The sequence below is a fragment of the Magnolia sinica genome, chromosome 1 (genome assembly GCF_029962835.1).
Source record: "Magnolia sinica isolate HGM2019 chromosome 1, MsV1, whole genome shotgun sequence".
NCBI classification, from domain to species: domain Eukaryota; kingdom Viridiplantae; phylum Streptophyta; class Magnoliopsida; order Magnoliales; family Magnoliaceae; genus Magnolia; species Magnolia sinica.
Window position 1 is genome coordinate 136310236 of NC_080573.1, and position 72089 is coordinate 136382324.

The 72089-nt window shown below is 39.2% G+C and overlaps 3 protein-coding genes across 5 annotated transcripts in view; 1 reads left to right on the forward strand and 2 right to left on the reverse strand.

The window, feature by feature from the left end:
• LOC131219540 (uncharacterized) overlaps positions 1-3846 on the forward strand; it is a 15887-nt gene extending 12041 nt beyond the window's left edge. The window contains exon 3 of the mRNA XM_058214741.1: positions 3638-3846. Coding sequence (XP_058070724.1) covers positions 3638-3781 — 144 coding nt within the window. The 3' untranslated portion in view covers positions 3782-3846. The remainder of the gene's footprint in view (positions 1-3637) is intronic.
• Positions 3847-5933: 2087 nt separating this feature from the next.
• Positions 5934-12435, reverse strand: LOC131219550 (protein translation factor SUI1 homolog). Of its 3 annotated transcripts, XM_058214751.1 has the most exons (5): positions 12277-12433; positions 8132-8237; positions 6883-7088; positions 6737-6790; positions 5934-6199 (listed from the first exon to the last, which is right to left on the reverse strand). In XM_058214751.1, the coding sequence occupies exons 2-5, from the start codon at positions 8166-8168 to the stop codon at positions 6155-6157; spliced, it is 342 nt and encodes a 113-aa protein (XP_058070734.1). In that variant the 5' UTR covers positions 8169-8237; positions 12277-12433; the 3' UTR covers positions 5934-6154. The 3 variants fall into 3 exon arrangements, with proteins under 3 accessions (XP_058070734.1, XP_058070752.1, XP_058070743.1); XM_058214769.1 differs by lacking the exon at positions 6737-6790 and having other exon boundaries at positions 12277-12435; XM_058214760.1 differs by lacking the exon at positions 12277-12433 and having other exon boundaries at positions 8132-8257.
• Positions 12436-18810: 6375 nt separating this feature from the next.
• Positions 18811-46509, reverse strand: LOC131219564 (zinc finger CCCH domain-containing protein 14-like). The gene is made up of 3 exons (XM_058214783.1): positions 46240-46509; positions 44698-44758; positions 18811-19775 (listed from the first exon to the last, which is right to left on the reverse strand). The coding sequence occupies exons 1-3, from the start codon at positions 46322-46324 to the stop codon at positions 19031-19033; spliced, it is 891 nt and encodes a 296-aa protein (XP_058070766.1). The 5' UTR covers positions 46325-46509; the 3' UTR covers positions 18811-19030.
• Between the last annotated feature and the right edge of the window lie 25580 nt (positions 46510-72089).

The window sequence follows — 72089 nt, forward strand, 5'->3', positions numbered from 1 at the left end:
TGGCAAAACAAAATCCTATAGTATTGGGGAGTCGATTCCCTAGTCTATCCCTCTACCGAGAGTGCTCCTACTAGCTAGGCTAAGTGCTTGGTTTTATTAATTAAGAAAAATAATAATTTATTAATTTGATTAGTCAGGATTTCAAGTTAGTCACAAAAATTTTACAATTACTTTTAAATAATACTATGCCATTTAATCCCACATAATCTTGTGCACCGAACAGGGCCTAAAGTTTTTCAAAATGTAGAAAATCTATCTAATCAGATGAAGGGAATATTAAGATGGAAAATGATTCTCAAGTAGCAATCATCTAAACAATCTATAGCAATTGTTCTTAAAAATCAAAGGGTCATGCAAAGATGCTTTGTTTCACAAACTCATTGTCAATCCTTAGGAAGTAAAGAGGTTGTGGATCGAGAAGGAACCATCGAAATCGTCAAACAAGCCAACCACCAGCCACAAATAACAATGACCAAGGAAAGTCACGAAAAGATATGAGATAAAGTTGATTTTGATATTATATTGTGGAGGATTAGAAATCATGCAAAATATTGGAGATTCAATCAATAAAATTACATGACAAAGGATCGAGATGTTCCAATCCATCAACGATGAAGGGGAAGGACCTTAAGAAGGAAAGGCTACGATGTGCTAGAAAAATGGAAATCACGTAGCATTTTTAGAACCTAAAAGGGTAGATATCATATCTCCACCCTTGTAATTAGTAGAGAGGACTTCAACTTTCATTTCAAAAGTAAATATGGAATATGTCTGGCTCTTCAAGCGGGGGCACTTTTATCGTTTCAATCATTTAATGCGAGTAGCCCCCTCCCACTTTTTCCCTGTTCCGTGTAGACTGCATGGATGACATCTGTTACGGAATGGGCCTATACGACAAAGGCTCTATAGGCCCACCGTGATATCTTTGTAACCTCTACTCCATATATCAGTTACACTGGCTTATGTTAGGACGTTATCACAAAAGATGGGGCCGGTAGATTTAAAAATCAAGGGGCCATAGAATTTTTTTTTGTTATAAATATGGAGATGTGTTGTCCACCGTTGAAACCATATATACCAAGTGGCTTTTTTCTCTCTTTCTGCATGTAGCGCACGCCTGCTTGTAGCTACACCCTTTCTATCTCCCTCTCTCCATTTTTTTCTCTCCCCTACTCTCTCCACATGTTGCATGTGATGTACGCCCTAGTCCTTTTAATGCAAGGTTATTTACACATGAATGTTGGAGTGTGTAGGGTTTTGGAGGCCTAAACAATTCTATTAGTGGTTTGTTGGGAAAATAGATGCCTAATTAGGGTTGTTTAATGTCTTGTATATTTTCTTGTTAACAGTCATTGGATTGCATTATGATAGTTGATATTACATCATATATATGGCTAGGAATTGAGGTATTTTCAGGGTTTGTTTCAAGGTATTATGCGGTTTGGATAATCAATGATTGAGGTTAACTTAGATTCTAAGGCTTGTAAAAGACAAAAATTAGGATTGTTTTGAGAGATAAAACTAGAAAGAGTAGAAAGAAGAGAAATAGAGATGAGAGAGAGGGACAGAGAATGAGAGCAAAGATGAATAAGAAGAGATATTATGGAAAAGGCAGAAAAGGCTTTTTAGAGAAAGTGCAACACTTTTGTTAGTCCCTACTTCACCTGGTGAATGACCTTCCTACTTCAGATAATGAGAAATGGAGTCCATAACTGATGGTGGCGTGTATAGTTTATTGATGACTTGCTATGATTTAGCCACATGCAACACATTTTACCTCCCCACCTGTCATACACATGTAGGACACCCAAGACATGCGAAAGGTGGGCCTCACCATGAAGATCAATAGGCATGAAAATCAGATTGGTCTACTCATCAAGAGGCTCATGCTATCAATCTCAGTGGCCAGCTGATGATCTGACTAATGTACAGGTGTGGCCCACGTGATAATTTTTGCATAATTTGATATGCTGTAATTCATTACTCTTGATCAAACTAATTTTTGGCCTAGTTTAGTTCATGAATTGAGTAGAATCAATTCAATCTCTGATTCCAGTAAGATTTCAGATTTGAGTAAAAAATTCAATATTCTATCACAGCTCTTAATTAGAAACAGAAACCTTTTATTTTGGTGGAGATTTTGGTCATTTTGAATTGGCTGATTAATTCTATGGATTACAAGAATTAGATGGAATTATATAAAATTACAGCATCGCACTCATCCACCAAACTAGGCAAAATCCAAAGCATGGATAGGATGAATTGAAAAAACGAATGGATTGAGCCTAACCCAATAAATCATTGACTTTGATAAGTACTGAATCACAAATCGCAGACTCAAACTCAATATTGAACTCCAACTTAGATAACAATGGCTCAAAGTGTATTTATCACACGACGGATGGTTGTGTGCATGGTCGGGTTGTTTTACATTACTTACAGGCATTGTAGCACTTATACAATGTATTGTAGTGCATATAAATCTTATTTGTGTTTCTTCAAGTATTGAAAAGTTATTGTTGATGTTATGACTTGATAGCTTAGTTGGGTTGGTGATTTGATTAGCTTACCAGCAAGGCAAGCAACTTGCTTGGTTGATAGAAAAGTAGCAAATGATAAATATAAATAGTAAGTGCAGTTTCACTGGACTTCAGTTGAGCCCTGGTAAGTTTTGGTAATTAGTTTGCGTTACTGTTTGGATGAGGAAATCTATTCCAACTAGCCCTCAACAACAGAGGAGTTCATATAAACCTATAGCATGCTACACAATTTTCCTGGTGGACATGTCCAATGAGTAGGACATCGGAATCATGCAAGAGGTGGGCCTCTCCATGACGATCACTTGGTGTAGAAATCAAGTCTGTCCAGTCATTAGGAGGGGGACACATGTTCAAAATCAATTAAAGGACAATGATCTGACCCAATGTATAGGTGTGACCCTCCTGAAGATGCTTGATGAGCAGACTGGCCTGATTGTAAATTTTTACTACTCAATAAAATTTTCATTGTATGCGCTAGAACAATGGGTATGTCTACTCTGAGTAGTGCGAACCTCTACTTCCATAACAATCAAGTTGCCTTTTGATCTTTCAAGAGTGCCTATTGTGTACAACTGTTGTATGGATGTCAATCAAGTGAGTCCCACCATGATGACGGGATTCCTAAAAATTAGGTCTATACAGTCATTAGGTGGACCACACCATAGAAAACAATGGAGGTTAACAAAAAAAAAAAAAAATCCAAAATTAACGGTGTGCCATGTGATGGTTGCATCAGCTTTATTTTTGAGGTGTCCCACTTTCACGGTGGGGTGACCCTTTTGGGCAAAAGATTCTATAGACAACAAGAATGGACCTACAAGCAGAGCTGATCAGTAAGCTTTTTTTTAATTATTATTTTTCACACTCACACACTAACGCCGTAGTGGGATTTCACCATCTATGGGTACTCAGAACCCCTCAACCTGGTGTTGAAACTCTTGTGAGTCCACCACGGATGCAAGAGTAAGGACCTTAAATAATTTTTAAGCTGATCAGTAAGCTTATTCTACTAATGACGTAGAGGATCCAATCTCTCTATTATTCCTAATAAGAGATTCTAATCAGGTTTACTTTCTCTTTCGGTGCGTGGCTTTCAGTCTCTATGCAATGCTTGTGGGATTCGATACAAGAAGGAAGAGAGGAGAGCTCTAGGAATTCCAGACAACTATAGCAGACCAAAGGGAGGTGCAGTGAAGGAGCCCGATTCTACTGTTGAATCTTCCAAGAAACCCAAGTACTAGAAACTAGCTGTCAGTAAGTGTTGTTGCTGTTGCTACTGCTGCAGCTTTCTTTTGTTTGCATGTGTTGTTGTGTTGAGATAATAACATGTTTTAAATAAGGTTGCATGTAGTGTGTATGGAAGACAAATGTACTATAAGAGTCCTAAAATCACAGTAGTGTGTATGGAAGACAAATGTACTATAAGAGTCTTAAAATCACACTCCTATTAGATTTATTTTTATTTTTTTTTATTATTATTATTTTTTTAACGCACACTCACACACTCGGCTTATCTATGCCAGTTAGCTAAGTCTGGGTAGGACTTTCATTTCATTCAATTCAAAAATTGGGGTCCTTACATGATAGCCACCATGCGGGGTCTTGTTCCTCATCGGATCAAAGATATGGGGCATCCATTAGGCAGTGTTCCGTGTGAACAAGCTGTAGACTGAAAATAATGTTGATATGCTGATTAGGTAGGTCAAACCTGTTTCAGAAAAACGGCCTGCTAGGAGCAGTCTAACCGTCCAGATTCAAAGTACATGTGTGGCTTGATGAGGGTACTAGCACTGATTTTCGGTACATGACATGGTTCATTATGTGCATTACCTGATAAATGGCCCAGATCTCTGTTCAAACCGTGGACACCCGTTTGTTGAAATAAAAACTATTGGATATTTTTCATTTTTGACTGCTCAATTAATGTCCACAATTGCAATTGTCCCATATTCAAACAAGTGTAATTTTGGTTCCGTAATTTGGGCGCTCTAATGTTACTAATCTGTCACACTACAAAATTTTATGGCTAAGCTCCTATGTTAGTTTAGCATCATTTTGAAAATGGTGGCGGCTGATCCTCATGTGGAACTGATGTACAGCGATCTGGACATGGTCCCATCTGGTGGGCCAGGCCGCGGCGGCCTCCAAATGGATGGCTCAAACATAAAAAGGGTTCACATTCGAAAGCCATAGACCAGATTTATGGATGGTTGGAATCTTCTATAACAATGGCATAGATCAGACTGATATATGGTTGGATCTATTAGTTGCAACTTTGGAATGGCCCATCCCCTTGGTGCTCACCAGGTCACTGGCCGTATCAAACAAAGTACTCATTGTGGCCCCTATCTCGCAAATCACCACATCATGGCTACAAAGACCTCAAACAAGATCATCCAAGACACTGCTCAGAGGGGCTGAAGGCTTAAAAATCCCCACCACCTTTCCTATCCACCCACACAACCAATTACTACAGTTTGGTCATGCATGCCATCGCTGGCAAGGTCCCGATCATTAACATAGATGGTTCAAAAAATTCCCCAGATCGGTGCATCCCAACCTTTCAATTATTTGCCTTCTTTCCAGATATCCAATCCACCGGGACTAGGACATTTCCGTCTGGGGCTTTTCTAAGCCAACCCACTTCCACCATAGGATCCATCAGGCATATAATTTAAGCCACCTTTAATGGACCCCACATGAAGATAACAGTGCACCTCAAGACGGATTTGAACAGCAGGCGCAACCACCCAAATACTCTGCCCACCAGCATTTAAGTTGAGCCAGGTCCTGTAGGGCCTGTGGGCAAGTCGCACATCGAGGTCCATCCAATCAAACTAATCATCAACATATGCCTGTCTCTGACCCAGGGGCATCAAGGCTTATCCGCATCCACCAGGCTGCTGGGCTAAAGCCCGTTTATCAAGGCTAATTCCAGAATTCATTCCTCGCGCAGAAGCACCACACATGCAAACTCATGTGATTGCTCCAATTGAGTTCTTTGATACTCTGACATGGCACGACAGACAAGTCTCGGGCACATACATGTGGAAGCAAGGATATATGCAACTCAAATTAAACCATGACTAGGTGGGTGAATGATTTCTATGTCAAAACTGATGGTGTTTTTTTCTTCTCTCTTTTTTTTTCTTTTTCTTTTTTTTTTTTTTTTTTGTGCATTCAAACAGTTAATTACTTTTTCATATCAACAACCGTTCAGCCAATCAACCACTTTCTATTTGACCATAGAAAAATGACGCAAACTATTTCGATGGCTTAAATTTGAGTTTCATATATGCTCCAGTATGCAATTTCTGAACATGTGCTTGGGTGGGGTCGATTGCACTGCCAGAGTATCAAAGTTCTCGCTGCAAATGCAGTGAACGAAAAGCATACCAAATGCAAACACAGCTGCTGGAACAAGGGTTCCTACAAGTAACAACGATTGTGAATATAGAAATTAAGGGTCTCAAATTACCCATCTTCACCAATGTAACGATCCTCCTCACAGAGGATACACACACCAAATGCAGCACTCTCGTGTCCTGATTGTGTATATGTGGATACTATCCCTATTACCTTCACACATTCAACGGCATTGCACAGAAATCCGCCTAGAAACCATGAATTTTAATGTTTTCCTTCTTCACAATGCCAGCCTGTGAACAACAGAATCAGGGGAAGAAATTAGCGAGAACCAAGCAATATAATAAAAAATTGCTGATGAGGCTGGCAGTGGGCATGTGGCCCACCCACGATCGGTGAATCAAGCATGCACTAGGACCCACCCCCATCGCTGCCAACCAACTTGATGCATAAATATTACAGACCTAATGTTCTGATTTACAAAGCTTATCAATGACCTGGTAAGGGTCCAGTATTTATAGCTATGGGTCTGTGTTTTTAAATAGCGAATAGTATGAAGCTTCGTGAATCACTGAAAACATTTAAATGATTTTTTGTGAAAATAGCAAAACATGACCCATGATTGAAAACATTAATTGATTTTCCTGCTTTACTGAAGAATAGTGACTTGCACTATTTTCATTCGCTGCACAGCACAAAGGCTAGCTACACTGCGCTTAGCGTATGCTACATGCTAATTTAAAATACTGCTCCAGCTATAGACCAGATCATCCAACGTCAGCGAGAAGGTTAAAGGTAAATAGGTGCGAAGATGTGTAGGGCCCATATACCTGAACAAGGAAAGTGGAGACATTTTTACGTTGATCGCCTTGCAGTTGGATGACCTAAGGTGTTGGCAAGATTAAATGTGAGGCCCGTATCAACAGAAGAGGCATACATGGATATGCGACAGTGTTGCATAGATCAGAATGTGTACCTGGCCCAGCTCAGGGTCCTGGACGACTGTACCATTGCAGCAGAATTCTTTCTTGAGATCTTTCAAGATCTTGTTATAGCTGAATTCTTTCTTCAATCCCTGCACTGTAGTCAGGCTCTTCCTACCATTTCGCTGCTGTATGCGCACATGCACATACTCCTTTGATGCAACACCAGAGTCGTCAGCATTTGCCTCAGTGAATGGATCTGTAACACCCAAAAATAAAAATAAAATTAAAATTAAAAATTAAAAATTAAAATTAAAATTAAAATTAAAAAACAAAAAATAAAACTTCTTTGATGGACACAAATCTCAAAGATATATTTTCTCTGTTTACTTTGGAAGTTGATTCTGAGTCCTCATTTCAAACTTGTCTCAGTAGTTTTCAAAGTCAATACTTTCTAATCATCTGTGCCATATTGAACATATATAAATAACATATATACAATCACACACGCCATGTAGCCTCGTTCTCCAAGCAATTTGGGTTTGCCTTCTACCTGGGAGTAGATTGGCAGAAATTTCATGAATGGTTGCCCACCAGGCACCAACCTTCGTCATATACCCAAGCCCTTTGTACCAACCAAAGCAAAAGTTCAAGTTGACACCACTCGAATGACAACATGGTGCCACACCCATATTGACCCCAGCCCATCAATTACTATATGCAGAGCCTCAAAGGGGGAGGCATGCAAAGCCCCAAAGGGTGAGCAGACAAAGTTGGTTGTTAAGGGGCAGTTGTCAGGCATGCACATTTTCTCTTTCTGGAGTCAACTTAGATACAGGCTCCGCTTTTGGTGGTGCCCTTCCATCAATTCCTTGCCAACTTCCAGCAATGCAACAATACCACTACTGGAACCAATATACTTTGATTTCTCATAAGTTGGATGTGGTTCCCCTTATCAGCATAATGATGCTAACCAAAGATCATGGATCAACAGATGTTACTTTCAAAACTCCACCAGCACCTCATGAGAAATCATAGTTCTTCAGTTCTGCATGGAGTATTTGATGCACCTCGATGGTTATGGGATCCCAATTGAAGAGTTACATAACCACTTCAAACAGATCAGAAACTCAGACACATTTTACGTAAGTCATGAATCTATGGAAATTTAACCAATGAAAATCGCATTGATGCCTTTTCTTCCCTTTTCTGATAATTGTGTTCTTAAGGAGAAAGCAACAACTTTCAAATTCTTTAACATTTTCTTGCATGAGTAGTTGTCTAAAGGAAAATTTGACGTACCAAAGGAGGTGGGAATCTGCACGTCGAGATCAGACATGAAACTTGGCTGCTGAATATTGAGATGAAATGAACGGAGGTATTTGCTTTAAGCAGAATGCACTCAAAGCTGCAAGAAATGTTAGTTTCCATCAGTTTCTCTGTGGATCGGGTGAAACATTCAGAAGTCAAGTTATACCAAAATCATAAAAAAACAAAGACAAATCAAGCTGCACCAAAGCTTAAAATTCACATTTCAAATTCAATGAATTAGAGACTCTAAAGATGATGAATGGATTGTTGAGTAAACCCACTTGCCCATCCATCACTAGACAGAAGGGGGAAAAACATGATGTGACTTCTCGTTTAGTTCATCGCCATAAATCCAAACTCCTGGCAAATTCCAATTTCTTGGACTTCAGAATATTCAAAAGATAATTTTCGAAGTCCAGAAAAGGGGTGTTTTACCATTTAAAAACGGCTGGCAGGAATATAGCAAGCATCTCAAAACACAAGTCTTCAGAAGGCCATCTTGAAGTCAGCACACATCGTTCAGATACAGCGGTAACCACAAGGGATGACCATCGTCATCGTCATCAATATGTGAGAAGAATCAATCCACCTTCTCCCAATTTCTATGTTGTAAATGTGACAGATGCTTACATGAGTATGATGAATTCATGATAACGAAAATGCACCAAGGACAACCACGAACAGTCCATTTACCAAGATCACATTGAATGGAAAAACCTAACCATCAAAAAAATGGTGTAGAAATCAGAGGTAACCGGTCAGTGGTTTTCTAAAAAATTCTTTGACATCATTAGGATATTAAGATAATTGTGATTAGTCTATGATCCATTTATGGAACCTTAAATGATATTTTTAAACAAGGTTAGAATTTTAAGATGATTGTGATTGGACTACAATCCATCTACAGAACCTTATGACACAGAGACGGTTAGGATCATCATACACACTTTCATATTATGGTATATAACATGGGACGTCCTTCCAGGAGGATAACCTCCTTCCAATCAAAATGACAGAAACAAGAGATAAGCGATACAATCAATTACAAAAACATAGGTAAACTTGCTAGGTCAGTGTCAGAAAACACAAATGTATCCAGAGAGATTGATGCAGGAACACCATGGTCAATGAGTTCTAAAACACAGACATGAAATCAAGAGAAATTCACATAAAGACAACAAAAGATTGCTTATGGTGAACACAAGATGCTCATATAGAAATTGAGATGAAATAGTTAAAATCTTCTGTACTAGGTACATCAATAGAAGAAGAAGAAGAAGAAGAAGAAGAGGTCAATGCATCATAACAAAGAAATAAACAAATCACGGTTCTAGATACAGGACTCGGAATGTATACGAGAGAAACCCTATCATCGGTGCACATTCGATCATCATCATCAAATCCTTATAACAGCTATTTGGGGTTAGCTATACAAATCCTGTTTTGCTTATCAATTCTATTTAGGGCCATATCTTCATTCTTCGGTAAGTGAACAAGCCTTCATATCTACTCGACTATTCTCAACAACTCATACCCAGTGCTTTTAGGTCTTCCTCTTCAACCCTAAACAATGCTCCCCTCCATATTGGAGTCATATCTAATAATCATTCCATAATCTGTTCTAAATAATTTATCTACCAGGGTTACTCCTAGACTGCTTTAGATGATCTCATCTCAATATCCTCATCTCTGCAACACTCAAGCTCTACTCAACCTGCTTTCTAACACCCCAACATTATCCTGGTAGAGCATGGCTGGTGTTGAATAGATACCTAATAGAACTTACCGTCAACTCTCATAGGCATGAGGTGATCACACAACGCTTACGAGGCACATCTCCATATTAAACAACCATCTCCAATTTTACTGAAAAAATCATTGTCCATCTCTCCATCTCTTTTCATAATAGAGCATCCTTTGGGAAATCTTTGTTTAGAAGTCCTTGGATATTTGGTTCTATAATATTTTAAGACTCTAGACTACAAATCCTTCCTATAAACCTCAAATTTAGCATTTGCTCCCTCTCTAATCTCATTGAACAACATGTCATCTAAGAAACACACACCAAGTGGTTAAAATATCTATAGCAATTGCAAAATGGTATGGACTTAATGCCAATCCCTGATGAAAACCCATCACCACAGGGGACTCATCAGTTTCAACAGAGGCAGTTTCGGCTCTTGCGACAACATCAGATAAGTCATACGTACCTTTAATGATGTCAGCACATCATGGTGGCTGTAAAAGCTGTTATGTAAAGGTAATGGTGGCAACCGTTACACGTTACAGGATCGTAAAGGTCATAACGGCCGTTAACCACTTTATTACGCCCCTCATAACAGTAACGGCCTGTAACAGTCCATGACAGGGCCTAAATGGGGCTTTCAGGTTTTTTTTTTTTCAATTAAATTTTAAAGAGAGAGAGAGAGAGAGAGAGAGAGAGAGAGAGAGAGAGAGAGAGAGAGGGCAACGGCCATCATAGCCCGTATCATAAAGGTAACAGTGGTGGCCATTACAGCCACCGTTACCGTTATAGAATACCCTGCAGCACATCATCCATACTTCCCTCCTCATGAGCACCCTTAAAACCTTGCTAGGTGCTCCATTGCATGCTTTCTCCAAATCCATAAAACCATATGTAGATTATTTATCTTATCACCATAATTTATACAAATTACATCACTTCAGCAAGCAATGTTAAAGTATGAATTCTTCATGTACTAATTAAATGCAATTTTCTGAATGGACCTAGGCATCCATCTAATTTCATCACTGGATTCCCTTCAATCTCCTTACTCAAACCCTATCTCCATTCAAACCACCTTCTCCATCCCACCAAAATTCGGACCTCATTGTGTGATAACCATACCATGACTATCAAACTCCATTCTGTAAGCCGACCGCCAAGATTCAGATCTTGATATTCAGAACTTCACTATAAATGGAACCAAATCTCAATTCATTTACTAGTCCAACCTCCGAATCTAAGACATCCCTTCGATCAAGGAACTCAATAACAATAACAGTGGCAAGGCTGGAAGAAACTCTATTATCCCCCGTATTGGTACATAACGGCCCCGTGTCCACCTGTTAGGAGCCTGTAACAGCCATTACGGCCGTAATAAGCCCATACAGCGCCATATGGGGTATAGCTGGTGATTTAGTGGCTGTTTCCCTCTCGACGATGGAGCTTATCACCCATCATTAATCTGGCAGACCTTGACCCCTGTTATTTTGGGGTCATATCTAGCATTCAAAGTTTGTCTCAATTTGGTACCACTCTCACAGCCCGCACCAAAACAGTGCTTTACCCCTAGATGCCCAGTCAACTGCTGGGCCTCAACGCATTTCTGGGAGAACCAGCTAGCTCTGGGTTTGAGTGGCATTTCACCCCTAACCACAACTCATCCATCCAACGGACAAGATTTAGATCACAATAATTGGAATTTAACAATAAACAGAACCAAGTCTCAACTCATAATTGGTCCTTTCTACAATAAAAGACATCCCTTCAACATCTTTACTCAAAACCCTACCTCAATTCAAACACCCTTCTCAATCCCATCCATAATTAGACCTCACCGCTTGGTAACACTAAAAACCAAAACCCCAACCGATAATTCAAAGGCCTAGATACAAATTGCAATAATCGGAATTTCATGAAGGAAAAAAAAAAAAAAAAAACGAAGCTCAACTCTAATTAGTCCATCCTCCGAGTCAAACACATCCCTTCAATCTCTGTACTAAAAACCCTAGCTCGATTCAAGCCCCCTTCTCAATCCCATCAATAATCGCACCCCACAACAGGGTAAACCAAAACCCCAATCGATAATCCAACGGCTGAGATTCAGATCCCAATATTCAGATTTTCTCCACTAACAGAACCCACTTTCAGCTAATAACTAATCCATCTACATGCCGCAGAACTTATATATATATATATAGAGAGAGAGAGAGAGAGAGAGAGAGAGAGAGAGAGAGAGAGAGAGAGAGAAGAAAATCCACAAAACGAAAGAGGTAAAATAAATAAAAAATCAGAATAAGAAGCAACAGAAATCAAGAAAGCAAAGAATTCGCAGTTAAAAACGAAAAAAAAAAAACTCATAGAGCGTTGAATAGATGGATAGATCTCATACCTAGCTAGCGAGCGAGCGATCGTGCGCCTGGGTGAGGGAGGACTGCGGGGAAGAAATCGAAGGAAAGAAGATGTATTTATATAAGAGGGTCTCAGGTCCGACTGGTTGGACCACAAGTTACAATCCGCTCAGTGGGTTACTTCCAACCTTTCATTTGCGTGAGATATCCAATCCGTCCGATGTATTTGGCCCACGATGGGGATTTACTAATTCAAAAATCAGTCACTATCTACTCATTTAGTGGACCACACCTTTTTATTCACTTTATCAAATGGCTAGACATTGTTTACTAACATGGACGCGGATTTCCTGCGGAAGGCTTCCGCAGGATGTTCCCGCGCAAGGATTCTGGGTGGGGCTTACTGCGATTTTTGTGAGAAACCAATCCCGTCCATCCGTTTTTTCAACCTCATTTTAAGACATGCTACCAAAAATGAGGGGGATTGAAAACTCAAGTGGGCCATAAGAGATGAAACAGTGTGGAAAGGACTGCCTACCGTTGAAACCTTCCCACGCTCTACCTTGCTTTTTATATGCCATCTAAACCGTTTAAAAGGTCATTTTCACTCGGATAAAGTGAAAACACCGAAAAATTAGACCATTACAAAACTTATATAGCCATATAAATGTTTCAACGGTGGTCACTAAATCTCCACTGTTTCCTCTCGGATGGCCCACTTGAGTATTGGATCTTTCTCATTTTTGGTCTGACGTCGTAAAATGAGCTTCAAAAACAGATATAGGGTTTGGATTTCTCACAAATATCTAAGTGGACCCACGCACAGGAACTTCCCGGCAGGAAGTTCCTGCGCTGGGATGTAGGGTGGTGTCCACCGGATTGGATGATATATGGGATGTAGGGTGGTGTCCACCGGATTGGATGATATATGGTGGCCCGGGAACGGATTGGCTACTCCCCCTGACACCAGCCCTGGGGCTGGTGGTCGGCGTGCTGTGGGCCCGACTATGATGCATGTGTTTCATCCATTCTGTTTATTCATTTTTAAAGATAATTTTAGGGCTTTATCCCAAAAATGAGAGGTGTATACTTCTCAGTTGGACCACACCACATGAAAACAATAGAGATTGGATATCCACCATTAAAATCCTCCTAAGGCCCACTGTACTGTTTATTTGACATCCAATCTGTTGATTAGGTCATACAGGCCCAGATGAAGGGAAAAAACAAAAATCAGCTTGATCCAAAACTTTTATGGCCCCCAAAATGTTTTTAATGGTCAGCACTCATTCAAAACTGTTTCCTGTAATGTGGTACAATTGAGATTGGGATATAGCTCATTTTTTGTCACATACTGTAAAATTATCTGTAAAAATATATGGACGGAATGGATGAAACACATACATCATGGAGGGTCCCACAGAGCACCAACCACCAGCCATTGGCTGGTGTCAGGGGTAGTAGCCAATCCGTTTCCATGGTGGCCCACGGAGCTCGACTGTTTCAACCACTGCGGAAAGACGTCTTGTACAGGTTTTCCTTCCTCATGGTGCAGGGAGCATGTTACACGTTTCAATCAATCAGCGGAACGATGCAAGCGTTACCCGGATTAGCTACTGTCAGTTTGAGCAGCGAGACTTGCTCCTGAAATTACGCAACCAATTTCCGTGGGGCTCACCATGATATATGTGTTGTATCCATACTGTACATCTCCGTGGAAAGATCATTTTACCGCATGAGCAAAAGAATGAGCCAGATCCCACCACAGAAAATAGTGGGAGAGTAACACCCACCGTTGAAACCTTCCTAAGGTGAAACACAGACACTAAAGAAGGGGAAACATGAATATCAGCTTCATCAAAAACTTTTGTGACTGTTAGAAGTTTTTAACGGTGGGCGTAACTCTTTTCACTATTTTCTGTGGTAGGTCCGCTCAAACGTTAGATTTAGTTTATTCTTTAACTCATGCGCTAAAATCATCTCACCAAATAGATGAATGGTGTGGATACAAAAAATACATCATTGTGGGGCCTACAAAACTAGGTGACATCACTTCAGTAGCGAGTCTCACTACGCAGCCTCAAGCAGCGGTCTCCCTGCTGAAGTGACGTCACCACATTACGTGATCTCCAACATGAATAATATGTTGTATCCACACCGTCTATACACTTGGAGAGATCATTTTGAAGCCTCATCCAAAGAATAAGATAGATCGAAATCTCAGGTGGACCGTACCACAGAAAAAAGTAGGAATCGAATGTCTACCATTGAAAACTGCTTTATGCCATGGGAAACGGTTGAGTTGCAATTACGTCATATCTCATGCTTATGTGATTTTCTATTATAGACATAACTTTCCACCCACTTCTTTTTTTGCCTTTTTTGTTTTTTTTTTTGACCAAAAGAAAATACCCTTACTTTTTGAACTATTTTTATTTGAAAATCAGGAATATTTTTATCCAGAACTCTTTCCGGACCCTAAAAATCTACTCCTATGGCATGAGCTTCCGGCCATTCATAAAAATAAAAACAAAAAAATTATTAAAGGCTGAGCATAAACAGTGCTAAATTTTTCTGCTTGAGTACATGTGTATTATGTACAATCACCCTCTCGAATCATATCAATTAGGAATGTTATTTGATACCCTGGCAGAGTACGCTGCTTAATAGGCAGGCACTCCCGAATTCTAAATGTGGCGTATACTAACACAAATAAAACCATTTAAATTACGGAATCCACGTTACCCAAGTCACAATCCAAAACCGGATGGGTCGATCGATATAACCTCTTGTTCGTGGACACTTGTTTATCCACGAACCCTTGGAAAATTATTAAGCGTCCAATAAATATCCACCAGTCTGATAATTAGGTATCAATATAAATGTAATTTTTTGTAGTTCATGATACATCTAAACCGAGACCCATGATTTGGACAGTTTAAATTGAATAACTTATGCCACGTATGCAATTTCAAGGTTGTTTCTCTGTGCCCGAGTATCATCCACAGCAGTCTGTCAGAGTATCAAGGTTTTTCTCCTCAAGTAATTCCGAACAGTCAAGATTCGAGATTCCTAGGCGGGATACATGCACACGGTACGCGACAATATTCGAGGACTCCAGACGCTTCCTGATTATGAAAGAAATTATTACTCTAGGAAGGTGGGATGGTTCGTACGCATGCACTTGAAATTGTATACGTGGCAATATGAAATTCAAATCGAAGCTTCCAATTACGGGATTCCACGTTTTGATGGGTCAGAAATACAAAACTAACCGAACGTATTTCTTTAAATTGTCAATTGATGGACATCTAATAGACGGTCATAATGGATCATACTCCGTCAGCGTAAAAATACTCTTTTAACTCATCTCGACCGTCTACGCTGTTAGAGTATGACAACACATGCACATCTATAAGCGACCCTCCACGTGGCAGCATAGACGTTCCTCAATCTAAACCGTACAAATGAGGGGACATGCAAGAATGGTTTTAACAGTTTCAGTGATGGCCAAGAGATGGGAAGCTGACATGGAAACTTGTCAACTGTCCAACAACGAACAAATGTCCATTATAAAGTGGTGGCCTTAAGAAGGCCCGATGATCTGAACGGTTTGGATTGATGCAAATAGCATGACTTGTGTCGAGAATATGTGCATGCACATGAGTGATTACACTCATAATCAGTCGGTAGGTGAGTCAATCATAAAATTTTCTGCGCAGGTTCTCTGACTTTGAGAACTCCCACGAGACAGGAAGCTGGATCCCGCATGGTAGGACATACCATGGATGGAGGTGTGCACGAGTTGAACCGAGTTGAGTCGAGGTCGAGCTTGGCACAGCTCGGCTCGGCTTGGCCACTAGCTGACCCAGTTCAAACTCAGCTTGGCCACTAGTTAACCCAGCTTGAGCTTGGCTCGGATTGATCATCAAGCCTGACTATCCAGCTCAGCTCGGTTTGGTCAACAGCTCAGGCCAATTTGAGCCGAGTTTGCCTGCAGCATTTTCACAAACACATATACTGCACATTCAAATTTTTACTGTAGGTAAAACAATAACAACACTTTTACAAGTATTTAATCAAACACCTTATAGGCAACATCAAAATTAAGAAAAAAAGTATTTATTTCATATGCATACCTTCCTTGCCACCAGCCGACACTTTATTGATCATTTCATCAAACACTTGGTGAGCAACATCAATATCAAAATAACCAAATCACCAAACTGGTTTGATCTGAGTTCGATTTGAGTCGGTGTTCGATCTAAGTCGAGTCGAGGTTGGACAAGCCCCGAACTTAGTTCAAAATTTTTTCCAGCTCAAAAAATCAACTCGGCTTAGCTCGAACTAAATTTCGAACCGAGTCAAATCCAGCTTTTTTGAGCCGAGTCGAGCTAGCTTACCGAGCAAACTCGGTTCATGTACAGCCCTACTCTCAGGCAACGATCCGCCCATTCAGCTATGCGTTCAAATGGGGCGCGGATTAGATATTACCCCTGCCTGTTCTGAGCTCGGACAGGCAGAGGCTCTGAGGGGCCATTGGGGGGTCACATTTATGTAGGGATTTTATCCACACGGTCTATTTATTTTTTCCATATTATTTTAAATTATTATTCTAAATTTAAGGCTGATCCAAGGCTCAAATGGACCACACCACAGGAAGAAGTGGTGCTATGGATGCCCACCGTTAGAAACCATCTTGAGGCTATCCTACATGCTTATATGGTCATATACACGTGGATTAATTAAAAAAACAATTATAATCTTGATCCAAAACTTCTGTGGTCCCCAACATATTTTCAACTGTGGAAATTTAATACCCACTGTGGTATACAGTAGCCTTTTATATTTCTTATTTCTTAGTTCGTAAGATAAAATGATTTGAAAATGAATGGAAGGTGTGCATGAAACCAATACATCACGGAGGCCCCTCGAAGCCTGGCCTGTCCCGAGCTAGGAGCAGGCGAGGGTAGTACCTAATCCGCGCCCGTTCAAGGCAGTGCAAAACTACTTATCAACCAACGGACGGCAAAAAAGAAATGGGAGAAGTCTGTAGATGCACTTTTAACTTATTTTATACATGTGGAGGCCATGATTCTTAGATCAATACCGTCGATCTTTAAGAGGACAGATCGCAGATGTGGGATCGCCAAAAACTCTTTTAAGATTGGCATATCTAGCCAAAAATGCTTCCCCTCAGTATTGGACCATTACTGTATTTCCTCTTAACCGTCGATTTGAGAGGGAGTAATTAAACGGTTAAGAATATCACATCCAATAGGACTTCGTTGAATTAACAAACTGAATCACAAAACCGTGGCCCCTTTTCGCACATACCAACTCACATCAACAGAATTATTTACTTTTGAACTGAGCCAAATGCGCCCATATCCATCTTCAGTCGGCCCACGCGCCAATCATCCCCCCCTGGCGCATCATCGTGCCACCGTCCAGCTTAGAGGGCCAAACGTGCCAATGTGCCACCACCTGTCTTCAGGTGGGCCCAGATGCAACATCTACCACGGTCATTTTCAAGCGCCCCTGTGCCAACGTGCCGTAGTCCATCTTCAACCACTTCACATGTGCGAACGTGCAACATGCCACTGAACATCTTGAGAGCCCCGCATGTGCCAAGGTGACACGTCCCACCTTCATGTTCAAACGGCGCGGTCTGTAAGGTAGATAAGGTAAGCGAGCCACGCAGAACCCACATCTTCTCAAGCAGGATCCACCTAGTGGACCCACCATCCCCTAGTGCTTTTGTCTAGAAGATGACACCTGGGATGGACACACAGCTATAAACCGAGTACACTCGCGCAATCCAAGGGTGAAACTTTGGAAACACCTGCAAGACAACTCGAAATCTAGAATAGAGATTTGTCATTGGAATGCATTGCCTACCAAGCATTCCAGATAGAGAAATCGGGCTAAGCCTTTCCCAAACACCCATCTTACAATCCTGAGCAGGTATGTTATACACTAGTTAACTGTTTAACAGGAATGAAGATGGTCGATGTAAACATTTCTGTGGTATAAACAGGTTGCCACAAAGGGCGAGCATGAGCACCTCAGAAGCGCTCCTACCAACCATAGTAATAATCTGTACGGTCCAAATGCTACCCACTTGCACAAATATCACCCGCTAAAACAAAGCCCAGCAATTGACGCACCACCACTGAATCAATTCCACACCCCTACAACAGAACCAGTACAGTTCTCCATCGCTAGTAGAGATGGTAGTTGATACTCGGGCTGGGATTGATTATTGACATGCAAGCATTTGGAAAGTGTACACGTGGCACAAATTAACTCAAATCAAACCGAGTAAGGTGTGCAACCCTCTGTCACAAAGTACGCCCAAAACCAGATTGTTAGAACAATAACCTCTGATTCACACAACTTGTTTGGTTGATATAGGACTGTAGAATGTTTTTCATTTATAACTATCAAGTAATATAAATTTGGGATCATGATACATCTAAACTGGCACCCATGATTTGAATAATTTAGTTTGAAATACGCATACCCCAAGTATGCAATTTCTAAGTACTTGCGTATCATCCAGCATACTGACAGAGTTTGAAAATTTTCTCCATTAGAAATAGAAGCCCCTGCAGCCCAAACATGCCAGTTGAAACCCAAAATATCCCAAGCTTCTAAAAGGAGTTTTAACATTGTATTGCATCATCAAACAGAGCTCTTACACACTACAATTCCACTTGATTGGCATGCAGTTCCCAAAAACTAAATCAATGGAAGAGGGAAGCAATGGAGAGACAGAGAGAGATAGGGTGCTTACATTCCGGATTTGCGCAAATCGCTGGCACCATGCGCAAAGTGGCACCGTTCCCCAAATGTGCACGAGCCCTTTGCAAAATTTTCACACAGCTTAGTCTTGAAATTGCTCCCTTGGGCCGAAGGCGGTGCACCAGGGGGGTTCTTTGTCGGGGCAATGGCAGCACTAATGTTGACGATCAGCTCTCGGACCATTGCACTAGCCTGCTTGATCTGATCAAAGGTCCCCTCAAGCTCTATGTTCCTAAGGTTGGAATCTGTCTCATGCTCGCGTATGGCAAGTTTGGCACCAGTGACGCGACAGATCTGCTTCGAGTTGACCCCAGCCTTCCCAATGATGGCACCTGCAAGGGAGGCATCGACACTGATCTTGGCGGTGGCGGAGGCACCAAAGCTTGCAGCAGCTGCAAGGCCTGGAAGGGCAGGCTCGACCCGACGGTGGGGTGGCAGATGGCGCTCCTCATGCGATGGAATGATGGGCTTGCCAAGCTCCCTCTCACCATGGGCAAAATGGCATTTGTCACCGAACTTGCAGCCTTCTGCTGTGCTATACTTGTTGCACATGCGGGTTTTCACAGTCGGTGGAGATGAGCCGTCAGGAATGGTCTGGTGGGGGACCATTGGGTTTCTAGAAATTGGAGGGACAGCAGGATTGCCAAGATTGGTCATCTGAGAGACAGCATTGATGCCCCCAGGAACATAGTGCAAGAAGTGGCAGCCCTCACCAAATGGGCATCCAGCAGTACTGCAAAATAATAATAATAATAATAAATAAATAAATAAAAGTCCAAGTAATCAGATTGGCAAAAAAAAAAAAACATTTTTGCCTTGGAAAAAGAAACAGAAAAAAAAAAAAAGCAGCAATTGTGAGGACCTCCACTCAGTACAAACCTTAAAACAATTAAGGTCCATTTGGATACCACCAAATAAGTTACTTTTTCCACTTACAACAGTAGATAACTTATTTGAGATAAGTTTGGTTTATGATCAATTATATTATAAGTAACTTTTTAACTTACTTAATCACTTTAGCTTAACAAGTAGAAACCAAGAAAAGTTACTTGAGGCATAAGTAGCTTGAGTAAATTACGATCCTAATGCCCCCTTAATGACTGACAAACTTCCAGAATGCAAGCAGTCCATGAAAGACGCGTGGTAATATACTAATTGCTACCGACTATGAGCAACTAAAACAAAAAAAGTTAGAAAAATATGGCCTGAAATAATCAGCAACCTCTCATCAGCATCAACCCTCATGCTTCCATGTGGCCAATCATCTTGACTACAGTGTACACCATTTGACTACAGTCTATGCTGTGTCTAATCTGTAACAAATGTTTAGTTTACAACAGCATTTTCTTTTATATAATTACTGGCCTTTTCATAAATGTATGGAAAACTTAAATTTCAGTCGAAACTTCAAACTTGGTCCGATGAATGAACAAAACTTAATAGGATCTTTCATTTAACAGTTGCGTGTCATCAATCCCATACCCAAAAAAATAAGGAAAGAAAAATTCAATAAAGAACTACAGAACTAAAGATAGCAACTACCAATAAAAACCAATACCATACTAAGGTTAAATATGCATGAAACGGATCCTATTTTAGATTTTCTCTTTTTGTCAGCTTTTGATTGATGAGTTCTCGTTCCCCACAGTCAGCATCCACTCATTCAGTAACAAAGAAACCACTAATAGATGGCTCCCTCTCATGCTACTTTACTCCATCCTTTTAGGCTTCAATGACAAGGAATATCAAATAACCATAATTCTAGTTGTTCACTTGTTTGATTCTCATGGGTTTTCTATAACCCTCAAGGGAGCGAATGATGCTGATAGCTTCGATGTCCATTGTTTCTTTAAGTTTTTTTTTTTTTTTTCTTTTATTGGAATGGTTTCTTTTCTTCTTCTTTTTTTCCTTTTTCCTTTTTTTTTTGGAATGGTTTCTGATTATTTGTTTGCTATGTACAGTAGATATTGTGACAAAAGAATAAGTGTGGTGCTTTCATGTCATTTTTCGCTTCCATTTCAGAGGCTCAGACAAACAGAGCAATTCCAAAACAATATAACAAAGAAGAACAAATGCTCTTTTTTGTTTTTGGAAGTAGCAAAATTATGGATCCAAAGGTGCACAAGTGACGTCCTGCATGTCCAGATCTTCAACTGCTCCAAAACTTCTTTTTTTTTTTTTTTTTTTGAATTTTGCATGCCTTTCATGGTTGTATAATCAATCCCCAAATGAAGTAGTGACTAGCAAGTCCATCAATGACAATTGACAACTTGCATTGTTCTCTTCACATCCCACCTATATTTCAGTTTTCAATTAACCTGCTCAGGGCATCCATGTGGTGCTAAATAAGAATATAATTACCATTGCTGTAAGTCCAGCAAAGATGCGCTTAAGATATCTCCTCAAACTCCAGTTTCATAGAATGACTTAGAGCATTATCCATCTAATAACATTTCCAAAAAGTTGCTTACTGGAAAAGCAGTCACAAAATAAAACCAGTGGGCACCTTTACCAGTAAGATAGCATCAACAACTGAAAGAAATCATAACTAAACAATCTTTCCTGTCAAAATTTCTATAGTTCAGGGTGCAAAAGCTGCCTAGCAGTTGTGTTCCTAAAACCCCCAGCATAGGCCGAATTTTGTTTGAGCAGCAAAACATACGTTGCAAATAAAATGCAGATATAGATCATTCTAAAGAAAAAGAATCAGAAGAAATTGACAATAAATCCCCAATCAAGAAAATCAAATTAATTGTGAGGATAAGCTCTAAACATTGAACTATTTCATTTGTTTTTCATCGTTTTCTTCATTGTGAACAATTCACCGAGTTTTGTTGAACCTGCATGTGTTTGCCCTTCCATACAGTATTCCAAGAGCATCTGTTGGGTAGACCATACTAGCTGGAGAAGATGTGAAATTACACATGATATTAAATAAGGCCGTTCAGTAAGGAATAAGGATTCAAATTGATTGCATCAGAATCCTCCTCCCCACGCTAATTCAAGGAACAAGAAACAAGGAACTCAGCTCCTATGAGTTTGCTTCCACACCTTTCCACTCCCAACTGTATCCTCATTCCATCAGAAATCAGACTCTGATCATGCCTTCTGCGTTTGGATTGCACAACTAACACCACCAGTTTCACCAAATCATTGCTAGAGCTGAAAACGTTTGGCCTAGCAACTATAAAAACATTGTTTAAGGCCTTCAATATGTGGTACGCTAGTGGTAGAATAATGTGGGTCCCTCCAATACACACACTATATGCTACACATTTTTATATATGAATGTGGGTCGTTCCAATACATGCACTATATGTAATGTAGTTTTATGAACTTGGCTAAGCCAACAAATGTGTACAAGGCGGCTCATTTACACACCATGCATGTGCCAGTATGGAACATAGGTGGGAGATCCAATCCATTTATCACATGGGTCTGACCTTGAAGATGTTCTTGCTCAAAAGTAAATCTCATCCAATCAGCATGTTCGACCTACCAACAGTAGAAATAGGTAACATACTAGAAAACTTCTGCGAAGTTGTTCACAACTGTACATTCGTGTTGTAAACTCTGGCCCATCTAATCTAACTGGTGCACCAACCTAACTCCTGGGCCTCGGCATCTACATAGTGGTACCTCTTAATAGACAGATTGGATCTCACACGTATCTGACATGTTGGTTGACTTTTACATGCTCGTGGCTTTAGCAAAACTCTAGTTTCATGCAAAAATTTGTATTGGTGATTTTTATATGAAATGGTGAATGCTATTATTATAGATCCAGCATTCATCAAATTATATGGAACATGCAATGCACACAGAGAGTTGCAAGAAGTGGGAGAAAGGAGTGGATAAGCAATTTTATAACACTTTGAAATTGTATACATGGTATACATTACCCAGTTGAACTGTCAAATAGTGGGACATACTTTAGATAGGTCATCATCCAAAATTCAAATTGATTTAACAATCCTAACCTCTGATTAATAACCATTTGTTTTTGAATTTGGACCACTGAAAATTGCACTTAGCTTACCATCCATAAATATGTATGAATCGGACATTAGTAAAACAAACCAATTTAATTCTCAATTTAAGAGCCATATAAATTAGGGCCCATCATTTGTATGATTTAGTTTGAGTTCATTATATGCCACATGAACATTTCATCAACCATCAGTCTACTAGAGTATCAAAGTTTCCAAGTCTTCGAAAATTTTAGCCATTATTCTTTAATAAGACAAAATTTTTGCCATCTTGAAAATTTTGTGGAAAATCCCATCCTCGACTATTCGCATGATATATTGTAGAGATAAGCATACTATTGCAAAAATCAAAGCATAAAACTCTATGCTCTAAATATAAAGTTACATTAAACCTTAATCAACAATATGAGCATATAAATAATCTTAGGACAACAAAAATAGGGATCCGAATTGCAAATGATCGCAATCCAAGTCCTGTTATTCGGAATGGAAAATGTAAGGAACTTGTTGTTTAAGTAAACATTTAATCTGTCTTGTAATGAAAAGGGTTCATTGTTTGAGCAACCATCGGAAAAAATGTTGAATCCCGAGACGCAAAGTTTTGGTCGGTGAAGTGATGGGCTTAAGAATGCCCTCAACCCAATCCACTTACATGTCTTGAGATCACTGTTCATGCACTTGTCTTGAGATGTGGGGTGGCTGCTCTCAAATGTTGGCACATCTTGTTCCAAGGACCCTTTACCAAAGGACCATGTTAGTACTAAGATTGCAATATTTGAAGCTCCTCGGTTTAAGCCAACCATGTCCATCAAAATGATTGGCCTCATGATACTGTCACTCTACAAAATTGACAACTCTCTACTAATGAAGCTTTACTTTTGCCAAACCAACAATCTTCCTCGATGTTGTTCCTCATTGAAGTCTTACGCTTTTTTGGTTATGGCCGGTAGCTTATTGTCCTACAATTGTGCAAGGCAGTCATCAATTTGTCCATGTGAGGTCGGCACACAAATCCAGAGAATAACACATGACACCTTCCAATAGGCTTCTTTTTCCATTAAGGTGTCCCCTCCTACCTCACCACGTGTAGCGATCATTTTGTTAAGGAAATCTCATACTTGATTCAACTAGCTAGCCATAAATATTGTCCTCATTGCCCACAAGGAGGAAGCCCCACCACTAATATTGTACAACTTCCGAATGGCTTTAGTTATACCACCCGGGCGCTGCATGTTCAGCCATGATCGGTACTCATCCAACCAATTTCCTTCAACATCTCTACTATATATAGCAAGAGTTGGCAGGGGCTAAAATTGTCCACACAATTGTCTTCCAGATGCCTAAAACTTTGCATTACAAAAGGATATGGGGCTTTAAAGTAAAAGTAAGGGCATTTAGGTAACTAGGTAAAGCCGCCTGGCCGCTAGACACTCTCCTGATTTTCAAAACCAGGAAACTTTGATACTTTGACAAAGCATGATGGTTTGTACACGTCACTAAGAAATTGGTCATGCGGCAAATAATTAACTCAAAACTAAATTGTAGATATCTTGAGCCATGACTTATATGACTCTTAAACTAAAAGTTACATTGATTTGTTTCACTATCTTATTAATGGACAGTGAAAGGTGCAAATTTAACAAGCAAATGCTTATTAATCAAAAGTCAGGATCCTTGATTTGAATTTTGAATGATGACTTGTCTAAAGTATGTCCCACGACTTGGATGGTGAAATTTTACTAATCTTACGCCTCGTGTACAATGTAAAAGTGCTTAATAATCAACCATCATACTCTACTAAGGTATCAAATAACTCTCCTTTTCAACGGCTTGTCCACAACTTTCTCCCACGTCTTGCAAACAACGTTCTTTCTCCATACGCATTGCACATGCCACATCTATTGTTCTATATAAGGAGGTGTTATTTGCTCAACAAAAAAAGGAGCTCATCTTCGAAGTAAGGGCACCTACATCTAAGAGAGATGAAGCTCTCTTGTCCACAAGCAGTATTTCATCACCCTCAATTGTCTTCTCCTTCCTTCAAGCTTGTTCGACTGGTTTAGATGACAATAAGCTCTTGCCAACCAATCAACGCCCTTTGACTTACATGAGCTTGAGTGCTCCCAAAAACAAGTTTTTGTTTATTTTGTTGTATTTGATCTATGAAGAGTCTCATTTTATGGGACACCTGACCCAACTTATGTCAGTTCGATGAAACAATAATAGACATGTTGTCCATATAAAAACCACTATCAGCCAACGTGTTGGGCAACTTTCCGATGTGTTCTCAACCCCTTGTATTTTGGCGCGTAATTTGAAATGTGTTTGAACCCTCCTATTTTGTCAACACCCTTCCATTCTTCAAGATCTACACTGACCCACCTTGGAGCAAACCAACACAAACAAATATCTTGATTAAAACCTCTTCACCATCGTAATCATCATCATAGCCTTGTCCCAACTAATTGGGATCAGCAACATGAATCATTTTATGCCATTCCTCTCTATCAAGGGCCAAAACTTGAGTTAGACCATAGGTCTTCAAATCTTTTCTTACTACCTCCACCCACATCCTTTTAGGCCTTACCCTTGCCCCTTTGAAGCCTTCAACTTGTACCACTACCTACACCCTCCTAACTGGCGCAATTCTTGGTCTCTGTTGCACAGAACCAAACCAAGTCAACTTTCACTCAACTATGTTTCCTAAGTATGAAAGCTAGTCTAGTTGCCAGACTCATTTGGAGTCAAATCTCAGTGTACATGGACAGAGCCATGTATCTAATACTTTAGTATCTTTTCTTATCAAAATACCTTTTTACTCATTAATTATTTAATTTCTAAATTTCTAACATGGAATACGAAATACCCTTCAAAGAAAACACACAACATGGATCCTAACAAACACCAATGCGTCCATATAAGGCACGGTACCTTATGGATTTGAAGGATCCGATTCAACTCAATGTCTCAATGGGCACTAGGGAATGAAAACAACAGGAAAAGGAAAAAGGAAAAAAGAAGAAGAATATTTCTCACGAATTAAGATTCAATCTGAAGGTCCAAACTGATTTTATCACCCATGAGGTCTTTTTTAATTGATTGATCATTGATTACAATGATATCAGAAAATCCTTGAACTACCGCTAAAATCTAAACAATTCAAGATTAATTCCTTTTTGATTTTTGAAAAATCGCAATTTAATTTTACTAAGCCAACCCAAACTCAATACAATTAAACAAACCACGTAAAAAATTTTGCTAGTAGCGCTAAGAAAGAAAAAGAAAACCCAAGTTAATTTCTTGTGTCTACCACAAATAATGAAAACGGGGCAAGGTTTAAGCCTACGAGGAGTATTGTTGAAATAGTTGAACAAATGACCTCTTATTATTAACTTTTTTAATCTAATTTTGTCATTTGTCTTGGGGACAAGTCGATGTCAGATAAAAGTTAACTATAATGATCCACAAGGTTAAGGATTCTGGCAAACACCACAGCGATTTTTTTTCTCTAAGGAAAAATTATCAAGGGACTAAGTGATGGGGGACAACTAATCACTTGCTCTAAAAGCTTGAACTGATAAAGCATGGCGAATCAACCCCTTTATCTCATAGCTCAAGTCAGGCCCTTCGCCGAACCCCCCTCATGGGCCCCACTCCACATGGGTCCTGCCTCACACGGGTCGCCCACCCCAATGTGCCCCCACTTCACACAAGCCACCCCACTCGAGCCCGGTGTGAAAATGTGGCTGCATTAATCACCCTCGGTGAGGAGTCTTGAACACAAGACCTCCCACTCTAATACCACTCTTGATGCAGGACAACTAAGCACTTGTTCTAAAATCTTGAACTGAAAGAGTGTGGCGAATCAAACCCATTATCTCATAGTCTAGGTCAAGCACTCAGCTGAACCCTCTCGTGGGCCCCACTTGACATGTGTCCCACCTCACACGAGCCGCCCACCCCGAGTGTGCACCCGCTTCACATAAGCCACCCCACTCAAGTCCGGTGTGAAAATGCTCTTGCATTACCAAGTGTAAAACAAGAGTACCAATTCCCTTACAGGTTGCCTTGAGGCTTAATGTCAGACCACAGAAACTTACGGAGTAGCAGCAACAACAACAACAACAACAAGAATGATAACAGTAATCGTTCCTCATCGTCTAAGTCTTTACTTTTCAACTAATAATATCACAAAAACATAGCAATTTAAGGAAAAATAATAGTATAGTGGGAGACCAACTAGTGAATAATAAAAGATCCAACACCAATAGAGACAAAACAGTACATACTAATCAGCTTGTGCTCTCACTCAATAAGCATGTCTTGCCACCTTTATTAGAAATTATTTTAAATAATTCAGTCCTGATACTCATGCATTATCTAAGCAATTTTGAATTGCATAGTTAGTATTACCCACGGAAAAAAAAATCTTTGAAAGTTGATATTTTCATTGACTAGGTGGGGTTAGCCCCGCAAAGAATACGAAAAACCCCTCAAATCCAAGGGAATCCAAAAAATAAAGTAAAGAATACCATTGTTGTCAAATGCGATCGCATATGCGCATAATGTGGATCGAATCGCATATGCCATGGCATATGCGATCCTAGCAAGTATGCCATGGCATACTTTTATATGCGATAAATATGCGATCGCATACTGCATATGCGATCGCATATTTCCTAATAATCAGAGTGGAAGCAATTTTTTATTTTTTCAATTTGGAGAACTTTTGCCTATAAATAGGCACTCATATCCCCTCCATTTTCACTATTCTCTACTCCAAAGCTTTAAATCTATTACTCTCTCTCTTACTCTAATCTCTCTACAATTACTTTAAGTATGTTTATTTTTTGTATTTTATAAGTTGTGCTTACTTTTTTATAAATTAAGTTGTAAGTTATAACTTGTAAGTTGTTTCAAGTTATTCATTTATTAGTAAAATTTCTTTGCTCGAAGTTTATAATAATTAGTTCTCTTTTAATGTAGCTTAATTGTTTTGTTAAAATTTATATAATATAATATAAGTAATTAAATATATAACTTAATGAAACACTCAAACTATAATGAAACAAGTAAAATAACTCAATCCAATCATGTGTACTAATTAGGCAAGTTTTTCCTATTTATAAAATAAAAAAAAAAAAAAATCATTTTTTAAAATTTTTTTTCATTTTAAAATTTTTTATTATTTTATAAAAAATATGCCATGGCATATGCGATTGTGCGATCGCATATGCGAACAGCATATGCTGATCGCATACAATGGCATATGCGATTTGACAACATTGAAGAATACACCAACCTGCTAGTTACACATTGACCCAATACTTTCAATGGACTGCAATCTTTTAGGGAGGATACAATCGAGGCCCATCCTATCACATCTAGTTTATCCCTCCTAAAAACTTCAGCAGGAGGAGCACTTTTGATTGCGGAAATATCGACTGCTCCTCTCTCCCCATAATGCCCACAATTCGACAAGCAAGGATAGCATCCACAACGATCTTCCACTCTTCCCTACTCCACCCTTGTGCCACGAACTAAGGTTGACCAACTCTTGATTCCAAAGGCACGTTAAACAAGCATTAAAAATCATCATTCTCTTTTTTTGAAGGTTGTCCACCGAGGGCCACAAGGGGCCCCATATGACCACAAAAAGGATGCGTGCCCTTTTTCCCTCTTGGTTGAAGCCCAGTAATCATGTTGTAGAAAGAGCAACTGTGAATATCCCATATTTGTCTTTGGGCCAAGACATAGCATCACTAGTTCCCAAGGATGGGGAACTTCGCTTAGTCTCCTAGATCGAGAGAGAAATTCAATCTCTTCCACTTTCCGCACGTTTCTACAACATGGACAGGTCCAAGCCAGCCCTGAGTCCAATAATGTATAACATGAGTCAACCATAACGTCACATCTGTGGCCAATGCTGCCAGTCTTGGAAATGCCACCCTAAGAGGATCTTCCAACCAAGCATCCTCCCAAAACCTAATTCTATTCCCATCCCTTATTCCAAAAAAAAAAAAGTATTTCTTCCAATGAAGGAAGAATTCTGGTATGTAGAGAATTCTTAATAAACTATCCTCATAAAAACAAAGAGAAGTGTGTTAATCTGGTCAATGATCAGTCAACGCCATAGTGACAGGTTAGTTGCTATACAGTCTCATTCCTGATTGAGCATTTGGGGTTCTTTATGTTGGGAGGTCCAGAATTGAAGTGTGGGATTCTGTCACTGGGAGAAGCAGTAGGAAATTCACAAGCTGGAAGGGTAAAATGCTTTCAGTGGGAGGAAGGATTACATGGATCAAATCAGCCATAGCAGACATGTCACCATATCAGTCGTCCCTCTTCCAATGCCTATTCAAAGTAATGGCTAAACTTAAACCCACTCAAAATGAATTTTCTGTGAAAGAATAGAGAGGATGCTCATAAATATCATCTAGTGGCACAGAAGGTGTATGCAAGCACTTTCGGAATGGCAGGCACAGTAATAGGCAAATGTATCAGGTGAATGCAGAGATGCAAGGAAAATGGCGATGAAGAACAGGCACAAAGGAGAACCCCATTCATAGGAATATTCTTATAGTCAAATGGTCGTGGGAAAATGTTTGTTAAATCAATTGCACAAATCAAAGATCATAGGGTCGAGGAACTGGGGACCAATATTACCAGTTTATGGTAAATTTTCAGATTATATTGAAGCCTGGGTAGGAGCTGGGGAAAAAGAGTGATATGACCGTCTTCTGTGTAGTAAATTTGCAAGTGGGGGCAAGCTTGTGGGTGTCCCCTGTTCAGGCACAACCGATGTTTTAAATAGCTTGCACAACGTAGCATGTAGCTTATGCTATGTAGTGTAGCTTACCCTTACACTATGTAACTCATGAAAATAGCTTCAGTTGAATGTAGCCTATGCTACATGCTAATTTACATCCACTACATGCTACATAGCATACACTACAAGTTATTTTTCACTGAAATTTTTTCACTAAAACAAAATCATTTAATGTTTTCAGTGACTTTAGTTAAATAATATAAGTAATAGTATTAAACCAATTATGTTGCACTTTTTGTTTAATCTTTGTAGTTAATCTTTGCCCTATTTTTTCCTATTATTTTTTGTTGTCTTTGGTTGCGCCAGATATCATGAAATTTAACTATTAGTCAGTCTAATTTGGTGCAAATTTTCATGATATTTGGTGCACCCAAGCACAAATTTAATGTCATATCTAGAAGTAGTGTGTAGCGTAAAACGCTACATGGCTTATGCCTCATGCTTCAGAGTGAAAGCTACGCTACACGCTATTCACTATTTAAAACACTTGGCACAACCTAAAAGAAGATAAGGTTCGACAACTGTCGCAAATGTTAGCTTGTTAGGAGAGGTCTATATCCCATATGCTGGTGCAGACAGACATATTCGGGTTCTAAAAGCTAACGGTAGTTTCTCAACGAAGTCCTTTACAAAAAGAACCTTTTACCAAAGCGATTGAAGATTGCAGCCCCAATAAAGGTGAATGCATTCTAATGGATTGCATGCTTAGACAAAAATACTGACCCTCAGATCATATCAAAAGGCATGGTGTTTTCTTTCCTAGCAGATATGTTATGTGTTGTGTTGATGAAAAAGGATTCATCATTTGGAGATACATAGCCCATATACACGGGAAGTTTCGTCTTCAATTTTGTTAGATTCAGCATTGACTAGATGGTCCCTGATTCAATTTTGTTAGAAGGGCGGTGGCCAGCTTCTTTTCGTCCCTGTGATAAAATCTTGAGGAATTTATCAGTACAGGCCACTCTTTGGGCAGGGCTGACCCAAGAACAAATGGAACCCCAAGGAAATACTTCTCCTCTAATTAGGCAGAGATTATTCAATTTGGCCAGAGAAGTTCAACAATTAAAGATAAATGGAAATGTTCCTCGCTGTTAGACAGATCTGCGATGTGGAATACATGTAAGGCGGGTACCGGGGGCATTGATAGAAGCAACCATCATGTTGACTGAATGCTTGCAATCTATTGGGGTAAAGGACTCAAATTTTGTTGAGGCTGCAGCAAATACTTCAAGGAATCAATATAGCGAAAACTTCAATCTTATCCTGATCATACTCAGGGCATCTCTAACAATGCTATAAAATGGGCCGAAATCAGAGAGAGAGAGAGATCAACGAAGGATTGCCCATTTGGTCAAGAAGGCAATAGATTACCGCGGGCATATTGCTGTAACATTTTTGCATGGTCATCCCAACGCAAATTCACAAATCAAACATTATAGGCTCAAGATTTGGAGAGCAATATCATCACTTTATGGTAAACTCGCATATTACATTCAAGCCTAGGTATAAGCCAGGGGATAAAAGAATGATTTTAGGGAGATGTGTGGTATTCTGATAGTCTGCTTTCTAGTAAATTTGCAAGTGGGGGCAAGCTTGTGTGGTGCCCACTGCTCAGGCGTAACCTAAGAGATGACAAGATTCAAAATTATCACAAATGTTAGCTTCGTTAAAAGAGATCTATATCCCACGTGTTGGGGCAGATAGATGTATTCAGAATCCAAAAGCTGACCAGTAGTTTCCCGACAATGTCCTTCACCGACAGAAGCTTTTGTCGAAGCGATGGAAGGTTGCAGCTTGTTAAAGGTGAATGCATTCTGATGGACTGCAATCCCTGGATAAAAAATACTAAGCATTGATAGTATCAAAGGGTGTAGTATTTTCCTTCCTAGTACACGTGTTATGTACTGTGTTGATGAAAAATTAATCACCATTCGCTGATATATAGCCCATATGCACAGGAAGTTTGATCTCCAATTTCATTAAGACTCAGCATTTACTAGATGGTCCTGAATTCAGTCAAAGGCATTGTACACAGGTGGTGGTTAGTTTCTTTGGTCCATGTGACAAAATCTTGTGGAATTTATTATATACACTACTCTGTAGTGCCTACAGTCGGAACATAACAAAAGGATTTTTAAAGGCAAATCATTTGAGGTTAGCTCAATTGTGAGAAGGAATTTCAAGCACCGAAGGGTATCAGGGCTGATCGAAGAATGAATGGAAACCAAGGCAATACTTCTCGTCTACTAGGCAGAGGGATTATTTGATATGGCTGGAGAAATTCAATGATTAAAGATAAATTGAAAAGTTCCCTGCAAGATATTAGCAGTTGAATTTGACAATTGTTCGATGTGGAATCCAACTCGGGTGGGTAGTGACCAAGGTATCATGTTAACTGAATGCTTATAACCTACTAGGGTTAAGAACTTAAATTTTGTTGACAATGCAGTAGTTCCTCAATAAATTAAAATAGAAAAAACTTGATGTAGGACAATTAACCACTTGCTCTAAAAGCTCAAACTTATAGAGTGGCGGATCAATCTCTTTATCTCATAGCCCAGGCCCAACATCGCATGGGTTAGGACCTCGACTGAACCCCCTCGTGGGCCCCACTTCACATGGGTTCCGCTTCACACGGGCCACCCACCACGAGTGTCTCCCCGCATCCTACAGGCTACCCCACTCGAGCCCGGTGTGAAAATGCCCCTGCATTAATCACCCCCAGTGAGGAATCTCGAACACAAGACCTCCTGTTCTGATACCACTTTGATGTAAGACAATTAACCACTTGCTCTAAAAGCTCGAACTTATAAAGAATGGTAAATCAATCCCTTTATCTCATAGCCCAGGCCCCACATCACATGGGTTAGGACCTCGGCTGAACCCCCTCGTGGGCCCCACTTCACATGGGCAACCCATCCCGAGTGTCCCTGCATCCCACGGGCTAGCCCACTCTAACCCTGTGTGAAAATGCCCCTGCTTTAAAACTTCAATCTTATTCAATCAGATTATATTCAAACTTGGGTAGGAGCTGGGGATAAAAAAAAGAGTGATTCTAGGGAGTTAAGTGGCATTCTAACAGTTTGCTTTGTAGTAAATTTGCAAGTGGGGGCAAGCTTGTGTGGTGCACCCTGTTCAGGCATAACCTAAGAGACGATGCGGTTCAACAATTGTCACAAATGTTAGCATTATTAGAAGAGGATTATACACCATGTGCTGGTGCAGACAAACGTATTGGGGATCTAGAAGCTGATGGTATTTTATGGGCAAAGTCCTTTGTCAACAGAAGCTTTTGTTGTAGCCATTGAAGGTGGCAACTACGTTAAAGGTGAATGCATTATGGACTGCATGCATGGATAAAAAATACAGACACTCTAATTGTATTACAAGGCATTGCTGTTTTCCTTCCTAGTAGATCACTGACACATTTGCCCATATGTGCAGGAAAGTTCGATCAATTTTGTAAAATTCAGAATTACTATATGGAACCGGATTTCGTTAAAATTCAGCTTCTTTTAGTCCCTGTGCTAAAATCCATCGGTACAAGCTACTCTTTGGTGCTTATGGTTGGAACATAAGCAGAAGGACTTTTAGAGATAAATCATCTCAGGTTTAGCTCAATCTTGAGACAGAATTTCAAGCTTTCAAGCAAGTGGGACAAGGCTGATCCATGAGTGAATGGAACCCCATGTCAATAATTTGTCTATTTTTTTGAAAGATGATGAAATTTTATCAAAGAAGAGCATAAAAGGCTCAAGAAAACAATACACATCTAACTAGGCAAGATAATTCAATGTGGCCGGAAAGATTCAACAAAAGATGAAAGTAAATGTTCCCTACTCGATATTAGCACTTGAATTTGATAGTTGTTCAACGTAGAATCCAGGTTAAGCAGGTACTGGGGGCATTGTTAAAAGTGACCAAGGTGTCATGTTGACTGAATGCTCACATCCTATAGGGATTAAGGACTAAAATTTTGTTGAGGCTGCAGTACTTTAAGGAGTCAAAATCGCGAAAACTTCAATCTTACCCCCAATCCTTATCGAGGGCAACACTAACAAAGTTATAAAATGGGCTAAAATCAGGGAGATGTCAATCGAGGATTGCCAATCAGGTCAAGGATACTATAGATCACCGGAAGCATATTAGTGTGACATTTTCATATGTTCATCGCAAAGCAAATTCGCAAATTGAATATTATGTGCTCAAGGATTTGGAGAGCAACATTATCAATTTATGGTAAATTCCCAAGTATATTCAAGCCAAGGTAGAAGCTGGGAAAAAGAGTGATTTTGAAGAGAAGCGATCCTGACAATCTGCTTTGTAGTAAATTTGCAAGTAGGGGCAAACTAGTATGGTGCCCCAACCTAAGAGATGACAAGATTCTACAACTGCCACAACTATTAGCTTTGTTAGAAGAGGTCTGCGTCCCACGTGCTAGTACAGATAGACATATTCAGGATCTAGAAGCTGACGGTAGCTTCTTGGTGAAGTCCTTTGCCAACAGAAGCTTTTGGCAAAGTGATGGAAGGTTGGAGCTGCATTAAAGGTGAATGCATTCCGATGGACTGCATGCTTGGATAAAAAATACAAACCCTGGATTGTATCAAAGGGTGTAGTATTTTCCTTTCTAGTAGACATGTTGTGTCGTGCTGATGAAAAAATTAACCATCATTTGCTGATATATCGCCCATATGCACGGGAATTTTGATCTTCAATTTTGTTAGATTCAGCAATGACTAGATGGCCCCGAATTTAATCAAAGGTCTGGTGGAAGGTTGGAGGTCAGCTTCTTTTAGTCCCTGTGATAAAATCCTTGTTATGGTCAATTTGACTGAAAAGGAATAACCGAGTCTTTCAAAACCAGTCGGATAGGGAGTTTCTTCGGGTTGTTTATCTGCTTTCTGAGTGGATTCAGAGAGTGCGTATGAGTTGGGGTTTGGAGCCTTGTCGCTCTGTTGTATGTAGTTTGCTTTTTTCTTCCTCTTTTCTTTTTGTTTTCTGTCTGTTTCCGTTGTTGTTTCAGTTTTTTCTTTTGGCTTTCGCCTTTGTAAAATTTGCATCATCTTTAAAAGGTTTTTTTTTTTTTTTTTTTAAAAAAGGTTAAACCATCTCAAGTTAGCTCAAGTGTGAGAAAGAATTTTAAGCTTTCAAGCAACTGGGGCAGGGCTAATCCAAGAATGAATAGAACCCCAAGGCAATAGTTTTCATCCAATTAGGCAGAAATTATTCAGGGTGGCTAGAGAAATTCAGCGACCATAGATAAATGGAAATATCAACTGTTAGATATTAGCAAGTTATTTTTTTTAAGATAACTGAATAATTCATTGAAAAGGCACTGAGGTAGCACCAAAAAGTGAATCAAGAAGAAGATAAAAACAGAAAACAAAAGGAAAAGCAAAAACAAGCTACTTCAAACGACCCATGGCTGCACCCCACTCCAACACAATATCCCACACATGATTAGCAACCCAATCCACGCAATGACATGAGTAACAGAAACATCTCCCATTCCTTGTGCCAGACAAGAAGGACATCACCAATATCAAGAAGCATAGACTACGCTAGGCTGAATCTAGCAATAAGAGAGGCCCAGACTCAGTTAGCAAAGGAGCAATGAATGAGGAGATGGTTCACTGACTCTGCATTGGACATACCGAAAAGGCAGATATTCTGAATCATCATGGATTGCTTTTGGAGGTTGTAAATGGTGAGGATTCTTTTTCTTCCCGCTAGCCAAACAAAAAGCCACAATTTTAGGAGAGGCTCCATAATGACACACATGAGACATGTTTGTGAGACTCCCCCTTTTTTTCCAAAGCATGTAGTAGAATGATCTAACCAAGAAGCACCCAGACTTATCATTGGACCAAAAGATGCTATCGCTTTCACCAACTGACAGCCTACAAGGATGAAGCCTTTCCAAAAAGCTCAGCATACTACTCAAACTCCTCATCTCTCAAAGAGTGGCAACAAGGCGGAGTCCAAACAATCGTCTCACCGTGAATCTCAAAACATCTATCGATCATGATACTTCAATCCAGAGCAAGACTAGTGATAAGCGAAAAACAAGAGGAAAGAGGCAAATCGGCCCTCCAGAGCAAGACTAGCGATAAGCTAAAAACGGGTGAAAAGAGGCAAATTGGCCCTTCAAACATCATCAAAGAAACAAATCTTCATCCCGTTCCTGAGCAAGAAAGTAACACCACTTTCATGCTAAAAATGCCTTTCCAAACCAAAGGCTTTGTAGAGAGAGGATTCCTTAGTCCACCATCCTCCTCTCGAACAACCATATTTGCTAGTGATAAGCTCTCTCCAAAAGGCACCCTCCTCTGTACCGATGTGCCGCCACCATTTTCCTAAAAGGGCTTCATTCATAACCTCGAACGAACGGATGTTAGCACCACCTTCGACATAAGGTTTGCAGACTTCACCCCAATCCAAAAGGTGAAACTTGTTCTTCTCGGCCGAATCCCCCCAAAGAAAATCTGGCCTAGGCTTATCAATGTGATTAAGAACTATCTTTGGACACTTAAATAGCAACATAAAGTAGATGGGGAGATTGGAGAGAGCCGCTTTAATTAGGGTAATCCACCCGCCAAGAGACATGTACCTACCACTCCAAACCACCAATCTCTTCTCGAATCTCTCCACCACTTTGTCCCAAAGATGTTTATTAGCTGTTAAATTTTACAGTTGTTCTATGTGGAATCTAGGTCAGGCAGGCACTGAGGGCATTGTTAAATATCATGTTGTTAAAATGCTCAGAATATATTAGGGGCTAAGGACTCAATTTTTTGTTGAGGCGGCAACAATACTTCAAGAAATCAAAATACCGAAAACTTCACTTTCAACCTTGATCATTATCGAGGGCAACTCTAGCAACCTTTAAAATGGGCTAAAATTAGGGAGATGTCAATGAAGGATTGCCAATCTATTCAACATTGTTATCAATTACCATGTTCCTCGCAAAACAAATTCGCAAATCAAACATTACAAGATCAACAATTTAGAGAGCAATATTAGGTTATAGAAACGTATACCATAATCTGTAATGGGCACCATCGTTACCTTTACGATGCGGGTCATAACAGTTGTTACAGGCCCCATAACAGCCGTTATAGTCTCTTTTTTATTGGAAAAAAAAAAAATGAAAAACTTGTATTTGGCTCGTAATGTTGAAATAAAAATCTAAAAAACTTGTATTTGCCCCGTAACAAACTATTCCGGGGCAATTATGGCCTTTGCAGGGGGCGTAACAACTATTAACGACAGTTATGAGACATTTTTTCCATAACGGTTGTTACAACTATTACGACTACGTATGTATAACGGGTTGCCACCATTACGGTCATAACGATTGTTACGACCATTACGACCCTGTAACATGTAATGGTTGCCACCATTACCTTTACGTAAAGGCCTTTACGGCCCTATAATAGCCTTTACAGCACACCACGGGTTATAGTAAATTCTTAGATAAGATTCAAGCCGAGGAACAAGCTAGGAAAAAAGAATGACTTTGGAGAGAAAAAAGTGGCGTTCTGACAGTCTACTTTGTAGTAAACTTGCGAGTGGGGGCAAGCTTGTGTAGTGCCTACTGTTGGGGCATAACCTAAGAGATAACAAGGTTCAACAACTCTCACAACTGTTAGCTTTGTTAGAAGAGGTCTATATCCACCACGCGTTGGTGCAAATAGAGGTATACGGTATCTAGAAGCTAACGGTAGTTTCTGGACAAAGTCCTTTGCTAACCGAAGCTTTTGCCAAAGTGATGGAAAGGTGTAGAGCCATTAAAGGTGAATGAATTCTGATGGACAGCATCCTTAGATATAAAAAAATAATAATAATAACCATCGATCTTATCAAAAGGCATGTTGTTTTCCTTCCTCGTAGACGTGTTATGTGTTGCACTCATAAGAAAATCATGCATCATTCACCAAGATATTGCCCATATGCACTGGAAGTTTGATCTTCAATTTTGGTAGATTCAACATTTAACTAAATGGCCCCAAATTCAGTCAAAGGTCCGATAGAAGGGTGGTGATCATATTTTTTTAGTTCATGTGACAAAATCCTGATGGAATTATCAATACAGACTACTCCTCGGCAACCAGTGTTGTCATGTGCAATCGCGTATGCGCATATCCATATGAAGATTGCATATGCGATCACATGTGGCATATGCGAAAATATGTGATTGCTTAGAGCATAGGCGATCGCATATTGGCCATGGCACATTAAATTTTTTATTTTATTTTTTGCCAAAAAAAAAAAAAAACTTTTTTGCCAATTACATTTCTCACCACAAAACTCTCTTACTCTCTTCTTCTCTAAGATTTCTTAATTCCAAGTAGTCTTAATCTCTCTCTTATATTTCCTACTCTCTCTCTCTCTCTCTCTCTCTCTCTCTGAAGTTGGAAGATCAAGATAGCTTGTTGATTTTCTACAATAATAAATAAATAGCTTGTCAATTTTATTGTTACTTCTTACTTATTAACTATATTGTTGAATGCCGATGACTTGATGTTTAATTCATTGTTTAATTAACTTTATTTCTCTTAAACATATTTCAAATATGTAAAATTAGTTATCTATTAACCTAGGAAAGTTCCCCTTAGTTTCTTATATTTTTTTACTTATAAAAATAATAATAATAATAATAAATCCTATTTTTCAATTTTCTTTAATTTTTTGAAATAAAAAACTTAAAAAATGTGCGGTCGCATATGCAATTGTGCACATGATCGCATATGCAATTCGACAACATTGCCGGTAACTATGATCGGCACATAATAGAAGGAATTTTAAGGTAAATCATCTTAGCTTAGCTCAATTGTGAGAAAGGATTTCAAAAGCATTCAAGTGGGGCAAGGCCAATCAAAGAATGGATGGAAGCCAAAGGCAATACTTCTCAACTAATTAGGCAGAGATTATTCAATGTGGTTCAGAAATTTAGTGATTAAAGAAAAATGGAAAATTTCCATGTTGGATATTAGTAGTTGAATTTGACAGATGTCCAATATGGAAAACAGCTCAGCTGGATGCCAAGGGCATTGTTAGAAGTGATCATCATGTTGACTGAATTCTTAGAACCTATTAGGGTCAAGGTCTCAAATTTTGTTGAGGCTACATTAGTACTTGCTTTTTTTAAACTAAGGGCATTGTTAGAAGTGACCAAGGTATCATGTTGACTGAATTCTTAGAACCTATTAGGGTCAAGGACTCAAATTTTGTTGAGGCTACAGTAGTACTTGCTTTTTTTACCAGGGGCATTGTTAGAACTAACCAAGGTATCATGTTGACTGAATTCCTGGAACCTATTAGGGTTAAGGACTCAAATTTTGTTGAGGCTACTGTAGTACTTGCCTTTTTTTTACACTACTACAGTTTACAGCTGTACTTGCAAGGAATCAAAATAGCTACTTCAATTTTATCCCCGATCATTATCGAGTACAACTCTAGCAACGCTATAGAATGGGCTAAAAACAGGGAGAGATATTAATGGAGGATTGCTAATCTGGTCAAGGATGCTACAGATTTCCACGAGCATATTGTTGTAACATATTTGAATGTTCATCACAACGCAAATTTGCAAATCAAAGATTATAGGCTCAAGGATTTAAAGAGAAATATCATCAGTTTATGGTAAATTCTCATATTATATTCAAGCCATGGTAGAAGCTGGAAAAAAAAAAAAAAAAAAAAGCATAATTTTGAGAAAGTGGCATTCTAACAATCTTCTGTGTAGTAAATTCGTGAATCGAGGCAAGCTTGTGTGGTGCCTCCTATTTAGGCACAGCCTAAGAGATGACAAAATTTGGCAAACATCACAGATATTAGCTTGTTAGAGGTCTATATCCCACAAGCTAGTGTAGATGGACATATTCAGGATCAAGAAGCTGACGGTAATTTCTCCATGAAGCCCTATACCAACAGAAGCTTCTGTTAAGAAATGGAAGGATGGAGCTCCAATAACAAACCGAGTGGTGTTTTCCTTCCTAGTAAACATGTTATGAGTTGTGTTGATGAAAAAATGATTCATCATTCGCTGAGCCTAATACATTACCCATATGTGCGGGAAGTTTGATCTCCAATTTTGTTAGATTCAGCATTGATTAGATGGTCCCAGAAACAATCAAAGGTCTGGTAGAAGTGTGGTGGTCTGCTTATTTTAGTCCCTGTGACAAAATCCCATGGAATTTATCAATATCGACCAGTCTTTGTCAAGGTATTCGGTATCGGTAATGGTGGCCATAATGGTCACCACCATTACCGATATGGGTATCGGCCGTAACAGCCGATACAGGAGCGTAACGACCGTAACGGTTGAAAATTTTCTTTTACCTGAAAAATTCTGAAAAAAAAAATATCTAGAAATTCCATAATAATGTAAATATTTCAAATATGTATTCGTTTTTTTGTTTGTTTTGAACATGTTTATGATGGTGTAACGGTCCACTATTTGGTGAGAGTGTTGTATCGGGCTGTCTAGTGAATTTGATAACATCATTAATATGTATCTAATGCTTACACATCACAATCAAGTATTAGAACTAGAAAAAAGGTATAAATACTATTTTTTCAATCTTTTAAAAAGAAAGCCCTCAGAGTTTCTATTCCCTCAAATCACTTCAATCTACGGTTTTAATCTTAAAAATTATAGTAAGAGTGGTCGAAATCTATTGTAAAATGATTTAGAGGAGATTTTGAAATGAGAAAGTGAAAAAAGAGAGAAGAAAAATGGATTTAAATAAGGAAAAAGTTGTCGTTTTTCGATCGTTGCAAGGGTAACGGTTGTGCAACGGTTGTTTTGCCCAGTAACGACCTTTACAGCCACCATAACCGCCGATACGGTCCCAAAAAGCCAACTGCCCCGTTTAACCCCCGTATCACGTAATGGTCATGATCGTTACCTATATGTATCGGCATTTACGGGCGTATCGTAACAGATACGGAACACATTGGTCTTTGTTGCCGATGGTCAGAACATAACAGAAGCATTTTTAAAGGTAAATCATCTCAGGTAAGCTCAATTGTGGGAAAGAGTCTCAAGCCTTCAAGCAAGTGGGCCAGGGCTAATGCTAGAATGAATGGAACCCCAAGGCAACATTTCGCCTAATTAGGCAGAGATCATTCAATGCGGCTAGTGAAATTCAACGATTAAAGATAAACAGAAATGTTCCCTACTGGATATTATTGGTTGAACACAATCGTTCGATGTGGAATCTAGGTCGGGTGGGTAATCAGGGCATTGTTAGGAGCAAGGCATTGTTAGGAGTGACCACGGTATGACTGAGTGCTTCGAACCTATCTAGGTTATGCACTCAAATTTTGTTGAGGTTGAGGCAGTACGTGAAGGAATCAAAATAGCAAAAAAAAAAAAAAAAAAAAAAACTTCACTCTTATCCCCGATTGTTATCAGACTATATTCAAGCTTGGGCAGGGGTTGGGAAAAAAGTGATTTTAGGGAGATAAACGGCATTCTGACAGTCTGCTTTGCAGTAAATTTGCAAGTGGGGCAAGCTTGTGTGGAGCCCCCTATTCAAGCGTAACAAAAGAGATAACGAGATTCAACAACTGTCACAAATGTTAGCATTGTTTGAAGAGATCTATATCCCACGTGCTGGTGCAGTGGACATACTTGGAATCTAGAAGCTGATGGTAGTTTCTCGGCGAAGTCCATTGCCAACTGAAGCTTTTGCTAAAGTGATGGAAGGCTACACTCCGTTAAAGGTGAATGCATTTTGATGGACTGCATGGTTGGATAAAACAATATGATCCCTTGATTGTATCAAAAGGGGTAGGTGTTTTCCTTCCTAGTAGATGTGTTGTGTTGATGAAAAACTGATTCATCATTCGCAGATACATTACCCATTCATCAGTCGCTGATACATTACCCATTCATCATTCGCTGATACATTACCCATATATGTGAGAAGTTTGGTCTTCAATTTTGTTAGATTCAACAATGACTAGATGGTCTTGAGGTCCAGTCAAATGTTTGGTAGAAGGGTGGTTGTCAACTTTGTTTAGTCTCTGTGAAGAAATATTGTGGAATTTATCAGTACAGGCCACTATTTGGTGCCTATGGTCGAAACATAGAGAAGTATTTCAAAAGGTAAATCATCACAGGCTACCTCGATTGTGAGCATGGTATGCCAAAACATTACATGACAGTAAAAATCATAAGAGTTTCACGTTACAGGGTTGAAACGGCCATTACAGAGGAGGAGGGGGGGAGACCCATAACGGTCGTGGAGCTAGGCTGGGCTGATCCACGGTAACAATCATAAGAGTTTCACGTTATGGGGTTGGAACACCTTGATTGTAAGAAGGAATCAAGCTTTCAAGCAAGTGGGGATGGGCTGATCGGATCCACGAATGAATTGAACCCCAAGGCAATACTTTTCATAATTATGCAGAGATTATTCAATATGGCTGGAGAAATTCAACAATTAAAGATAAATGGAAATGTCCACTGCTAGATATTAGCAGTTGAATTTGACAGTTGTTTGATGTGGAATCCAGGTCAGGCGGGTACCGAGGGCATTGTTAGAAGTGAACGAAGTATCATGTTGACTAAATACTCGGAACCTATTCAGGTCAAGGACTCAAATTTTAGTGAGGCTACGGCAGTACTTCAAGGAATCAAAATGGCAAAGTCTTCAGTCTCATCCCTGATTATTATCGAGGGCAACTCTAGCAACGCTATAAAACGGGCTGAATTCAACAAGATGTCAATAGAAGATTGCCTATCTGTTCAAGGATGCTATAGATTACCACAAGCATATTGTTGAAACATTTTTGCACGTTCATCACAACTCAAATTTGCAAATCAAAGATTATAGGATCAAGGTTTTGGAGAGCAAAATCATTAGTTTATAGTAAATTCTAGTATCATATTCAAACCCTGATCAGAGTTCAGAAAAAATAGTGATTTGGGGGAAGTTGTGTTCTAACAGTCTGCTCCGTAGTAAATTTGCAAGTGGGGGCAACCTTGTGTTGTGCTTCCTGTTCAGGCATAACCTAGGAGATGACAAAATTCAACAATGCCACAAATGTCTATATCCCACGTGCTGATGCAAACAGGCGTATTCAGGATATAGAAGTTGACAGTAGTTTCTCTGTTGGATATTAAAGATAAAAGATAATGTTCCCCGTTGGATATTAGTAGTTGAAGTTGACAATTGTTTGATGTGGAATCAAGGTCAGGCAGGTATCGAGGGCATTCTTAGAAGTGACCAAGGTATCATGTAGACTGAATGCTCGCAACCTATTGGGGTTAAGGACTCAAATTTGTTGAGGCTGCAGCAGTAATTCGAGGAATCAAAGTAGTGAAAACTTCAGTTATCATTATCAAGGGCACCTCTAGCAATGCTATAAAATGGGCTAAAATCAAGAACAATCTATTCAAGGATGCTATAGAGCACCATGAGCATATTGTTGTTAACATTTTCGCATTTTCATCACAATGCAAATTCCGAATCAACTCAGCTTGCAAAATATGGGGTATCTACTGACAATCCCCTTATCACTGATAGGAGATAATTGAAGTGGGCGTTTTATTGATGATGCATTCTAAGTGAGCTGTGTTTGTCTTGTTTTCTTTCTTAATTTCTCTTTTAATAACATACAAAGGTACTCATTAAAGAAATAAAATTACATGGGTACTGTTGCTATATAAAAATCTAGTCCATTCTCTAATTAGTAACTCAATAACCCACACCTGAAAATTTTTTAACTTTATGAAAGATATGTGAATCAACACTAGCAACCTTCTAGTTTACAATCCTAATTTTGATTGTTTGAATAGTCAATTAAAATTTCTAGAAAGTCCATCCACAAAATTTAATACATGGATAACATAATTCTCAATTGCATGAAATGTGTATCTATTTGAATTTCTTAAGAGAAACATTAGTGCGACAAAGTTAGTTGGTTCAAGTAGAAGGCTCTAAAAGGGCAAGGGGAAGGCCCAAAAGGACATGGCAGATGTAGTAAGAAAGTATTTGATGGCCTATGGTGAGGATATGAATGCAGGCCCAGGGAAGTATCAGTTTGAAAATGTTAGCAACTATAAACAGGTAAGAACGAGCACAAGTCCTAAAGATGATTCCCTGCCACAGTGGCACTTGTGTAGATCATTAGCACAACTTTTTTTTTTAGATTAATAGTTAGCACAACTAAGATTCATTCACATATAAAACCATCAAACGAGGAAGCAGTGGTCATTTGATGTTCTAAATGGAACATATGAACAATTGTTTTTATCAGCTAGAATATATGAATGAATTAATTGAACTTCATACTACTATATATAACCATTGTCTGCGGGACATCATTCATGTCCCAGTGCGACTATTTTGAATAACCATCAGAAGTGTTTATATCCAAATACAATGTTGTAAATCAATCATTATCCCTGTTTGACTTGTAACTTGATTAGATCAACAAGAGATCTGAACCTGTACACAATTTAGATGCCGAATTCATTAGCCTTGATAATATTATCTTCGCTAGGAAGAAGAGATCAATTAAGAAGGAAAAAGTTGTTATTAGAATTATAAATACTTGCAAGCAAGGAATCTAAGCTCGATTTCAAAGTGCAGCTTGCCCAGAGACAGGAACGGGCACAACTCTCTGACTAGGCAGAATCATTCCAGCTCAATCCCTTAATATGCATCTATTGGTAGGGTAGTCATTTCATCTCCCCCAAAACCAAGCCAACTTGACTCAGAAAAGTCAAAGTCCGTTTCGGGCAATTCTTTAAACCATGCTTACAAGAGGAGTTGCATTGCGAATATTTATCTTAGATAGGTTAAGATTAGAACCTGAAAAACTTTGTGCAAGGCTTCGATTTGCTTCCTATTCCAGTTGTAAAGGACTCCGATTCTGTTGCAGGACATTAATTATGGCTTCTCAGTTAAATTTTCCTTGAATTCTTACTCTGGGTACTTCAAGTAGATCCAAAATTTATACTAGCACCACTTAACATCATTAACCAAAGTGCCACTCGATATGGATTTTCTAAAGATTGGTAGTTGTTTCGAAATAAAAGAGATAATTACCAGATTTGCCACATGAGACAAAAAAAACAGAACTCATATAATCATAACGGTGCTGATTTGACATTGTCACGGTCATATCTACTAATATGTGATAACTCAAAATAATTCCCCAAATAACGCCATCTATCACCCGGACAAACATACAAGGGAGGAAGATCTGGTAGACCAAAATCTTCGTACCAACTTTCATATGCATCACCACTAAGACTTGAAATTTGTGCCAGAATAACATTCAACAAAGCCAGTTCATGTGTCCACGAGGTTCCGGGATTAAGATAGCCGTTCATGCTCAGACACAGTGCTCAGCATTAAGAGACGATTTATTTGAGAAAAGCTACCGCACAGCTCACCCCATAGAAGCAATGAGGCAAACATGTGCAGTGAATGTCGCCATTGATCGGGACTGCTGATCCATGGGACCACCATGGGACCATGTGGATGGGTTACAGGTTTTTGTAACTCTGGTTAAATCCGAATAGCGGCTCTGTTTTTAGCAAGTTTTAAAGTATCGTTGTCCAAAACCGGTACGTGCCGCCCGATATGAACCAATATCACTCAAGAACAATACAGCTGTATCAGCCCAATTGGTTTGATGCATGAGCAATAAACAGTGATACAGGAACGTTTTGGTGGGGAAACATTCGATGCCCAATACACCGATTTTGAACCTTGGTTTTTAACCAACAGCTCCATTCATGGGACACTGACCGGATAGCTAGACCAGTCCAATCTTCTTGCTCTCGGGGTGGCCAATATCCGCATGGCAGGTCACCCAATGAACAATCCCGATCGCCGCACAGGTTTTCCATGCATACCATGAGGATGGAGCTGCATGATAGCACGTCCTTTTTTTCGAGAATTTTTAGCACATCCATTATGTTACACATCCGACTAATCCTTTCTGGATATTATTAAATCAGCACAGAAAAATGGCCTCCTGCACAATGTGGTTACCATTTTACATACAGTACGAACCAACAATAATAGAGATAGTAACATCCATTCCGTTCGCAATTAGCAGTACATCCAAACGAACCAAAATCCACAAAAATCAGAGGAACTACATTAAATGCTCGTAGAAGACTTAAAAATCAACGGCGAACTACCAAAACCCGAAATAACCCCAGCACAGCTACTAAACCCTAAAGAAACCCTAACATAGTCAGTAAAACCCTGAGAGAAAAAAAAAAAAACCTAACTCTTCCAAGATACAAACCCTACAATATAGTCACAGTCGAATGCAAAAGCCAAAAGAAGAGAGAGAGAGAGAGAGAGAGAGAGAGAGAGAGAGAGAGAGAGAGAGACCTTGCTTGGGCCGCCTCGATCCGGCATTTCCATTCAATGCACCGTCGGACCGTATCCTCTTCCGCGCGGAACCAAAAGAATCCATAGCGACGAACGGATCGAGATCGAAACGAAGAGATGAAAGGAAGGGGGAAAAAACAGAAAACCTAAAAACTGAAAATTGAGAAATTTAAAAAAAATATAACGAAACCCTAAAAAGGTCGAGGAAAGAGGGAGAACCCTTGCGGCGTAAGGAATAAAAAGGCGGGATTTCAAACGTCGGTTTAAATTGGGTTTTGGTGGTGGTTGGAATCCGCCGGAAGCGAAAACAAAATAGAAGTGTAATTGGATTCCTAAAAACAGAAATGTTTACATACAACGCTGTACGCTAACTTTTTAGATGCAAAATATTACTTCACCGTCAACGTGTCACCTGAGGTTAAAATAACGATGGTCCATTTATTAGGTAGGTTACATTGTTGAAATCAATGGACAGCCGTATCTGGCCCACTGGCCCACCTGATCAATGGATCATTTCAATTTTGATTTTACACTGGCATAAACACTGGCATAAATGATGGATCCAAGTTCTGATGCAATCATATGTGCACGGAGCATTTCTCTGGTTAGGACAAGCTGGTCACGTAATCGCTTGGACTTTGATTACGCGATCGTTTCTGGTGCTAACGGAATGACGTGATCGTTTCTTGAGTCACGTGAGATAAGCTGGTCTTGAGCTGTCTGGACTTCGATTAGATAGGCCCGTAGGCTTTGCTGGAAAAGATGGGTCGGGTCAGCCTGCAGGTCAACATGCACGACTTGTTTCTAAGGTGAGTTCGGGCCGAGAGCAGGGTGGATGACCAAAGACGGTGCGGACCTTATCATGGGGCCCACCTTGATGGATGGATTATCTATCTACGTTGTCCATCCATTTTTCAAGATCACTTTAGCACATTATTCCAAAAATTAAATAAATTCAATTGTTAAGTAGACCATACCATAGGAACAGTGGTGATTGGTCATTAATGAGTCATAAAAGTTTTGGATCAACATGAAGATTTTGTTTTTACCCTTCAATCCAGGTTGTGACCTTACCAATAGATTAGATGGATGATAGACTAGGAAAACGTTAAGGTGCGCCCTAAGAAGTTTTTAATAGTAGGGTGTTCAATCCCCACTGTTTCATATGGCATGCTCCACTTGGTAATTTGATCTGCTTTATTTTTTGAATAATGTTTTAAAATAATATTTTAAAAAAATATATAGATAGACAGCATGTATACATAATATATACGTTAAGGTGGGCCAACAGGGTCTTCCGTAATCCGCTCCAGCTTGGGCCAATCTAAATGGGTGGCAGGTCAGGATCTACTCGGAAATGCCTCCGGTGTAAGTTATCAAGTCAGGCCCATGTTTAGCTCTAGCTAACCTGACGCACCCATATGACTTGGCTAGAGGACCCAACCTGACCGGCCCCAAAACCCAAAACGAATTAATATTTTCAGATAAGCATTCGATGTACGTCTGTTTGCATATGTCCACTAATATCTTGTTTGGGCAGTTATAGCTTAAGCCCATGTTCATTTCTTAAACCCGCCTGTAGTCCTGCTGGGTTGTGTTGGTTCAATTGAGCCCAACCCAGTTAAGATTAAATGGGTCAAGTTGGTTGGGCTTGGGCTTGATGAATTTTAAATGGGTAGGGTTGATTGCAACAAGGCCGGTCAAGGGCCAGAATTCTTAGGCCAGGGCCCAGGCTGACCTGAACCCTATCCATTGCTACAGGTGGGGCCCATTTTCAATGATTCAAGACATCGATACAGTGGAATCATCATAGGTTGCACATGCATAAGAAATTCCCCAAGCTAAAGATATTAGCCATAGAATGGCTGGGTCTTGACTTTTTATTGGTTGAACGAGAATCATTGTTTGGCTTCTTCTTTTTTACCTCCTTAACTGTTGAATCATAGAACTTGTAGAAACGTTTAATCATGTTTGGTTATCACTTAAAAACGATTTCATCTCATTTTAGCTAACAATGGTTATGTGCAAGAAATGATTTAGTGGGCCCAGTGAATGAAAACCTTCCCATGCACCTTAGATTAAACTGGACTCTTTAGGCTTTAGCATCATTTATTTGGACAGCTGTTATGTGCAATCCTCTGTTCTACAGCTACAATGCAAGATCCAATGCCGTTGGATGTTAGTAAACGTCTATAACTGGACCTATCTCCTATAAATGATCTTGTTCATTCGTTTTGCATCCCACTGACAAGTGATTTGGATCATCTGATCTATACGACTCTTTCAAGGCCGCCCATGAAAAGCATGCTAGAACTAGTGGACTGGGATGTGGATGCCAACAAGTCCAGATACAACCAAGTGCATGAGAAGAAATCTAGTAGATCATTTTTCATATATTAAAGATCATAGTTTCTGCATATTTATGGATTATCAAAATTTGTTTTTAATCTTACCAAAATTTCTGATACACAATTACCATTAACTAAAATAAGGCCTGTTTGTTTTTCAATTTACAATCAAAATGCGCTGAGTCATCATTACTTGCACAGTTAATTATGGCAGCAACCCCAACGTTGAGGTTGATAGCTATCTTGTTTGGGCGCTATCTTGTTTGGGCAGTTTTTCGAGAGTGCCCAAAAATTGTGGGGCCCACTTTGATGTATATGTCTTAGCTATGCCATCCATATGTTCCGTAAACTTATTTTAGTGAACAAGGAAATAAACAAGTAGATCCAAAGTTCAAGTGAACCACACTACAATAAATAGTAAATGGTGAGAATTGAACACCTACCATTGACAGCTTCTTGGTGGCTATAAAAGCCCAGATCAAGCTAATATTGAAGTTTTTTACCCTTATTTATGCCCATGTGACCTTACATACACGTTGTATGACAAATAAACATCATTGTCAGGTCTAAGAAGGTTTCAGCTTTCAACTGTTGAGGTCTGTTAAGATTTAAGACCACCATTTCTTAGAGCATGGTCCACTCGAGCTTTGAATCTGCCTCATTTTTTGGCTCATGCTATAAAATGACTTAGTAGAAGTGTAGAACGGATGAACAACATGCATAAGACATACATGCCGGTGGAGCCCACAGTTTTAATCGGTGCTCAACACACATAGCATTCAAAGATGATAAATACAATTTCAGAGGATTGCATTTCCTTTCTCAAGCAAACAACTAAACAAAGAAAAGATGGGCCATTTGTACTGTGTAGGAACAAAAAAAAACCTCCAACTATGAACTTACTTTTAAGTGACAACTAAACTAGGTATTGCAGTTTTTTCTTACCATTTAGTTGATATTTTTTACATGGACCATTCACAGTTGGACCTATAGAGACTGAAAGTCTGGGTCTGGCTCAACACAATTGGACCCGACCAAGGGAGTGAGGATTGGCACGCAAGAGATTTGTGTTTGGATACCATATTTGAGGTACTGTGTTTTAGTCCGATCATGTATAAGTACTTATATTTTTGGTAGCCATGGAAGGGGAACCTCCCATAACGCATTTAAGCTCCATTCAAACTTGTATTCCACCTAATCATGCCAGTTGGATAAAGCAAACACAACGGCATTTGGCAGGAAAACATGATAAGCATAAATGTAAGAGGATGCATATTGTTATTTCTGTTATTAATTTCTACTTGCATATAATGAGAGAAGGTAGGCAAAAATATTCATGCAATTAGTCACAGTAATTGTTAAAACCGTGCATTATTTAAGGATATGGGAAGGGTCTTATACCAATCTCAATGGAATTTGGGAAATTTGGAGTAAAACTGCAACCTCTGTGCCAAATATGGGTATATTTTACACAAATGAAGCCTTTTGATATTGGGGCAAAGCATGACACTTGATACACATTGGCGCAACAAGTAAATCAAATTAAACTATTTAAACTGTTTCCTATTATTGATTGTCCAAAAAACAAATGCTACAGTGATTCAATTATTTAAATCATAGTTCGAAAACTCAAATACTTGGCCCAATGTTTTCAAAACAGTTAAAAATAGTACATGTAAAATAAATGATTATATTTTCATGAAAACATGAAGTTGGCTAGTTGGTAGAGACTCAACGTTTCAATAAGACTGGGTATATTTCACTTCAATCTAAATAGTTGGTTACATGGTTGATGTTGAATGGATGATTTAATAATAATAATTCCAAAGATATGCCTTTCAAGGAATGAAGTTACAAATGATATGTGGCTCTAAAGCACATGACTAAGGCAACGTATGCAACACATCTATAAAAGACCCACCGAATGAGGGATCTTATCACAAAATTTGATATGTTTGGTAATATCATATCTTGTAATCTTTTCGAAATCCAAAATAGAAAATCTTCCCAGATACGTTTAGAACTCTTACAACAGTACGAATATTCTAAAGATCTAGAGATTAGACCAATATCTGAGTGGATTAAAACTAATGGATTAGGGCCTGATTAAGATATGGTAAATCTAATCCCATCAAATGCACAAATATTCAAGGGCACAATATGCATAATGGGTGAAAATGGCTTTGATCAAGCTAATTTTAAATGCAATGGTGTCCCGAAGATTCTATCTACGAGAAGCATTTACGGAAAAGTAGAGATCGCACCAATGGTTTCAGATTAACGGAAACTTCCATATGGGAAAACTACAAGGCATAATTGTGAAGGATTCTGAATGAATGATTGAGGAAACCCAACATGGGTTTTGCTGCCTCCCAAAGCCTATAAAAGCATAACATGATGAAGAGCCCGAGGCTCATGCTAAACATAATTTATTTTCTTTACATTTACATTTATCTTAACATAGCCCAACTTAGTTTTAGTACAGATCACTACTGTCCAATGCCTTCGCTTAGTACCGTAGGTTTAAATTTAATATCCACAAACTTTCGTTGCTGGATTCCGATCAACCAAGTTTTTACTTTAGAGATCAAACCTTCTGGTCACATCTTGCTTCCGCCCGCATCAGCTGTTCATATGGACGAACCATGTATTTATCTTTTTTATATTTATCTAATTATTTTTACTTTATTAATTGTAATGAACATCATTCTCAAATTAATAAAATCAATATTGTTTTAGCCTCTCTCTCTCTAGCTCTCTCTCTTTATCTATTTATATTCTTTTTTTTTATATAAATACATTAGCTACAAGTATTGGTAAAAGAAAAGTAATAAATGTAAAGTAAAAAGAATCCATCGAGAATGACTAATCCCTACCCTTCCACAAAGTACTTGATCGCTATTACAACAGGTGGTTGAAAGGGCAGTTGGATCTTTGAATTTGGTCTTAATTGGTCCATATAAGCATGGAGACAACAATGTTCCAATAAACATTGAATTAAATATGACTTTGACGCACCTAAACTTTCTAATTACACATGAAAACTAAATACAAGCCATTATTCATACATGTGACCTAATATTTAATTGATCGGCCTAATAAGTAACTTTTAATTTATACTAAGCTAATAAGTTACTTTTTTAACTTAAGTTGTTTGGTAAGTATCATTATAAAATTAACTTTATGCAATGAAAGTTACTTAAGGCTTGTTTGTTAACGCTGAATTTTTATACTTAACGCAAAATTTATAAAATATTCCATATTTAGTGGTGTTTGTTAATGCATAAGAAGGAAAGCGCTCAACGATTGTATGTTGAAAACTTTCTGTGGTGGGAGTCCTTTATGTTGAATTTTTTCCGTGATGAGAGTTTAGCTTAATGGGAGAATGCGCTCTGTGATTATTATTTTTTTAATTCAAAATTATCCTTTGTGAGATAGATTTTCTCGCTTGCGTTGTACACATCCCGACTTTTAACATGGGGCACTTCTCTGAACCCACCATGATGTAAGTGTTTCATCCATTCCATTCATCCATTTTTAAAGATCATTTTGGGGCTTGATACCAAAAATAAGAGGAATATAAATCTGAAGTGGACCACACCACAAGAAAACAATAGTGATTGAATATCCACAGTTAAAGTTCTCCTAAGGCCCATTGTACTATTTATTTGACATCCAATCTATTGATTAGGTCATATAGACCCAAATGAATGGAAAAAACAAAGATCAGCTTGATCCAAAACTTTTATGGCCTCCAAAAAGTTTTTAATGGTCGACATTCATTCAACATTGTTTTCCTGTAATTTGGTCCACTTGAGATTATGATATACCTCATTTTTTGTCTTATACCATAAAATGATCTAGAAACATAGATGGATAGCATGGATGAAACACATACATCATGGTGCGCCCACATAGCACCGACCACTTGTCATTGGCTCGTGGCAGGGGAGTAGCCAGTTTGTTTCCGCGACTGGTTGAGTAGCGAGACTCGCTATTGAAGTGATGTGACCAAGTTATGTGGGCCCCATCGTGATATAGGTTTTGTATCCACGCTGTCCATCCATTCGGAAATATAATTTTAGGTATAGATCCAAAGAATGAGTCAAATACAAAGCTCTTGTGGACCTCATCATGGAAAACACTAGGGAGAGTGATACCCACCATTAAAAACTTAAGTAGGCCTAAAAGTTTTTGATCAAGCTGATATTTGTTTTTTTCTCTTCTTTCATGTTTATGTTAACTTGTGAACAGGTGGTATTTCAAATAAAAATCACGGTGAACCTTAGGAAGGTGGGGTCAACTACATATTTGAATCTGCCACATTATTTAACTCATGCCCCAAAATTAAATTTCCAAATAGATCGATGGTGTAGATAAATCACATACATCATAGTAGGGCCCCATGCACATCATAGTGGGCCCACAAAACTTGTTGACGTCACTTCAGATGCGAATCTCGTTGTTCAACCTGTTAGTAGCTATTCCGCGTCGGATGCGGATAGGCTGGTGTACCTCACACTAGCTGTATAGCTGCTGTATTAACGTCCCCAAGTTCTGTGGGTCCCATAATGAGTTATGTGTTATATCCAAACCATCCATCCATTTGGCAAGCTCATATTAAGGCTTGAGATGAAAAATAAGATATATAGAACTATCAAGTGGACCACAGTACAAAAAGCAGTGGGGATTGAATGTTTACCATTGAAACCCTTCAGTGAGCACCATTGAAGCATTTTTATAGCCATAAAAGTTTTGTATAAAGTTATATTATAGGAGTTTTCACTTCATCCAATTGGGAGTAACCTTATAAACAGTTTGGATAACATATAAACATCAAGGTGAGCCTTATTTGAAGGTTTTGTTGCTACTGGTAGTCAACCCTACATGATGCATAGTGAAAATCTTCCTGTGAGAGGGAGGAATTGAGGGTCTTATGAATGATGATATTTTAGTTTTCTATTAAGTATTTTAGTTTATTTGAGTTAAATATAATGATTTTATTTTCATTTAATAAAAAATATTTTTTTTAATAATGTAAAACTTTTCCAAACAGGAGATGGAGGCAAATGTATCAAATTAACATGTTTCATACATTTAAAATATTTGTTAACAATTAGATTGTTTTTTTCAAATTTCAGCCATACTTATTAAACAAGTGTTTTGACTTCAAAATTCAGATTCAAGCTTCTTATTTCAAATTCTTAATAAACGGGCCTTAGCCTTATTACTATTTTTCTTACTTTTTAACTTTTTATTTTTCTACTCATCTCTGTCTCTTTACATGTGATGGATGGTCCATATCAAAGGCCCCACATTATGGCTGGTCCACATCAAAGGTAGGGCCCACATGATGGATTGTCTACATTAAAGGTGGGGCCCACATTATGGATGACCCACATTAAGGTGAGCCAACGTGATGGATTGTCTACATCAAAGGTAGGCTCCTAATAATGAATGACCCACACCCAAAGTGGGCCCCACATGATGGATGACCCACATTAAAGGGTAAGGCCCACATGATGGACAATCCATATCAAAGGTGGGCTCCACATGAGCGGTGTTGGATATGGAATGTGCCCCCACATGATGGACAACCCACATCAAGGTGGGCCCCACGTAATGGACAATCCACATTAAAGATCATCCCTTAATAATAAATAGCTCACATCCAAAGCGAGCCTCGCATGATCAACCACGCACATCGAAGGAAGGGCCTGCAAGATGGATGGTCCACATCAAAGGTGGGCTCCACATGGTGGACGGTGGACATTAAAGGTAGGCCCTACATGATGGATGACATATATTAAGGTGGGCCCAACATAATGTGCAGTCCACATCAAAGGCGCTGATGATGTATGGCCTACATTCGTGGTGGGCCCCACATGATGGACGGTCCACATCAAATGTGAGCTTTGCATGATGGGTGGTGGATATTAAATGTGGACCTCATATGATAGATGACTCATGTTGAGGTGGGCCACACATGAGGATAATTCACATCGAAGGTCACCCTCTAATGATGAATGACCCACATCCAAGGTGGGCCTCGTGAGGTGGACGGTCGACATTGAACTTAGGCCCCATTCGTTGGACAGCTCAAATTGAAGACAGGGCCAAAGTGGCCGAATATAACGAAGGGTCCACATCAAAGGCTGAGCCCCACATGTGAACTGCATATATTAATGGTAGAAAAAAAAGTTGAGGGATAAGTCCCAGTTCTTGCATACTATTGGGTAGTCGGGCTCAAGCTCGAGACAGACTAGGACATGGACAGGGCTGGTGCCTATGTTTTAGGGGCTGGGCTTGGACAAACCTCATCCTGTTCACAGGCCTAAGTAGATCCTATCAGAACTCGAATTTTGGAATCGGAATCATTTTGGATTGAAATCTGTTCAAAATCAATTCATGCTTATAATTGGATTCAATGAGGCGTTTGGATAGTCAATCAGATCTCAATCCACCCGAATCCAAACCCTTTAGCAGTCTCTACAAACACGGGCACACAGTATCCGACCCGAATCCGCCCGGTTGGCATCCCTACAAACCATTCAACAGCACGTTGCAAGGCCTAGATGCAACAAAGGTCCACCTATGGACCATTAACAAAATAACTTAAAAAAGCTAAACGAGAAGCTTTATAAAAAGACGGACAGACGGTACACCGTCATTTCAATCTTTCGGCCTATTCCCACCTGTAAGTAAGCATTGTTACTTTCTTAAAGGCATCCATGTTCCCCGTCCCAAGCTTTTCCTTTTATAATACCCCTGCCTCCTAATATATTTACTAAAGTAACCCACATGGGCTGTACCCGTACCTTTGTCCTGGACGGCCTCGATTTGCTGGAAGAAATGTTCCTATATTTCACCACGACGTGCCTCTAACATGCCGTTCATGTAGGAAATCAGTACCATGAAAATGGCAGGCCCGACATACAGATGTGGCCCATCTAGTGAGTGGATAAGCTTGATTTTCGAGAATATTGTTCTTTATATGGGGCCTACCGCTTTCATGGTACTGATGTCCCAATGGCGGAAAAGATGGCACGGTACCACAACTTCTGACCGTTGGATGTTGGTGATCGGTTCTCTTTGACAAAATAGGATGCTTGATCACAACAAGAGAATATCGACCGCCTGGCGCGTGCTCGTGTTTTTTGTTTGCAGTAGTGGGGGCCATGCTGCGGCAATCCATGCCGTTGATGTGACGGGCCCACTGTGGATGCTCCATCCACCAAAAGTTTCCCGTTGTCAAAAATCCTGGCCCTTAAATAGGAGGCCAGTAAATAGATGGCTAAGAAAGATACACAGCAACCATTCACGTTCATCCGAGAAAGTGGGAGGCTTTTAAAGGGCTGATGAATCCGATATGGGCCCATGAAATCAACGGTTCGTATTACCGAATTGCAAGCCCATTTAAACCTGGAGAGAAGGACATTTTTGAAATTAAAATGGTAAAGTGGGAATTTTAGACGGTGATAGAATGGATGCAGGACTGGGATCCTCTGCAACACCTGTTTTACGCGGGGAGTAAAATACACGTCTGTGGGTCCACGACTCTGTCTTTGTAAAATCTACTCAGTATATAGGGATTAGATCCTAAGATTAAAGATAAGCTGAACTGCGGCTCAGTTGAGCCACACCATATGGAACGATGGAGATGGGATGCCAACCATAAGTTTGTGTGTGTGGCAACTATAGTTTGTATCTCCAATCGAATCCGTTAATCAGGTGTAACCCGGATGAAGGGATGGTAGAAAAATCATTCTAGCAAAAAACTCACACGAGTCACATATGTAAACTTAGCAGTTGTGGCAGAAATTTAATATTGTTACCATTTGTGTGGTTAATAAGAGTTTTTAATACAGCTTATATTATGTATGTACAGTTGGAATAATGGTTATCACCTGAGCATGCTAGAGCCACATATCTTTGCTATTTATCGCATGATTAAATCGGGCTAGACGATTCTGGTCGTTGGAAGCACTTCTTTAGACGCGGACTGTGTAGTGAGGCGTGCACCACACTTTACCATGGTGTGAAGACTCTGTGTGGCCTATCATGATGTATTTCTTTAATCCAGGACATCCATCCGTTTTTTTCCGACTCATTTTAGAGCATGATCCTAAAATTAAAGCATATCCAAACTTCAAGTGGACCATAGAAAAAAGTGAGGATACTTGTCTCATGTTAAAACCTTCGTTATGGATACCGGGATGTTTAGTTGTCATCCATAGAAGTGGATGAAGGGAAAACAAAGATATATGCTTCATCAAAGCCTCTCTGTCTCTTCATGTTTTCAATGATAGATGTTTAATTAATCCCACCGTCTCCTCTAGCATAGTTCACCTGATATACTTTCATTTTGGTCTCATGCCCTAAAATAAGCTGAAAAAATTGATTTACGGTCTAGATAAAATAAATACATTACAGTTGGCCTCACAGATTCTTCACACCATGGCAAAGGGTAGTGAGCCCCTCAGATTCTTCGCACCACGGTAAACGGTGGTGAGCGCCTCACACACCATCGGCGTCCCTTCTTTTGTAGTTTCGGAGAACTCCAAGGGTATTTGGGTAACACCTTCCTTACATCAGAAGCATTTGCAACTTATAAAAACCATGCATGCGTTAATTAGAAAAACGATCCCTCGGGCTAGTCCACCGTAACATAACAGCCATTGATCTCTCGACTCAAGAAATGGGAAATCTCAAGGAGAAGGGTGAGGATTTGAAGCATCTCTTCCAAGAAGGAATCAAGGCATTAAAGAATATTTTTAAGAGAGGGTGGCACAACACCAAGAACATTGGCAAGAAGAAGGAAGATGTCTACAGAGGCTACCGCAGAAATCTGAGTTGAAAAATAAAAATAGAAAGATCTCTCTTTCCTTCTAATTCAAATTGTGGTGTTACGTAGATTTATAAGTCTGCCAGCTATTGAAATCCCTGGAGTTTATTTTATTTTTAAGGGCATGTTGGGAAGCTTGGAAAATATCTGGGTATAAATGACATTTTTCTCTCATTGTGAGTTACCTTTTTTTGGTGAAAAGCATTTTTTAAGAACTTGTTTTTATACAAAGATTCTTAAAAAATTCTTTGACGTCTCTGTTTTTTATTTTCTTCCCTGATGCTTTCTTGGAAAATGATTCTAAAAAATGTCACTCTCTCTCCTTTTATTTTCTAAGCTCTCAACTTTGGGTGCTGTTTAGGTGGATCCTTAATTGTGCGGCCCACCTTGATGTATGTGCCTTACATCCACACCATCCGACCATTTTGAAAGCACATTTTAGGGCATGATCTGAAAAAAGAAAGGGATCCGAATCTTAAGTGGACCATATGACAGGAAACAGTAGTAAATGAATCCCATCATTAAAAACTTCATGGGGCCACTGGAATGTTGATTTGCCATCAATCCTCTTGATAATTAAGGTCACAACGAATTGGATGAAGAGACTGCACAAATATCACCTTGATCCAAAACTTTTGTGGCCCAGGAGAAGTTTTCAATGGCCGGTTACCATTGCCTCCTGTATTATAGTCCACCTTAGATTTGGATCTCCTTTATTTTTTCAGATCATAACTTAAAATCAGTTTTCAAAACGGATAAACATCATAGAGATAAGACAAATACATCATCGAGGCCCCACGATCTCAGATCCCACCCACTTTGGGTCCACCAAAGCCTATGTTTGTGTCATACCATTTTGTACATTTTACTTTATTCGTGAATGGATCATGGATGAGAATAATATACCTTTTTAAAAAACATATTTTGGCCATAGAAATTATTATCTTTTCTATATTCTATTCCTATTACAAAAAAATCATTCACCCTTAAAGAAAAAGATGCTGGATCCACTACAAAGCTTTGTGGTTAAGCTTAGGCTACGTGGCCTCGTGTGGGCTCGACTGTGATGTGTGCATGACATCTAATCTGTGTATATGCATTGCCTCATGTTCTCCTCAGCACCCACTAATCAACTGCCAAAACTTAGCTGGGCAACAGTGCTGGGAATATATAGTTGGGATGGAACACCCATCGATCATTAAAACCTTTCAAATTGTGGGCAAGCCTACTGTGTTTTGTATATGCCATCCATTCCATTCAAAAGATGTGCCTACTGGAATGAATAGAAACCCCCAGAGCCAGTATATTAACAAACTCAGGTGGGCCACACCATGTAAAATCACGCCTAAAACTGCTAAAATCACATGGTGTGGCCCAACTAACTGCTGGAGCAGCTTGATTTTTAGGACAAAAAGTAAGCATAGGAAGGCAGACGGATAGACTTATTGGATGCCATGCACACATGCTGGTGAACCCCATACATGGAATTTTAGATTAAACTTCATGTCGATGGGCCATAGTACGTACATAGCACTTGGAAATGTGTAATTTTCATCAGCAAATGTGTAATTTATGGTGGCAATTGATTCAGTATAGGTGGCACATTGTACGGCAGCCTAGATCATTGATTCAATATAACTAATTAAGTCTTGATTTCACCATGCACTCAAGTGGTTAGGATCTTTTCCTATGAATAAAAAGGTATACGCTACAGAAAGCACACATGGTAAGAATATACATTAGGAGTCATCACGCATGATATAACATATACTAATAGTAATGACATGTTCATATAGGACCTACGATCATCATGATTTATAGTTGAAATCGTCAATTTAACTATTAAGATTAACTTACTAGCTTTTCAGCGTACAGAACACTAACAGTAACTAGAATGTGGATGGTTGGAATCATCGGGTTAACAAAACATGTGGCCCTTAGTGTGTGTTGACGGGTGGTTAATCTTATGCAGTGATATAGGAGAAATCTAAGCAATGGTATAGGAAAAATGATTTTTGTATAAAAGCCCTCATCTTCTAAAGAGACACTGTTGGATGGAGTTCTGTGTATAGTTATATTTTTAACTCGAAATAAGATGTAACCATTAATCATGACATCCACAGTGTAATAGTTCATGTGCAACCAAATCATGATTAAAAAAAAAAAAAAAACCATCAATTCAAAAAGTTTTTTAAGGAGCTTGTAAAAAACAAAAATCTTAGCTTCATGTATGGAGAAAAACTTTGACACCTTTTTGGAGTGTGATGCCTGATATATGGGCACTTAGAAAATTACTTGAATATTACGAATGTGGCATACAAGTAATTCAAATTAGACTGTTCAAATCATGAGTCCCATTTAGATGTTTAAAAATTACAATTATTTGGTCATCTTATTATTAGATTGGTTGAAAACTAAAAATGAAAAGTACCCAATAGGCCTATTTCGACAAGTTTCCATGAATAAGAGGTTTCAACAAACAAGTGTCTTTTAGTTGATTGCTTGGATCACAGATAAATTAGGGGCTACATGGTAGAAACTTTTATGTATTTCATTAATAATAATCAAGAACACATAGAATAGGGTTAATATCTAAATGGATCTTAGGAGAGAAATAGAGGATCTAGACCAATCTTAGGAGATAAACTAGGATATAGAATCGTCTAATCTAGGATTTAATTTAATATACTCTAACACCCCATTCCAACTCAAGGGGTCCGAGAGAACAACTTGAGTGTGAAAAGTAGACAATGTACTTAGAAATAAGAACTTCAAAAACAGACAAGATCATTGAGAAGTGACAGTTAATAATGGGTAGCATGTGTGGTGAGCATGTGTGGTTGCTATATGAGTTGATAAAGCCATACAATATTATCAGGTTTTGATGAACAAATAATTTTAAAAGAAACAAATCCAAAGATAGGAAGTGGGTCAAAATCTAATTGTTGGAGACTGGCAATTTAGTCGCCAAAGATGCATATGCCGAAATAGGTTTGAAAACATTAGTTACCAATTGCTTCAGTCGCGCACATCGAAATGGGTGTACAACTGAATATAAAATCCAGTAAAAAAATTCGATGGTAGAGAAGAAATAGATCCAGCCAGTAAGGCAGCTCAACTACGAGTGTAAGTCGAAAAGTGCCGTTGCAACGAAAACTAAATCCAGGTAGAAAACCAGGACATCAACTACCAGGTCCGATCAAAAGCCCCAACATTAAAAAATAGGCCCAGTTAAAGAGGCCGGCACAACATAAAATAGAATGTATATGTATCACTGAGGGTGCACAAAAGAAAAAAAGAGAGAGGTTATAAGCCCTTTCCTTGGGAGGAAAAGGCTCATGAATAATAAACAATGCTCTCGCTGCAAGTGAGTATCGACTTGAGCTTCTAGGGCTGGTTAACAAAGTTCTCTCATATATAATAGTCTTAGATATCATGTTGAGTTTTGATGTTTCAACATGACCATTTAAGCCCTGTACAAATTATCAAGGTGTCATTTTCATCTTGTACCAATTTACCTATGTTTTTAGGCACATGGACATGGAGTTCGTATAGTTGTGGCCCCCAACACAATTGACAGCTCCCATTACACCAAGCAATTAGAGCATATAGCAACCCACTGTATGAACTAGTTCAAGGATATATATTTGACACAGGGATGAGCGTGATGAGGTCGAGCACCGTCTTCCTCGAGAGGATAACTGTTCCGAATCCACGAAACTTCTCTAGATTCCTCGCACACAGGTTTCTCGAATCCACGAGAGAGAAAACAAACAAAATAGAAAATAAATTTTATAAAATTTGAAATTGATTAATGAATCAAATAAACAAGTTTACAACCCTTTAAATAGGTATACCAAGCAATAAAGAGAAATTAGAAGCAAACTATAACTAAAACTCTTAGAAATTCATAACTTACTATAAATAGTAAATTTGCTTTTTATAGTACGTTTCCTATGTGGCTTAACCATGTTATTCTCCTAATTATTCTAAGCACATTTCATGTTGGACACAACTCCTAAAGCCCAATGGATGAAGAGTTATAATCAAACTAAAACTTACTATTTATAGTAAAAACAAAATTAAATATGAAATTCGACCATCGATTTGATGGAATTTTGCAAATTCTGCTTGTGGGCAACCCGACTTCTGCCCGATAACTCATTTCGGATTGTGAGATACGCCCAATTTAAGGTTCGATGGTTCAGATCACTTCTGTCGTCGACCGAGCCTTTTCTAATTCATCTTGGCCATGAAACTGTTCGCAACCCACTCTACATCAATATTCAATCGTGCCTCACAATAATATATCCACCCATAGGCTAAGATCTCATGTAGCTGTGCACTAGGGTTGTGTGCTAATACAACATCCTTGATCTATGAAATACAATATAATTACATCTTATAATAAACTGACATTTACCATAATTATATGCACGATTTGGCTATTAAAAAAATAAAAATGCAGCGATCAGCAAGGCGTTTGTTCAAATTATCTTGTCCTCTCTCATGCATTGTGCAATGTATCTAAAGATGTGACTCATTGGATTATCATGCTAGGATCTTAAAGAATTGCAAACCAAATTAACAATAGGCACAATTACAAAATGACCTAGCAAAACCATATAATTGGGACTTCCACTATTTAATTAGAGTCACGACTGACAAATACATTATGCACATCATCATTGGGATGGAGGTTCCAGCCCAATCCTATATCAAATGAATGAGATCCATCTACCATAAATCCAACAATCCAAATTCATTTGGGACAGATACAATCATCATGAATTAGATCCACCTCGAGTAGCATCCTTACCTTTTGATCTCTGTTATGGACAAAATGCACTGACTTATCGTTGATAGATTGGGTCAAGCAAGCTAACAGCAACAGGTGCGACCCAACAGTCCAAGCACTCTCACCTCTTGACCAACTAGAAGGACCCCATCTGGTCGAGTTTAGCTACCGAACTCGACCTTAGCAAATGTGTTGAGCTTGACCTCGACGAATATGCTGAGTCTGACCTCATCGGACCAGAGCCCAACCAGGAAGAGCTCGGTCTCTCATCACCATCATGTCGAGCTCCACCCCAATGATAGGCCGAGCCCGACCTAACGGCGTTGTTGTTCGTCCGCGATCCACGCCGAAGATCACAGAGACCATCTCCAACACGGTTCTCCTCGCCAAAGATTTAGAAGGATCTTCAACGCGCATAAACTCAAAATCCTATTAGGATTCTATCCCTTCCAAAGCAAGGACGATCGCACCCTACGCCACTGCATCTTCCTATGTATAAATAAGAAGATCCCCGGAAGAAAGAAGTACGCACGCCCTATACCCTCGATATTCAGCTAGACCTAGATTCTTGACTTTGGCATCAAGGGGTCCTAGCATGAGCCAGTGTCTTCTTCGTTTGTTCTCTGTGCAGGTTTATAGGCCCAGGGAAGGCTACCCAAATTTCTACATCAACAATCTTCATTGCAAATTGTCAAAAAACCTACTACTTTCCCCATCATATTAACTATGGGTGCTTCAAATGCTATTCCTATGGTAAAATGCATTGCGGAAATGGATCGTGGAAAAGCAAAACACAATGCCATTGTTGTTGATTGAAAAATGGATGGGAATAATGACATAAAAGACTATCAAAACATTGAAAAGGACATCCTACATTCTCTACAAGCTCAAGGAGTTATCCGTTTTATCGTCATGTGCCCGTGTTGGCTATGATCTGCAGGTTGGGCGAATCGAAACTATCAATCTGTTCGGTTCGGCCGTGCGTGGCATGGTTCAAGAGACAAAAGGCCAGAAAAACCAGATTAATACTATTGACCATTTTTTCCTTTCACGATTCGTTACAAGGTCGATGATTTATCGATCCATATAATTTTTGTCTGGTGGGTCCAAGCAGTTGGATCGATGGCCTAGATCAGTCCACCACTGAGCCCTATTTATTGTGGTGGGACACTATGAACTAAGATGGGATCATTCCAACGAGCCAGAGACAGGCTCCTTCGATTGTAGCTTTGCTGCTGTTGTGTTGCAGTTGGTGTTGATGTATCATGTCTACGTAAGGATTGAATTTAAAACATAGTGAGAGGTTCTATGCTGGTAGTTATCACCTACCAAGTCAACTTATTTGAAAAGATAGAGAGAGAGAGAGAGGTATCTTTTCCTAACAAGGGAGGGTGTGACGGTACGTGCATAAGCATATGTCAAAAAATAGGTGCAGATGCGTATGATTCCATAAATGTGGGGCCAAGGTTCCGCGAGGTGAAACATTCATAGGAAATGCCTCATTTTTATACTAGAGTGACTTTCAAAGGGACATGGTGTGGACCACCTAATAACCAAACCAGCATGTTTTTTTTAGGACAGGACATGTTTAGGATGACTCCCACTTGGTACATGGGCTTTATCTTGCACAAATGTGCCATGTTGTCGTGATTCACTTTTCAATCTCTACTCACACAAAATAATTTTAAAAGGTCAATATTTTTTAGCAATAAGCACTTACATTGTTAGCCATGTCTTAGTTGTTAAGCACTAGGGCCTGGCCATCTACAGAGAATGCACCAAAAATCACAAGAGTTTGTTAATTCTATTCATTGATTGGTAGACTTTTCATTGTCGTCGACGTAATAAGCGTGTAGAAAAAGAGAAAAGATCACAATCTTCTTCTTAGAATAGCCATTGAATCTACAACGAGAGAAAAATCTCTTGAAAAAAGTAAAATTGATATCAAATTTTTAGGAAAGCTTTTCTAAATTTTTTTTTTTTTTTTTTAATTATTAAAAGCAAAGAGAGAGGTAAATTATATTATCAATGAAAAGTTTGTTTACAAAGTCTTTTTATTAAATACTATATTTTTGTCATGAAATACTAAACTTCTTTAAAAATAATAAATAATTTCTAAACTAATTTAAACTTTTTCTCATGACTTAAAATATGATTTTAAGCTATTAAGAACTTGAAATCATAAAAACACATTAAAAACAATAAAATGTATAATTTATTAAAAATAGTAAATATTTTAAACTGAAAGTTAACTTTCTAAACAACATATTTTTTTAGAAAACTGTTTAGGATCAATTGCCTTTACACATTAGCCATGATGTAGATCTTGTCAATGGCTTTTTAACAATATGTTATATGCGTGAAAATAATAACCTGTCGCAAAATTGGAAGTTATAGTGTGTGCTAGCTCTTTAGATTGATCCTTCTTACCTGAATTCTTTCAATCCTGACCATCCATAAAATTGACTTTAACCTTGTCCTATATTAACAGTTCTAGCTGGTTGCCTGTATATCAAGTGCCAAATAACTCTCTCATTGAAAATTGAGGAAGATCAGACTCTTTGCAAAGCCCACAAATCTCTCAAATTAGAACCATGCGCACAAATCTCTCAAATTAGAAGGTCCTAGCCATCAATCTTTGGACCCTTTCAGTTCAATGGGGACTGTCACGGTATCTCTCTTCCAAGTTCCAAATAGTGTCTAATTGTCCTATTGAGAAGATTTTTGAGCTTGGTCCATCCACGATGGGAAACAACAGACTGGTATGGTCAGGAATCTTGATTGGCTCGGCATGGGTCCTAATTAATTCACATGTTGAAAAACCGCACATCCATCGGGTCTAGTAATCTTTGTTTGATTCGCTATATGGTGGTGATGAATAAGACTGAGGATATATAGGATATGCTAAGTTTGGAGTTCTTGACAGGTGAGGCTTATGGCTCACTAATCCATACCATTGATATGTTGGGTCCTCCATTGGATGGACCATACCCGCAAAAATCCTTGATTGGATAATCCTAACCTTTCAATTTATGGCAATAAAATAGACATCAACATTCAATGGTAGGAGCATAAGATCAGTGGTGAGGAAAGATTCACTTCAAAGCTTTGTATGTAGAGGTGGGCAGGATCCAACCCGACTCGTTGGATCTGACTCAACCGAACCGGTCGGATCCGATCTAACCCGAATCGAAAGCCAGGTTAGGTTGGATCGAGTAGACCCACTCGGATCTGATGCCAACTGAGTTGAGTTCAGGTCATATAGCAACTCGATCTAATCCGATCCGGAATCCGGTCCAATCCAATATGAACTGGAATCGAGTAGTATAAAGTCAGTTTTTACTCTTTTAAAAAAACATTTACCCTTCTTCTACCCAAACCCTAACCTCCTCCTTTATCTCCCGATTTCTCTCCTCTCCTTCTCTCCGGATTTCTCACATCTCCTTCTTTCTCTCCTCCTTTCTCTCCCTCTTTCTCCCAATTTTCCTTTTGTTTCCTTCCTATCACCAGTTCGGCTTGACTCAGCCCAGTCCGAATCGACTGGACAGACTCAACTTAACTTGACTCGGTTTCCCTGGCTAAGTCAGACTCGATTTGGGTCAGGCCAGTAAGGAATCGGTTCGGATCGAGTCAGCCCTACTGGGTTTAGTCCTGAATCGGATCAAGTTCGAGTTGGGTACTTGCAAAAACTGAATCGAGTCGAGTTGGACCTAAGCTGGTCCAACTCGACTCGATGCCCACCTCTATCTGTATGTCAAACTCAACCCGAGTTCTAGTCCTTGCCTTAGTGGTAAACTCTGAGGAGTTTCAACATGAGGTTTTGGGTTCGAAAATCGAAACCCATAGGTGGTGAAATCCCACTATGGCGTGCGCGCATGGGTGTGTATGTTGGGTGCGTGTTTTTTTTTTTTAAAAAAACACTCAACCTACAACCATGATGTGTGGGGACGTACCTTGACATGCAAATCACATCCAATCTGTTCATCATCTACGTACCCCTCCTCATGTTCTCTTTGGCATCTAAACAATAGGTTGATCATGCCTAAAAATCACATGGTGTGGCCCATCTGTGTTTTGGATCCATCTTTTTTAAAAAGGATTTATAAGAGAAAAGGAAGGGTTGGACATGATGGATGGATTATATGTCATGCACGCATCATGGTAGGCCCCACATCCACAAAACTTTCTTGCCAATCTGGCTTGATGATTGGATGTTCGAACATGAGAGATTGTTGGAGCACGGTTAATTAAGCCATTTGACGTAGGAAAGGGTGTGAAATAATGAGAAGAAAATTATCATCTTCCTTAAGAAGGCAAAACATTGAATCCACAAGATGGTTCTTAAATCTACAAGATAAAAAGGGGAATAAAAAATCAAAATTTTTTATTGAATAAATTAATTTAAAATACTTTATTACGTAACTTATATGTAAGATCAAAAACTCTAATAAAAGTCTTAATTCAACTAGAATAGAAATTACCTTAAATAAATTTTTTTGTTAAAAATAGAAACGTCTAAATTAACTTTATTGGAAGATTCTTAGCATGATTATAAATAATATTTAAAAAGACAAAAATTATAAAACTTTAAAAATAAGAAAATATAGTAAAAATAGATATTATTAAAAATAATAATATATTTTTTTAAAAAATAAAAATTCCAAATATGAACTGAAAGGGTGTGTTTTTTTGCAAAATGGACAGACGTGACCTGTTAACCTTGGATGGTCCGTTACATAAATATCGATAGGTCATGCATCGCGTGACAATTATTGGATCAAACTTTTGAGTTAATTTATTGTCCACTCTTCAAATGGTAATTTCTCCTTGTCCAGAATGAATTTCTTTGATCCCGGTACCCTTGGGGATACATCATGCCCTATGTAGGATTAGGCTTGGATGTGACGGACTACTTTCACTTCTATTTGGGCTTCTTCTTATCCAACAATGGCAAGAATACATATATAATATGCCATCCATCTTTTCTAAAAGGAAGTCCACTAATTTTTTCATGAGTAACGCTGAGAAATAGCATATATAGATCCCATGATTTCATACAACATTTCAATTTCTGAAGGGCCCACTTTTATCTGGATGTATATTTTGATTTTTGAAAGCTAAATGTAACTGTACAATGATATTAAAAAACTATGAAAATGCCGCAAAAGACGGCCTATATTCCCAACTACCTCAAACATGCATTCGTTTTGTTGTGAACTATGTACCTAGTCTATAATACAGTCAGTGAATCCAGACCATCAATTTGTTGGACTCCACCATGGATGGCTTGGGTTCTAAAAGAGTACTGCATTGATCCGATAAAAATTCACCTTTGAAATTGGACCAATGACCTATCTTTACTTTTACTATGTTTTGAAGATCACAGAATTGATAGCTACGATACGGAGATTTCTTGTTATTTTCAGCAAGGCTGACCAGTTAGACAGTCTGGACTCACCAACCATTGGTCCACGTGTACTACTGTGATGAGACACAAGGAAACAAGATAGGATCGTTACAACGACTGCAGAGGATGTGAGGTTGATGTGTCATGTCTACTGAATAGCGACGGGCACATGAAATCTTGGTTTGAATTTAAAAACACGGTGAGAGGAGTTTTGCCTGTATTTATCAGTGATTGTCTACTAATTCAGGTCAACTTATCCCACGAACAGACAATGAAAGGTATCTTTCTTTCAGCTTGCTCTAATCCATCCTGACGTGTTAGAATATGATGTGTCGAGACCTTAGCCTTTGAATCTGAGTCATTTTCCAATCATCCAAATCATTTTTAGATGGCCCTCACTTTCTGTGGTGGAAATTTTATAAACAAAAGCTTTCAATTGGATTATTTCAAGCTTTGGATAATTAGTCTCTTTTACTTTGGATATGAACGGTCACCGTAAGTGTTGTATATATAATTATAGGTTTGAAATATTTAAGCCTACATTTTTTTAAATCACTGAAGAAGCCGAAATCCAACGGCTAGAGTAGTATCCACGTGTCAAACTACAGCAAACCTCAATTTTCTCAAGTGTCAACACTTTCTTGGAACTAACCTTTCATGTTTGTCCACTACATCACATGGAATCGGATGACTAATGGTTCACCTTCGACATGTATGTGTTTCCCACCCAATATTCGGTGTAACCTGCATCATGAACGGCTTGGATATCACGTGACTATAGCATGTGAATCCACGTACATTAACTCGATTCAATCCTGGATGGAAGTTCGCTGGATACATTTTTAGTGCAAAACACCTCAGGAGTGATGATTTTATCAAAATATGGCAACAGTATGATCCAAGCCATTGATATGATGGGTACTGCATTGGATATATCATGCTCTAAAAGTTTCCTCGATTCGACAAATATCACTCTCAACTGAAAAGGCTCTTGTGGTTAAGCTTTACAATGAGATGGGTGGAGCTCCCCCCGACGTGTGCATGACATCAAATCCGTTCATAGGGAACGCCTTCACGTGTTATCATCTGTACTAAAAAAAAAAGAAAAGATAAGCTTATCTAATACTCCAATGAGCCACGCCATCTAAAATCATGCCAAAAAGTTAGTGGTGTTCCCACTTTAGTTTAAGAGGAAAGAGATTGCGTACTGAGTAAACTCTGTGGGCCCCACAGTAATTTATGTATTTTATCCCCTCAGTCTATTCATTTTACCCGATAATTTTAGGGCTTGAGACCACATGACGTAAAGAATGTGAATTGAATGTTTACCGTTGAAATATTCTTAGGGCTATAAAAGTTTTGAATCAAGCTGATATTTGTGATTTTCTTGAAGTCCATGTCTGTTTGATCTTATGAGCAGGCTGGATGACAGATAAACATGACTTTGGGCTTGGGAAGGTTTCAACAGTGGAAATCATTATTCCTACCGTTTCCTTTGATGTGGTCGACTTGAGCTTTGGACATGCTTCAATTTTGGTCTTGACACCTAAAATGAGCTGGAAAAATGGATGGACAGCATGGATAAATCACCTACATTCACGATGGGCCCAACAGAGTTTACTCAGTGTCATAAAAATGTACTGGGTTTCTCAGTACGCAATCCGATTTGAGTTTTGGATTGACCTTTCTAGGGTGTCCATTCATCCCGTACGAGGGCATCTTCTGAATGGATTGGATGGCATTTACAAATCACAGTGCTACTTGTAAAGCATACGGAAGTTTTTTAACAGTTGGCACCTCCGTTACAGCGGTTCCTGTGGTACGGTCTACTTGAATTTTTGAGCGGTCTGAATTTTGAATTCCTAAGTGAAGACACAGGTTGAATGTTAAACACATCATAGTGGGTCCCACGCACACATCAAGTTGTAGGTTAAGTTTAACCCTCAAAGCTTTGAAGTGGATTCACAACGTCGCCTAACATGTGCAAGCTTGGACACTCATCAAATTAAGGTAAGTCCCCACAGCAGATGATTAGCCCTGATGATCAAACCAGCCCACTGACCATGTTAAAAGTCCATCAATGTACATTGATACACCGACCTCCGGCAGCTCAAGCTTTTAGAAAAAGTGATTATTTATCATGATATTATGATATCAGAGCGGAATGTCATGTGTCCAAATCTTGGAAGCAGCAAATAAACTTCCTTAATATATTTTGAGAAAGTGTTAAAAGTCCCTCGGCATACATTGATAGGTACGCGCCATCCTCTCACAGCTAGAGTTTTCAAAGAAAGTGGTTATTTATCAAATCAGGTGGCTAAAGGTGTCACCCGCTATTTGAGATAGATCAACCTCTTTGAAAATGGTAGACAATAGCTATTTGCAATAGCGTTAGGAGATCTCACAAAAAAAGATACGTACCATTGTAAAATGAGCAGCGACCTGAGTCTTTGAACACAGTACACGTTGATTTAAACAAGTATAAGCTCAATAATCCAGACCGTTGTTTGCGTGCTTCCCATATATATTGATCAATCATGCATACAAAAACCTTCCAAATTGGAATATCCTAACCACCGATCTGCCAATTCTTTCAATTTAGTATGGACTATTTCACTATTTCTCTTCTAAATGATCTATAGCCTGCAATTATCCTATTAATAAGATTTTTTGGGACATGGTCCATCCACAATGGAATGCAACAAACCAATGGTCTGGATTAATGAAGCGTGGGCTTCAGTTATCACATGACAACGGGGCGTATACTTTGAAAGCATGCATTCGGTCCCAGATCTTATACATGGTTTTATGCCTCGAAAGAGTCTGATTCAATTCGTCTGAGTCGACTCGGACTCAGTCCCATCCAATACGGTTGTATACCCCGAGTCACCCCAACTCAGGCGAGTCGTGACTCGACTAGACTGAGGGCCATACTTCCTCTCCACAAATACAAGAATATTGTGATTTGATGCAACATCGTAAATCTGCAAGGCAGGTGTCATGAAAGCGATGCAATGCTGAAAGATCCTCACCTACGTTGTCCACCTTACCTTTTAGCTGCACTGACCTCTTCTTCTTGATGCTCCATGTCTGCGAAGGACCAATGTTGCATCAGTCGCTGTGGTGGCAAGGTATACTCAGTTGTGATTTTTTGACAGGTAGGACCCATGGCTCAGCCATCCATACCATTGATCTGTGGGTTCTACATTAGATGACCATCCCCAGCTTTTTAATTTTTTTGGATTGGAAAATCCTTAATCTTTCTATCCATGAACATAAAATAGACGACCCACATTCAACTGTAAAAGGCGTGTAAGATTGGTGGGTAGGATCTTCGGATTGAGGAGATTGTTGGTGCATAGCCCATCAGTGCGGGACCCAGAAGACCAATGATGTTGCACACAAACTGCCCGAGAGAGAGAGAGGAGCAGCATCTCTATGATCATGATGTGTTGCAGGTTAGTGGCCACAGTGATATTAAGAAGGTGCTATGCCTGTCGCAGGAGCAAAATTCATAAGACATATCACACGTGTCACACGTGAGCTTTCCCACGTGTCATAATCTGTCCCATCTCTTTTCCTGTTTGAGAGTCCACTTGACCAGTGACATCTGAATTCCAGAATAAAAAAATGTGGAAGCAAGCTAACCTTGTGGGGTACGCTAGATACAAGGACAGATGAAGTCACCTCAATTTAAAAATGATGGTGAGTCCTTCACCATATTCATGTCTTAGTTGTAAGTCAATCCAGACCGCCCAAGTTGCTGACCTCGTTGTGGATGGACATCAACTTAAAATCCACACAAGAAGATGATACCAGCCATCGGATTTTTCCCGTTGAATTTGGACCACTAGTATTACTTTACTTTCTACCAATCTATTTGTTTTTCATAATCTGATGGATGGTATTGCTCAGTCATCATCATTCTCGGGCTACCCCACAAAATCAACGGCCTGGATTGCCGCGCATGTGTGCGTAAGAAAACATTGCGAAGTTAGCATGCTGCTCAAGTTCACACTTCCTGCCGTGGGAAGCTACGTGGGGCCACCACGATGTCGATGTCCATTAGTTTCTCCAGCTCATATTAGTACAGGATCCTAAAAAAGAGCCAGATCCAAAACTCAAGTGGACCAAACTACAGAAAACAGTAGCGATGGAACTCGCACCATCAAAACCTCTATGGGGACAGAAGTTTTGGATCAGACTAATGATTATCTTTTCAGTTCTCCATCCCCACTGATTCCTGTAGCGTGGTCCACTTAAGTTTTGGATCTCGATCGATTTTCAGATCATGTCCTAGCATGAGCTGGAGAAATTGATGAACACGGTGGACTTTGCCTGTATAGGTTTACATCAATAACAAAAAGCTCATTTTGCATACATGCGGAGTCAGCCAGCCCTCGATGCGTTGGGCCACGGTCATGCGTGTATGACATCCCCTCCGTTCATTTG

What these genes read in the sequence shown, in the direction of transcription:
- LOC131219550 (XM_058214751.1), bottom strand. Translation starts at nt 8,168, where the DNA reads ATGTCTGATCTCGACGTGCAGATTCCCACCTCCTTTG. An exon ending in AGGACCCTGAGCTGGGCCAG is followed by an intron (nt 6,791 to 6,882) that starts GTACACATTCTG and finishes CCAACACCTTAG; the next exon opens with GTCATCCAACTGCAAGGCGA. An exon ending in TCTCCACTTTCCTTGTTCAG is followed by an intron (nt 6,200 to 6,736) that starts GTATATGGGCCC and finishes TGTTGTTCACAG; the next exon opens with GCTGGCATTGTGAAGAAGGA.
- LOC131219564 (XM_058214783.1), bottom strand. Translation starts at nt 46,324, where the DNA reads ATGGATTCTTTTGGTTCCGCGCGGAAGAGGATACGGTCCGACGGTGCA. An exon ending in ATCGAGGCGGCCCAAGCAAG is followed by an intron (nt 44,759 to 46,239) that starts GTCTCTCTCTCT and finishes GTCCTGCAACAG; the next exon opens with AATCGGAGTCCTTTACAACT. An exon ending in CCTTGCACAAAGTTTTTCAG is followed by an intron (nt 19,776 to 44,697) that starts GTTCTAATCTTA and finishes ATTATTTTGCAG; the next exon opens with TACTGCTGGATGCCCATTTG.